The sequence below is a fragment of the Pristis pectinata genome, chromosome 8 (assembly GCF_009764475.1).
Source record: "Pristis pectinata isolate sPriPec2 chromosome 8, sPriPec2.1.pri, whole genome shotgun sequence".
NCBI classification, from domain to species: Eukaryota; Metazoa; Chordata; class Chondrichthyes; order Rhinopristiformes; family Pristidae; genus Pristis; species Pristis pectinata.
In genome coordinates, this window is record NC_067412.1 from 102,610,465 (window position 1) to 102,682,553 (window position 72,089).

The following is a 72,089-nucleotide window of genomic DNA, read 5'->3' on the forward strand; positions in this document are numbered from 1 at the left end:
AGTGGTGTTCAGCAGGGATCTGTTCTGGGACCCCTACTCTTTGTGATTTTCAGAAATGACTTGGATGAGGATGTGGAAGGGTGGGTTAGTAAGTTTGTTGGTGTTGTGGATAGTGTAGAAGGTTGCTGTAAGTTACAACAGGATATTGATAGAATGCTGACCTGGGCTGAGAAGTGGCAGATGGGAGTTCAGCCTGGAAAAGTGTGAAGTGATATACTTCAGGAGATCGAATTTGAAGGCAGAATACAAGGTTAATGGCTGGAGCAGTGTGGAGGAAGAGAGGGATGTTGGGGTCCACATCCATAGATTCCCCCAAGGTTGCCACGCAGGTCGACAGGGTTGTTAAGAAGGCGTATGGAGTGTTGGCCTTCATTAGTCGGGGTATTGAGTTTAAGAGCCACGAGGTAATATTGCAGCTTTATAGAACTCTAGTTAGACCACACTTGGGAGTATTGTGTTCAGTTCTGGTCGCCTTATTATAGAAAGGATATGTAAGCTTTAGAGAGGGTGCAGAGGAGATTTACCAGGATGCTGCCTGGATTGGAGAGCATGTCTTACACGGATAGGTTGAGTGAGCTAGGGCTTTTCTCTTTGGAGAGGAGGAGGATGAGAGGTGACTTGACAGAGGTGTACAAGATGATAAGAGACATACAGTAGATTGAGTGGACAGTCAGAGACTTTTCCCCAGGGCGACAATGGCTAACAAGAGGGGACATAATTTTAAGGTGATTGGAGGAAGATACAAGCGGGATGTCAGGGTTTTGTTTTTACACAGAGAGTAGTGGGTGCGTGGAACGCACTGCCAGCAGAGGTTGTGGGGCAGATGCATTATGGACATTTAAGAGATTGCCACATGAATGATAGAGAAATGGAGGGCTATGTGGGAAGGAAAGGTTAGATAGATCTTAGAGCAGGATAAAATGTCGGCACAACATCGTAGGCCAAAGGGCCTGTACTGTACTGTAATATGCGATGTTGAAAACAAACTTATCCAGTATCTCCTCATAATCGAAACAGACTATTCCAAGCAACATCCTGGTGAATCTCCTTTGTACCTTCTCCATGCAATCATTTCATTCTACAGTTTGGTGACCAGAATGATAAATAATACACCAGTCTGAACATTACCAATGTTTTATAAAGTTGTACCATGATTTCCCTGCTGATACTTTATGACTCAGCTAATGAAAGTACTCCTTATGCCTCCTTAACCCTATTCACCCTAACACTTAAATTGACATCAGCTAAAAGATACAAATTAGAAATAAGACCTTTAGTCCTATTCTACATTCATACAGATCAGCATGTTATCCACTTAAACGCAAATTTTCTATAATACTTACCACATGATACAGTGGCACGCAAAATTGGCGACCAATTGGAATGCACTATGATGCACAGCAGTAACAAATACACAATGACACTTTACTATGATCACTAGGAATGTATTGTGACAAACACATATCGTAATGGCAACAGAGAGCACAGAATAATAAAAATCACAAGATCCACTGGGAATAGAAATGTCCAGGCAACACGGTTCTTATAAACAAACTAATCAAGTATAGCCTTTAGCAAGATCAATATGTGAAATGAGAATAAATAATTTTCAACAATCTAGTTCAGTACCTGTAGATCCCTCTGTCAAGATTCTCTATGAATTTGGCTCGATCTTCAACTGCACAGTGGTAATGGTAAGTCTTGATGCAAGCTTTAATTTCACAGCCAATAGTTGCACCAATTTGACTGCATAACGTACATTTCTGAAATTTAGCAAACAAGTTATTTAGAGGAAAAAATGCTGATAAAAGGAAAATAAACTACAGGCTTATTGTTATAAAGGAGCCTCCTCTGGATTTCACCTCCATTTTTATCAGATTTGCAAACAATCCTAAAGCTGCAAAGGAGTCCACAGGCTAGAATAATACCCCAAGCATAACAAACTACAAGTGTTTGCTCAATTCCTGGCACAGAACATAGAACAATTACAGCACAATTCAGGCCCTTCGGCCCACAAAGCTGTGCCGAACATGTCCCTACCCTAGAAATTACTAGGCTTACCCATAGCCCTCTATTTTACTCAGCTCCATATATCTATCTAACAGTCTCTTGAAAGACCCTATCGTATCAGCCTCCACCACCGTTTCCGGCAGCCCATTCCACGCACTCACCACCCTCTGAGTAAAAAACTTACCCCTGACATCTCCTCTATATCTACTCCCCAGCACCTTAAACCTATGTCCTCTTGTGGCCACCAATTCAGCCCTGGAGAAAAGCCTCTGACTATCTACCCAATCAATACCTCTCATCATCTTATATACCTCTATCAGGTCTCCCCTCATCCTCCATCTCTCCAAGGAGAAAAGGCCGAGTTCCCTCAACCTGCTTTTGTGAGGCATGCTCCGCATTCCAGGCAGCATCCTTGTAAATCTCCTCTGCACCCTCTCTATGGCTTCCACATCTTTCCTGCAGTGAGGTGACCAGAACTGAGCACAATACTCCAAGTGGGGTCTGACCAGAGACCTATATAACTGCAACAGTATCTCACGGCTCCTAAGTTCAATTCCCCGATTGAAGGACAATACACCACATGCCTTCTTAACCACAGAGTTGACCTGCGCAGCCACTTTGAGCGTCCTATGGACTCGGACCCCAAGGTCCCTCTGATCCTCCACACTGCCAAGAGTCCTACCATTAATACTATATTCCGCCAACATATTTGACCTACCAAAATGAACCACTTCACACTTATCTGGGTTGAACTGCATATGCCACTTCTCAGCCCAACCGTACATCCTATCTATATCCCTCTGTAACCTCTGACAGCCCTCCAAACTATCCACAACACCCCCAACCTTCGTGTCATCCGCAAACTTACTAACCCACCCCTCCACTTCCTCATCCAGGTCGTTTATAAAAATCACAAATAGTAAAGGTCCCAGTACAGATCCCTGAGGTACACCACTGGTCACCAACCTCCACTCAGAATACGACCCTTCAACAACCAATCTTTGCCTTCTGTGGGCCAGCCAGTTCTGGATCCACACTGCAATGTCCCCTTGGATCCCATGTCTCCTCACCTTCTCCATAAGCCTCACATGGGGTACCTTATCAAACGCCTTGCTGAAATCCATATACACTACATCTACTGCTCTCCCTTCATCGATGTGCTTAGTCACATCCTCAAAAAATTCATTCAGGCTTGTAAGGCAGGACCTGCCCTTAACAAAGAGAGTTGTGGACACAGCCCAGTGCTTCACAGACACCAGCCTCCCCTCCTTGGACTCTGTCTTTACTTTTTGTTGTCTTGGTGAAGCAGCCAGCATAATCAAAGACCCCACCCACTCGGGACATTCTCTCTTCTCACCTCTTCCATCGGGTAGAAGATACAGGAGCCTGAGGGCACGTACCACCAGACTTAAGAACAGCTTCTACCCCACTGTGATAAGACTATTGAACGGTTCCCTTATATGATGAGATGGACTATGACCTCATGATCTACCTTGTTGTGACCTTGCACCTTACTGCACTGCACTTTCTCTGTAGCTGTGACACTTTACTCTGTACTGTTATTGTTTTTACCTGTACTACATCAATGGACTCTGTACTAACTCAATGTAACTGCACTGTGTAATGAATTGACCTGTATGATCGGTTTGCAAGACAAGTTTTTCACTGTACCTCGGTACAAGTGACAACAATAAACCAATACCAATACTGGCAGCACAAAGTCCTGTAACTGCCCAGAAAAAAATCTTTGGAATTGCCAGAGGAATGAAGAAATAGTAATTGAAAGTCCTATTTAATTTGTTGGTTCACACTCTAAAACAAAATACTGGTTTTGATAGTAATTACATATAAATATTGACTGAACAGAAACAAAGGCAATACAAAGATAGCTTCTGTAAGTTTTGTACGAACTGCATTAAAATACAAACCATTCTTTTGCCCCTTTTGATTTCTTGAATGACTGTTTTAATATCAAAGTCACCAAAATCTTTTCTAGATGAAGTTGTGAGTTGAACAGTGCCAGAAGAAAATAGCTGAAATTAAAAGTACAGTTTATTAAAATATTGCCAAGGATATAGTTATATTTAATTAAAGATCTTTGGTTGTAGATTACCAAATTAATTTTAATTCTAACAACAAAATCTTTTTAAAATGCTGACAGTGAAAGCTCTTCACCAAAACCAACAGAATTTAAAACATAGATAGTACAGAGCTGGACAGGCCATGTGGCAATCTTGATGCTGATTTATACTAAATGTCCTCCTCCTGTGTATTTATGTGTCTATCTAAAAGCCTCAAACTCCACCAATCTGCCTGCTTCCACTACTACCCCTGGTAACCCATTCCAGGCACCTACCATTCTCTGCATAAAAAACTTGTCCCCTCTAACCTTAAAAGCATGCCCTCTGGTGTTGGAAGGATATTTTCAGACAAAAGAAAGGTGTAAAGCAACACTACAGATGAACAATGTATGATAAATTTCACAACTACAATATGAAAACCGTTACATGCTTGGTGAGACTATTGTTCTACACCCACCTCACTGTATCCACTGCATGCACAGAAACACAAGAACCTCTCCAGAGAGGAGGTCAGTATCAAGTATGTGGAAGTGGAACTGGCTACATCACAAGAATCCTTTCCCCAATGGAGAATCATGCCCCAGCAGTCACTACAGCCTCCGGTTGACAATCTGCCTTTCACCCTCTCCTATCATTTTTAAGCATTAAAATGAGCATTAATCCTTCTCTTCTCCCCAAACTTTTCCCTTTGTTTATAAAAGACAGTTATGAAGTACATATTTAAATTGCTACCTCACATGCACAGTAAATCTTTTCATTTCCCCTTGGCAGCACAATTTTCTCTGCTGTCCAGCCCTAATCTAGACCTGCTCTTCCACTATAATCTGCTGTTGTGTAACATAGGGTTTTCTAACATCAAAGAGCATCACCTGCAAACTTGGCCACTAAGCCATCAATTCCATCATCCAGAACATTAACATATAATGTGAAAAGTAGCGGACCCAAGACCAACCCTTGCGGAACACCACTAGTCACCAGCAGCCAACCAGAAGAGGCCCCCTTTATTCCCACTCTTTGCCGTCTGCCAGTCAGCCAATCTTCTATCCATGCTAGTACCTTTCCTGAAATACCATCGGTTCCAAGCATGAGTAAATCAAAAACACAAACTTTCCCATGTAGTCAGATTTAATACACCACTCTCCCTACTTAACCTTTGGTATGCTTTGTACAAGTCTGGTCTAAAGAAAGTAACATGTCTACCATATGCAATCAGGTCCCAAAAACAATTATAAAAGAACAGAGTCTCATTAGTTAGGACATCCCCAAACACGTTGCACTTCATGCAGCATCTTCACAATCCCCATTCCCAATCACAATTCTTTCTCCTTACCATGCATTTGTAATGTGCTGCAACCTTTTTAGCATTTGAGGTGTGCAGCTTTCCTCTGGTCTCGTTTTCTTCATCTCCAGCATGGCAGAATCCACACTTTGGCCCTGTAATTGTGGGACTGCTGCAGTGAGGAGATCGTTCCCTCTGCCAAGGTAAATGTTTAATAAAAACAGAGTAAATTATCTGCAAAGCACAAAAGCAGCAAAATATAACATCAATTCCAAAATCCTCACAAAGCACAGGGATTTATTTCTAGGTGTAGAGAATTCAAATCTAATGACGGTATACTGAGCTTGTATAGTACCCTGATCAGAGCACATTTTGGGCACACAGATAGATGCAGTCTCCATATTAAGATCACAGCTCTCACCTGTGATATTTTATGTTGAAAGCTGAAAATCAAAAGACAACATGAGAAAAAGTCATGTTTCTTGGAAAATAAAAATCTAGAAGAACAAAGGATATTGGAAATTTACAATTTATTGTGATAAAGAACCATCTCATTTAATCCACTTTCCAGTTCTTGGCCTGTTGTTTATGTCAGTCACAGAACATTGCTTATCCAAATTGCATCACATTAAAGACTTCTGCTTCTGTTATACTTTCAAGCAGTGACACCCATTATCTGGATGAGGAACAAGGGGATAGGTGTGCGAGGCACATCTGGAAATGGGTGGGGGTGGTGATAATGAAAGGAGGGAGGCCATAGAACAGAGCTGGAGAGGAAGAAGTGGGAGGGAGAGAGAAAGAAGGGGCATTGGGTAAGTGACCAAGATGGAGGGGTAAAAGAATAGTGCAAGAGGGATTTCAGTGGACAGGTGGGACGGGAAGGCAGTACAAGTGGCAAGCCACGAGGGGGCACAGCATGCAAATGGCAGAGGTCAATACAAGGATCAAACTCATTTGACCTTCCTCACCATTCAAACTAACAGAGACACCTGTCCTTGACAGTACTGGCAGGAGCCCATGTTGCAACAATCTGGCCTTCACACTGAGGACACTTTCAACCATATTCTAAAAACAAGAAGGTGCCATACAACACAACACAGGATGCACGCTAAATAACAGAAGATGCAACAACAGATGGAAGATCCACGAAACTTCCCACCCTCAGTGATGAAAGGGTCCAGCATCAGTGTTTGAAGGGCTGAAGAGTTTTTAGCCCTCTTCACCCAGCAATGCAATGCGGGTGATTGTCCTGTAGTGCCCATCAGTCCAATCAAATTGATCCAGTCCAGTTCGTAAAAGAAAATTTTAAAAGCTACAGGTTCTGGAAATCTTTCTGCAGATGTCAGAGTGCTTCCAGTATTTTCTATTTTTTTTATATTCCAGATTAAAAACAGCTGGGAGAACAGAAAAGGCCAAGCTACGTGAAAACAACATTCCAATACAGATTTAAAAATTAAGATTAATTAATGATTAAGTTTTTTTTTAAATGAGAAAGTAGAGAGAATTGATTACAATATAGCTTATGTGATATATATGGACTTCCAAACGACATTGGATAAAACAGCACATAATTTTTTTTTAATCAGCAAGGCTGAAGCCCATGGTGCAGGAAGCAGTGACAGCATGGTTAACAAATCAGTTTAGGGACAGAAAATAGAGTCATGGTGACAGGTTGTTTTTCAGACTGGAAGGTAGACAGTGTTGTTCTCCAAGGATTATTTCTGGGACCACTGCTTTTCCTGATCCATGTTCTTCACTTGAATGCTGGTGTACACAGGAGATTACACAAAATTTGGAATAGTGAACAAGAGGTCATAGTCTGATAGAATGGACAGAAAGACGGCAATGAAATTTAACACAGGGAAGTGTGAAGTGGTACATTTAGGCAGGAAGAATGAGACACAATAAAACAATATACAACTCCAAAGGAACAGGGGCACCTGGAGGAAATATGGGAATACAAAGCAGAAAACTAAGAAAATCAAGATGAAACTTTATAACACAATGGAACGTAGGAGATTGAGGGATGACCTGATTGAGGTGTATAAAGTTATGAGGGGCATAGAGAGGGTGAATGTATAGTCTTTTTCCCCCAGGGAAGGGGAACTAAAAACTAGAGGGCACAGGTTTAAGGTGAGAGGTGAAAGATTTAGAAGGGACCTGAGGGGCAACTTCTTCATGTAGAGGGTGGTGCATATATGGAATGAGCTGCTAGAGAAAGTGGTTGAGGCAGGTAAAATAACATTTAAAAGACATTTGGATAAGTACAATTATAGGAGGGGTTTAGAGGGATCTGGGCTAAATGTGAACAAGTGGGACTAGCACCATGGTCGACATGGATGAGTTAGGCCAAAGGGCCAGTTTCCATGCCGTTTTACTCTCTAATAGTTCACCCGTAACTATAACTTGTTTACGATCACCATATTTTAAAAAGGATAAGCCTGCCTTGGAGTGCAGACATAATTTACTAGAATGGTTCCAGGGAAAGGTTGGAGTGGCTGGGACTATTTTCCTTAAAGCACAGTAGATTGAGAATGGATGCAATAATGGCATTTAAAATAATGAGTGATCTATATAGAGTATGTGAAGAGAAACTGTGGAAAAGTCAAGAACTGTAAGAGAGATTTAAGGTGGTTGGCAAAAGAATCAAAAGGCAGTATGGGGTTTTCTTAATGTTATGATTATAATGGCGTACAACAGGCTGATACGCTAGAGCACATTGATGTGAAGAAAGAGGATGTGCTGGAACTTTTGAAAAACATTAAGATGAACAAGTCATCAGGGCTGGAGGGAATTTATCTAAGGTTATTACAGAAAGCAAAGGGAAGAGATTGCTGTGCCTTTAGCGATGATCCTTGCGTCGTCAGTGGCTACAGGAGAAGTGCCAGATGGTCGGAGGGTGGTAAATGTTGTTCCTTTGTTCAAAAAAGGGAGTAGGGATAACTCTGTGAATTACAGACCAGTGAGTCTTACTTCAGTGGTGGGCCAATTACTGGAAAAGATTCTTAGAGACAGGATTTATGGGCATTTGACTAAGCATAGGCTGATTAGGGACAGTCAGCATGGCTTTGTGAGGGGCAGGTCGTGCCTCACGAGCTTGATTGAATTCTTTGAGGATGTGACAAAGCACATTGATGAAGGTAGAGCAGTGGATGTGGTGGACATGGATTTTTAATAAGGTGTTTGATAAGCTTCCTCATGGAAGGCTTATTCAGAAAGTCAGGAGGCATAGGATCCAGGGAAACCTGGCCGTGTGGATTCAGAATTGGCTCACTCATAGAAGACAGAGGGTGGTTGTAGATGGAGCTTATTCTGCCTGGAGGTCGGTGACCAGTGGTGTTCCGCAGGGATCTGTACTGGGACCCCCGTTCTTTGTGATTTTTATAAATGACTTGGATGAGTATGTGGAAGGGTGGGTTAGTAAGTTTGCAGATGACACAAAGGTTGGTGGTGCTGTGGATAGTGTAGAAGGTTGGTTTAGGTTGCAACAGGACATTGATAGGATGCAGAGCTGGGCTGAGAAGTGAAAGATGGAGTTCAATGCAGATAAGTGTGAAGTGATACACTTTGGAAGATCGAATTTGAAGGCAGAATACAAGGTTAATGGCAGGACTCTTAGCAATGCAGAGGAACAGATGGATCTTGGGGGTCCATGTCCATAGATCCCTAAAGGTTGACGCGCAGGCTGATAGGGTTGTTAAGAAGGCATATGGTGTGTTGGCCTTCATTAGTTGGGGTATTGAGTTCAAGAGCTGTGAGGTGATGTTGAAGCTCTATAGAACTAGTTGGTTAGACATGGAGTATTGTGTTCAGTTCTGGTTGCCTCATTATAGGAAGGACATGGAAGCTTTAGAGGAGGTGCAGAGAGATTTACCAGGATGCTACCTGGATTGGAGAGCATGTCTTCTGAGGATAGGTTGAGCAATCTAGAGCTTTTCTCTTTGGAGCAAAGGAGGATGAAATGAGACCTGATAGAGGTGTACAAGATGATAAGAGGCATAAATCGAGTGGACAGTTAGAGACTTTTTCCCAGGGTGAAAATGGCTAATGAGGGGGCATAATTTTAAGGTGGTGGGAGGAAGGTATAGGGGAGATGTCAGAGGTAAGTTTTTACTTACACAAAGAGTGGTGGGTGCATGGAAAACATTGCCAGCAGAGGTGGTGGAGGCAGATACAATAGGGACATTTAGAGACTCTTAGATAGGCACATGAAAAATGGAGGGTGACGTGGGAGAGAAGGGTTAAGATAGATCTTAGAGTAGGATAAAAAGCCGGCACAACATCGTGGGCCGAAGGGCCTGTACTGTGCTGCAATGTTCTATGATTGGTTAGAATCTGGAATGCATTTCCTGATAAGGTGGTGAAGCCACATTCAATTAGGGCTTTTTAAAGGGAATTGGACCAGTATTTAAGAAAATAACAGAAGACTGTGGGTAAAAAGCAGGGCAATTCTACAGGTGAAACAAAGGATTGCAGATACTGGACCCATCCTGACCCGAAATGTTGACCGCTTGCTTTTCTCCACGGATGCTGCCTGGCCTGCTGAGTTCCTCCAGCATCATATGGATTTTCATTCAGGGCAATTCTACAAGCTATATTGCTCTTGCTGGTGCTGGAAAATTCTCAAAAGGCTGCATGATCTCCAATTATTGCCTTTTTTTTGTACAGGAGCAAGAGCAGGAAGCAGTTTGGAGGGCAAGTCTCGTGCTTAGCTGATTGGGCAGCAGCAGCCAATAAAAAGGTAGCGGCCATTGTGGAGCAGCCATTCTGCAAGTGGGTCAGTGTGAGTCAGGCTTTGGCTCAAGAGGGTTCGGCATGAAGAGGCGGAATAAGTGAGTGGTGGCTAAGGTGAGGTTCAGAAAGGTCTCTTTTTTTCTTATTGCAGTTTACAGCACTGGGAATGTCAGGCAGGGTAGTAGTTTGCTTCTCTTGCAGGATGTGGGAAATCTGCCTGATGACTACACCTGCAAGAAGTGTATCCGGCTACAGCCCCTTACAGACATTAGGGAGCTGGAGCTGGATGAACTCCGCATCATTTGGGAAACTTAGGAGATGTTGTCTTCCAGGCGCCAGAGTCAGAGACATCTCGGATCAAGTCCATGGCATTCTGAAGGAGGAGGGTGAGCAGCCAGAAGTCGTGGTACACATTGATACCAACGACACAGATAGGAAAAGGGATGAGGTCCTGAAGAGGGAATCTAGGGAGTTAAGAAAGGAAGCTAAAAATCAGGACCTCAAGGGTAGGAATCTCTGGATTGCTGCCTGTGCCATGCACCAGTGAGGGTAAGAATAGGATGATATGGCAGATGAATGCGTGGCTGAGAAATTGGTGCAGGGGGCAGGGTTTCAGATTTGTGGATCACTGGGATCTCTTCTGGGGAAGGTATGACCTGTTCAAAAGGAATGGGTTACACCTGAACTCGAGAGGGACCAATGTCCTTACTGGCAGGTTTGCTAGAGTTGTTGGGGAGGATCTAAACTAGGTTGGCAGGGGGGTGGAAACCAGAGTGTTAGGGCAGATGATGGAGCAGTTGGTGTAAACATAGATGCATTATGTGGAGAGACTGCGAAAAAGGATAGACAGTAAATAGGTCATAAACGCAGTCAGTTGGATGGGTTGAAGTGTCTTTAATACAAGAAATATTAAGAATAAGGGTGATGAGCTCAGAGCATGGATCAGTATGTGGAATTACGATGTTGTAGCCATTACAGAGACTTGGCTGTCGCAAGGACAAGATTGGCTGCTTAATGTTCTGGGGTTTAGATGTTTTAAAAGGGATAGGGGAGGGGGGTGTGTGGAGTGGTATTGCTAAGCAGGGATAGCATCACAGCTGCAGAAAGAGAGGATGTCCTGGAGGGATCGTCTACTGAGTCAGTGTGGGTGGAAGTTAGAAACAGGAAGGGAGCAATCACTCTGTTGGGAGTATTGTATAGGCCCCCCAGTAGCCACCAGGACACTGAGGAGCAGATAATTAGGCAGATTTTGGAAAGGTGCAACAATAACAGGGTTGTTGTCATGGGAGACCTCAATTTCCCTAATATTGATTGGATCCTCCTTTGTGCAAAGGGTTTAGATGGGGCAGAATTTGTTAGGTGTGACCAGGAAGGATTTCTGACACAGTATGTGGACAGGCCGACTAAAGGAGAGGCCATACTGGATCTAGTACTTTGGCAATGAAATGGTCAGATGACAGACCTCTCGGTTTTGATGAGGATTCTTAGGGACAGGATTTATGAGCATTTAGAGAAGCATAGTCTTATTAGGGATAGTCAGCATGGCTTTGTGAGGGGCACGCCATGCCTCATGAGCCTGAGTTTTTCGGGGAGGTGACAAAACAAATAGATGAAGGTAGAGCAGTGGATGTGGTGTATATGGACTTTAGTAAGGCATTTGACAAGGTTCCCCATGGTCGGCTCATCCAGAAGAGGCATGGGATCCATGGATACTTGGCTGCGTGGATTCAGAATTGGCTTGCCCACAGAAGGCAGAGGGTGATAGTAGATGGAGAGTGTCCTGACCAGCTGCATCTCTGCCTGGTGCGGCAACTGTAACATCTCTGACCATAAATCTTTGCAGAGAATTGCGAGTACAGCGAGAACGATCATTGGAGTACCTCCTCCCTCTGTCTCGGATATTTACAACACACGATGCACATGTAAGGTTCACAGAATCATAGACAACCCTTCTCATCCCTCCCACGACCTATTTGTCCCACTGCCGTCTCTACTAGATTGCGCAACAGTTTCTCCCCCCCAAGCTGTCAGGCTCCTGAATACCGTGGTAGACAAATGCCGCATCAAAAGCCCTGGTTTGCACAATGGCGTATAAGAAGTTTGGCTGCTGCTGAACATGTTTATAAAATTAGTACAACACACTAAGCTTTGTATTTCTCTTCATCCAACTCAGTTTTGCACTAACTCTGTACTAAATTTGTCTTTTGTATATACTGTTTTTTGCATTATTTGTACTTGCACAATTTTTTTTTGTTTTTTTGTTTTTTGTTTGTGTTTATTGTATGTCTTCTATGTATGTCCTCTGTTGTGAGAGTCTGGGGGAAACAACGTTTCATTCCGCCATGTGTTTTTATAGCATGGATGAATGATGATAAAGTAACTTGAACTTGAATTGTCGGTCAGTGACCAGTGGTGTTCCACAGGGATCTGTTCTGGGATTCCTGCTCTTTGTGATTTTTAAGATGAGATTTCTTTATTTGTCACATGTACATCAAAACACACAGTGAAATGCATCTTTGTGCAAAGTGTTCTGGGGGCAGCCCGCAAGTATCGCCATGCTTCCGGCGCCAACATAGCATGCCCACAACTTGTTAACCCGTAAGTCTTTGGAATGTGGGAGGAAATCGGAGACCCGGAGGAAACCCACACAGTTACAAGGAAAATGTAGAAACTCCTTACAGACTGCGGCAGGAATTGAACCCAGGTTGCTGGCATTGTAATAGCGTTACACTAACCGCTACACTACCATGCCTGCCCTAGCTCACTCAACCTTTCCCCATAAGACATGTTCTCTAATCCAGGCAGCATCCTGGTAAATCTCCTCTGCACCTCTCTAAAGCTTCCACATCTTTCTTACAATGAGGTGACCGGAACTGAACACAATACTGTGTGTCATTTTCATAAATGACTTTGATGAGGAAGTGGGGGAATGGGTTTGAGAATGACACAATGGTTGGAAGGGTTGTGGATAGTGTAGAAGGTTGTCGTAGGTTACAACAGGATGCAGAGTTGGGTGGAGAAGTGGCAGATGTTCAATCTGGAAAAGCGTGAAGTGATACACTTTGGTAGAACGAACATGAAGGTAGAGTAGAAGCTGAATAGCAGGATTCTGAGCAGTGTGGAGGAACAGAAGAATCTTGGGGTCCAAGTCCACAGATCCCTCAAAGTTGCTATGCAAGTTGATAGGATGGTTAAGAAGGCGTATGACGTGCTGGCCTTCATTAGTCGAGGGACTGAGTTCAAGAGCCACGAGGTAATGTTGCAGCTCTATAAAACTCTGGTTAGACCACACAAGAGTACTGTGTTCTGTTCTTGTCACCTAATTATAGGAAGGGTATGGAAGTTTTAGAGAGGGTGCAGAAGAAATTTACCAGGATGCTACCTGGATTAGAGAACATGTCTCATGAGGAAAGGTTGAGCGAGCTATGACTTTTCTACTTGGAGTGATGCAGGGTGAGAGGCAACTTGATAGAGGTGTATAAGATTATGAGGGGCATAGATAGAGTGGACAGCCAGCACCTTTTCCTCAGGACGGCAATACCCAATACCAGAGGACATTCATTTGTCAGAAGAGGAATGTTCAGGGTAGGAGATATCAGAGGTAGGTTCTTCACACAGTGGTGGGTGTCTGAAACGCACTGCTGGGGTTGGTTGTAGAGGCTGATACAATAGGGATATTTAAAAGGCTCTCAGACAGGCACATGGAAGTAAGAAAAATGGAGGGTTATGGGCTGTGCAGGAGGGAAGGATTGGTCTGGGAGTAGGTGTTTATATAGGTCGGCACAACATCATGGGCTGAAGCGCCCGTACTGTGCTTTACTGTTCCATGATTATAAACAAAAATTAGGTCAGGAAGATGAAAAAATGAGGAAAATTTATCAAAGATCTCTCCCATAAAGTATTGTCCCATAATTTAGTTACTCACATAGGAACTGCAACTAGTTTCATCTTTTCCTTGGGAGGATGTAGACATGGCATCATCTGACTCATCTTTTGAGTTAGGAACTCTTCTTTTTCCTCTCTGTCCTCCCCGAACACCTCTTCGATGACCTGTAGGACACATTGTCAGGTTTCCTGGGAGACCATCTGCATGGACACATCAAAGTCACAATGAGACAATCGCTGCTTTGATTTTTTTATTGTTTCCACTTTAAATCTTTATCAGAGGCAGATTCATTGTGCCACTTGCTCTTGAGACATGCCATTCAGAGGAAAGGCAGCCTTTGCTACTGCTCAGTTTACAGATGTGTGAAGAATCTAAAGGGGCTGGCAATTTCCTTGATAATGGTATTCATCAAATCAAAATTGAGAGAATTATAAAGAAATGACAGGTCACAATACCTTTCCAATATTAGAACATAGAACAGTACAGCATAGGAACAGGTCCTTCAGCCCACGATATCTGCAGTGGACATGATGCCAAATTAAACTGAATCTCTTCTACCGGCACGATCTATATCCCTCCATTCCCTGCATATTCATGTACCTGTCTAACAGCCTCTTGAACACCACTTTCGTATCTGCTTTCACACCCCGGCAGCCTATTCCAGGCACCCACCACTCTGTGGAAAAAAATAACTTGCCCTGCACATCCCCTTTAAACTTTCCCCCTCTCACCTTAAAGCTATGCCCTTTAGTATTTAACATTTCTACCCTGGGAAAAAGATTCTGGCTGTTTATCCTATCTATGCCTTTTATAATCTGATAAACTACCATCAGGTCTCCCCTCAGCCTCCAGAGAAAACAATCCAAGTTTGTCCAACCTCTCCTTATAGCTCATACTCTCTAATCCAGCCAGCATCCTGGTGAACCACTTCTGCACTGTCTCCAAAGCCTCCACATCATTCATGTAATGGGGCAACCAGAACTGCACACAATACTCCAGATGTGGCCTAACCAAAGTTTTATACAACTGCATCATGACCTCCTGACTCTTGTACTCCGTGCCCCAAGTGATGAAGGCAAGCATGCCATACACCTTCTTTACCACTCTTATTTACTTGCATTTATACTTTCAGGCAGGTATGGACTTGGGTCCCAAGATCCCTCTGTACATTATTGCTGTTAAGGGTCCTGCCATTCACTGTATACTTTCCCCTTACATTTGACCTCCCAAAGTGAAACACCTCACATTTACTCAGATTAAACTCAATCTGCCATTTCTCTGCCCATATCTGTAATTTATCTATATCCTGCTGTATCATTTGACAGCCTTCTTCACTGTCCGCAATTCCACCAATTTTTGTGTCATCTACAAACTTACTCACCATCCAAATCATTTACATATATCACAAACAAGTCCCAGTGCTGATCCCTGCAGAACACCACTGGTCACAGACTTCCAGCCAGAACAACACCCTACAACCACCACCCTCTGTCTTCTATGGGCAAGCCAATTCTGAGTCCAAACCACCAATTCACCGTGGATCCCATGCATCTTAATCTTCCTGCCAAGAGGGACCTTGTCAATATTGACTATTAACTCACTATTTTTTTCTGAGCACTAACCAAATATAGTAGCTACATTTTAAATGGCCCATAATGCAGCAGACATTGCCGTTTGGAATATATAAATCCAGCCATTCCAGAGAAAAGAGCACAAATCTGAAAAACAATGCAACTGAGGAGTCCAACAAGAACAAAATGACACAAAGTGGGATTGTGTAAAAGACTGCCCTCATGAGGCTGGATAGCAGATATTTCCCAAAATGTTACAAAGGCCAACTGAGAATTGAGTACTGATTTGGTTTACAGGCAGTGATACTTGAGCACGTTAGGAGGCAATATAACTGGAAATATTTTCATGCTGACAGAAAAACGTGCAAGAATAATGGGGGTTATATAGGGGATTTCAACTTCCCCAGAATTAACTGGGATCACCTTTGTGTGGAATAACTTAAGAGGGAGTGGAAGTTTTAAAGTGTGCCCAGGAGAGCTACTTGAGCTAATACCCAGGGGCAATAATAGATCGAATCTTAGGGAATGTAGCTAGACAAGTGGTTGGAGTGTCTGTGAGAGTACTGCTTGGAAAAAGTGACCAGAGCTCAAAATTTCCCGGTAGTTAATAGATAAGCATGTAGCAGAAATTAAGGTCCTGAATTTGGGGAAGACCAATTCAAACAGCAGGTCCTGGCAAAAGTAGACAGGGAGCAGTGACTTGAATCTGATAAGCAGAATAGTGATAAATTTAGGACCAATGTGCTCCCATAAAGTGAAAGTTAAGGGACCCTGGATATTAAGATATAGAGAATTAGATTAAAACAAACATATATGGCAAATAGAGAACTGAAAATGGGGAAGCCCCAGGAGGACTATAAAAAATGCGGGTTGTTATTTAAAGAAATGAGGGGGCCAAACAGGGCAGACCAGATTAAGGGAAACCCAAAGTATATTACCTAAAGTATAACTCAGTTCTCTTCCAGGTAGGGTTAGGATCAAGGGCTATGTCATGGAGCAAGAAGTGGGACTCTGAGCAAGAAGTGGGAGCCATATAAAGAGGCGAGTTTTGGGACCCAGTTCTTTTCCAGGTAGCGAGGCCCGTGACTTGGAGCGAGAAGCGGCACTCTCGGTCTCTAGTGCCCAGCTAAAGTAGTGACAATGGATCCAGGGTCAATAGTGTGTTCTTCCTGCCAGATGTGGGAGCTCTCAAATATCCCTGATAAGTGCATCTGCAGAAGGTGCACCCAGCTTCAGCTCCTTACAGACTGTGTTACGGAACCGGAGCTGCAGCTGGATGACCTTCATCTCATACAGGAGAATGAGGAGGTGATAGATAAAAGTTACAGGGAGGTAGCCACACCTCAGTTGCAGCAGGCAGGTAGCTGGGTGGCTATCAGGACAGGGGAAGGGAATAGGCAGGTATCCCTGTGGCTGTCCCCCTCAATAATGGCTATACTGCTTTGGATATTGTTGGGGTGGGGGGGGGGGGGGGGGGGTGGGAAGAGCGGGGATGACCTACCAGGGGAAAGCCACAGCGGTCAGGTCGCTGGCACTGAATCTGACTCTGTGGCTCAAAAGGGAAGGGGGGGAGAAGAGGAGAGCAGTGATAGGGGACTCCACAGTTAGGGGAGCAGACAGGAGATTCTGTGGACATGAAAGAGACTCCCAGATGCCAGGGTCAGGGATGTCTCAGATCGGGTCCACAGCATTCTAAAGGGAGAAGTTCTGGTACACATTGGTACCAACGACATACGTAGGAAAAAGGATGAAGTCCTGAAAAGTGAATATAGGGAACTAGGTAGGAAGCTGAAAAGCAGAACCTCAAGGGTAGTAATCTCTGGATTGCTGCCTGTACCACACGCCAGTGAGGGTAAGAATAGGTTGATTTGGTGGATGAATGTGTGGCTGAGAAAGTGGTTCAGGGGGCTGAGTTTAAGATTTGTGGATCATTGGGATCTCTTCTGCGGAAGTTATGACCTGTACAAAAGGGATGGGTTACACCTGAACTGGGGGGAGGGAACCAATATGCTTGCAGGCAGGTTTGCTAGAGCTGTTGCAGAGGATTTAAACTAGTTTGGCAGGGGGATGGGAACCCGAGTGATAGGTCAGAGGTTGGGGCAGTTGGCGTACAGGTTGATGCAGCGTGTAGAGAGACTGTGAAGAAGGATAGGCAGTTGATAGGGCAAAATTGCAGTCAGTTGGATGGGCTGAAGTGTGTCTATTTTAATGCAAAAAGTATTAGGAACAAGGGTGATGAACTTAGAGCATGGATCAGTACATGGAACTACGATGGTGTGCCCATTACAGAGACTTGGCTGTCACAAGGGCAGGAATGGCCACTGGATGTTCCGGGGTTTAGGAGGTAAAAGAGGTGGGGCAGTGGCATTGCTAATCAGGGACAGTATCACAGCTGCAGAAAGGGAAGACGTCCTGGAGGGATCGTCCACTGAGTCAGTGTGGGTGGAAACAAGGGAGCAATCACTCTATTGGGAGTATTCTACAGACCCCCCAATAGCAACAGAGACACTGAGGAACAGATCGAGAGGCAGATTCCAGAAAGGTGCAAAAATAACAGGGACAAGATTTATGAGCATTTGGAGAAGCATAGTCTGATTAGTGACTGTCAACGTGGCTTAGTAAGGGGCAGGTATTGCCTCACATGCCTGATTGAATTCTTTGAGTATGTGACAAAACACATTGAGGATAAAGCAGTGGATGTAGTGTATAGGAACTTCAGTAAGATGTTTGATAAGGTTCCCCATGATAGGGTCAGAGGATCTGGAGGCATGGGATCCAGGGAAACATGGCTGTGTGGATTCAGAAATGGCTTCTCCATGGAAGGCAGAGGGTATTTGTAGATGGAGTGTATTCTGCGTGGAGGTTGGTGACCAGTGGTGTTCCACAGGGATCTGTTCTGGGACCCCTGCTCTTTGTGATTTTTATAAATGACTTGGATGCGGAAGTGGAAGGGTGGGTAATTAAGTTTTCAGGTGACACGATGGGTGGTGGTGTTGTGCATAATGTAGAAGGTTGTCGAGAGTTAGAACGGAACATTGATTGGATACAAAGCTGGGCTGAGAAAGTGTCAGATGGAGTTCAGCCAGGAAAAGTGTGAAGTGATTCACTTTAGAAGGTTGAATTTGAAGGCAGAATACAGGGTTAATGGCAGGTTTCTTAGCAGTGGGGTGGAACAGAGGGAATTTCGGGTCCAAGTACATAGATCCCTCAAAGTTGCTGCGCAAGTTGATGGGGTTGTTATGAAGACATATAGCGTGTTGGCCTTCATTAGTTGGGGGATGAATTCAAGAGCTGCGAAGTAATGTTACAGTTCTATAAAACTCTGGTTACACCACACTTAGAATATTGTGTTCAGTTCTGTTCGCCTCACTATAGGAAGGATGTGGAAGCTTTAGAAAGGATGCAGAGGAGATTTACCGGGATGCTGCCTGGATTGGAGAGCATGTCTCATGAGGAGAGGTTGAGCAAGCTAGGGTTTATCTCTTCAGAGTGAAGGAGGATGTGAGGTGACCTGATAGAGGTGTACAAGATGATAGATCGAGTGGACAGCGAGACTTTTTCCCAGGGCAGAAATGGCTAACACGAGGGGGCATAATTTTAAGGTGACTGGAGGAAAGTGCGGGGGCGGAAGGAATCAGAGGTAAGGTGTGTGTTTTTTTTTTACACAGAGAGTGGTGTGTGTGTGGAACGTGCTGCCAGAGGTGCTGGTAGAGGCAGATACATTATGGACATTTAAGAGATAGGTACATGGATGATGGAAAAAATGGAGGGGTATGTGGGAGGAAATGGTTAGATTGATCTTAGAGTAGGCTAAAAGGTCAGCACAACATCGTGTGCCGAAGGGCCTGTACCATACTGTAATATTCTATGTTCTATTAAAGAGCACGTCAGTAAACTGCAAAGAGTCGGGCTCATTTATGGATAAACTGGCAATCTGTGCATGGAAGATGCAGGCAAGATCTTAAATGAATACCTCATCTATATTCACTCAGGAGAAGGGCATTGTAGTTGAAGAGTTCAGGGAGGTCAATGGAGAAACTATGGAACATCATTAAAAAAGAGAGGTATTAGATGTCAGTGGGCTGAAGGGTGGATAAATTCCCAGAGACTGCAGGTCCTGGAATCTGTAGCAACACGAGATGCTGAGGAACTCAGGTCAGGCAGCGTGTGTTAGATGTTGCCTTCCTTCAGATATCAAAGGGAAGGTTCACTCGATGCGTTAAAAGCTTTCCTGGTCTTACTTCAAAATACATTTAGCTAAAAAAAAAGACTCCCTTGTCTGCTCATCCCTCCCCAAAATCTCTCCTCTGTAACTGCAAGGGGTGGAACACCTGTCCCTACACCTCCTCCCTCTCCACTATCCAGGGCCCTAAACAGCCCTTCCAGTTGAGGCAGTCTTTCACATGTATATTCCTCAGTGTTATTTATTGCAACGGTGCTCCCGTTTTGGCCTCCTCTACATCAGTGAGAGCGGACGCAAACTGGACGATGGCTTCGCCAAACACCTTCGCTCCATCTGTCGTGGCAGGGCAGATCTCCTGGATCTGGATCGTGCCATTCATTTTAACTCTCCTTCTCATTCCCACACTGACATGTCTGTCCTCTGTCTCCTCTACTGCCAAGTTGAGACTAAACGCAAACTACAGGAACAGCACCTCAAATTCTGCCTGGGCAGCCCACAGCCTGGCAGCATGAGCATTGAATTCTCCAGCTTCCGGTAACTGCTCCTCCTCTGTCCCTTTTCTCTCTCCTCCTGAACTACCCAACCCCCATCACCATGTCTCTTTCTCCAGTCTCTCCATCTGCCCATTACCCACACACTTCTACCACGAGTACCCCTCCACCCTCCCCACCTCCCTCTCCATTCCATGCTCCACCTTCATCTTTTAGATTCCATCATCTTCAGCCCTTTATCACTTCTATCACCTCCCAGCTTCTGGCACCATTCCCACTCTCCCGTCCCCTATCTGCCTATTAACCCTCGCTCCTCCGCCAAAACAAACCCCCCCCCCCCCCCCCCCCCCCCATACCCCTTATCTCCACCTTTCTATACTGGCTATCTCCCCTCTATCTTTCAATCCAGCTGAAGAATCTCGACCCTAAACATTGAACATTATTGATTTTTCTCTATAGATACTGCCTGACCCACTGAACTCCTCCAGCATCTCGTGTGTTGCTCCAGATAAAATCCCAGGATCTGAGGAAATGTATCCCAGGCTGCTAAAGCAGTCAAGGGAGGAGACTGCTAGATAAGCATATGGAGGAATTTAAAATAGAGGGGTATGCGGGGGGAAGCGGTTAGATAGTCTTAGGCGAGGTTTAAAGGTCAGCACAACATTGTGGACCGAAGGGCCTGTATTGTGCTGTACTATTCTATGATTCTATGATCTGTCTTAAGGTAAGTGTAGTAATTGTATCTGATCAGGGAGTAGGGAGGGAAAGGAGCGCAAATTCTATAAATTGTGCTCCCTCTATTCGAGCATATCCTACACATTTCTGTTGATAAGATTTCTTTATTAGTCACACATACATAGAAACACAGTGAAATGCATCTTTTGCGTAGAGTATTCTGGGGGCAGTCCCAAAGTGTCGCCACGCTTCCAGCACCAACATAGCATGTCCACAACTTCCCAACCCGTACATCTTTGGAAACCAGAGTACCTGGAGGTAACCCACGCAGACACGGGGAGAACGTACAAACTCCTTGCAGACAGCGGCGAGAATTGAACCCAGGTCGCTGGCACTGTAATAGCATTATGCTAACCACTACACTACCATGCCTGCCCATTGGCCTCACCACATGCCTTTACCCTTATACTCAAATCCTCTTGCATGCTGTTTGCCTTCCTAATTGTATACCACCACCTGGGAATCATGAACATAATATCTCAATAAAACCCAGATCCTGTATTACTGCAATTGTGTATGTGTGCTTAGTCTGTTGTTCTAAAAGGATAAAAAAAATGCAGTCCAGCACTAAACAGGTGTCAGCAATACAGCTGAGCCCAACGAGTTAACAATAGTGATGCTACACAGAAAACAATGTAGAAGGAAAAGAAAATTGGATTCAAGTTAGCAAATAACTTAATGAATTATACCAAATTTTACTGCATCACTTACCCTCGCTGGAATCCTCTGCACCTTCTTTATGCTTTTGGCAGAGAATCCTGTTGAGAAATGGATTTAACAAGTGCAGGTCAATGTTATGCAGCACATGAAACAGTTATACAAGCACAAATATAATAGCCACACAAAAGTGTAAGAGCACTGCTTTATACATACAAATATATCCCCTGAGATGGATCTTCCTTTATTTGAGCTTTGTCAAGCTTTGCACAATAGTAATGGTAAGTTCTACGACAAGTTTTTACGTCACATCCAATTGTTGCCCCTGGGCGGTGACAGCAAGAGCAGCTCTGTGGCAAGAAAGACAAACTGGTATAAACATACAGATATCACTGGTGTCTCAGTACAACAAAAAAATGGTGGATAACAATATCGGAAACACAAAAAATTCTGCAGATGCTGGAATCTGGAACAATACACAAAAGGTGCTGGAGCAACTCAGCAGGTCAGGCAGCACCCAGGGAGGGAAATAAACAGTCGATAGGTGAGCATCCTGCCTGCAGGTGCTCCTCCCCCTCCCCCACCACCTTATTCTAGCTTCAGCCTTCTTCCTTTCCAGTCCTGATGAAGGGTCTCAGCCCGAAACGTCGACTGTTTATTTCCCTCCATGGATGATGCCTGACCTGCTGAGTTCCTCCAGCACTTTTTATGGATAACAATATCAGGTCCTTGAGACAAAAGAAAAGAAAGAGGGGTACTCAGTTTCAGTCTTCTCTCTTGGTTCAATGAAGGTTCAGAGTATTGTCACAAACTACATCAGCAGGCCTTTCAGGAAGGGTCATGACAATTTTCTACAATAGTAGAATTTTGAAATCTTTCTGCAAAAACTGGTTGAAACAAGCCTTTGATTCTTGAAGTTTAGGGACAAGGTCTGGCAATGGAGGTGGAATCACTACTAATGCTTTGTTATTTTTGAACTTGTCAGAAATTTGCCTACATATTTCTTTTTACCTCCCCCTTGTTAGGAATGTGGATAATAATGGTAAATTGCACCCGGGGGGGCAATCAGATGTGATGTAAAAACTTGTCGTGGCAGTTTTTCTATGACAGAAAAAGTAGCAGAAAAGGCTAGACAGGTTGCATTTAAACAGGGCTGGGACAAACATTCTTGTGGGAAGAGTTTAAACTAGCTGGGCAGGAGGTGGTAGAGGGAGGGGTAAGGAATCTCACAGCAATCTCAGGAAGGAGACCAGTTAGAGTTTTAGTAAATAGGTCAGGAAGGTAGGAAAAACAGAGTCTGGAAAAAAAAGAAAAGTTATTTTGGCATTTCTTGATGGTTTATACTTCAATACTAGTAGTTCACGAATGATGAACTAAGAGCATAAATAGACATATAGGAGTATGACCTGCTCATTAATGAAATATGGCATAAAGATAGGCAGGATTGGAAGGTCAACATTCAGATGAGGGTGATACAGGAAGCATGCCATTATTGGTTAGCAAAACATTTAAAGTGGTAAGCAGAGATGATATACTGAAACAATCAACAATTATGGGTTGATGAGAAACTAAAAGGAGTAATTGCATTGATACATTATCCACATTCCCAACACTAGGGGAGACAGGAGAAATATATAGGCACATTTTTGACAAGTGCAAAAATAAGACAGCATTAGCAGTGATTCCAGCTACCTAATAGTAACAAACAGTGGGAGTGTACAGGGTGTAAGGGGAGACATTTCCTGTCCACTGGCCACTTGGATAATGAATTCCAAAGAATCCAAACCCTCTGGATAAACAGATTTCTCACATATGTCCTGAATGGCTATAACCTGATTTTGAGACTGTGATCACCCTCCCCAATTCCAAACACATGAAATTAGGGGAAACATCAATCCCCACCAATCCTGACAAGGCCAAAAAGAATGAAATCACCTCTCATTCTTCTAAACAAGACAATGTAGACCACCCCCACCTCCCCCCGGTGACAATCTGGTGAACCTGCACAGGACTCTGTCTACTGCAAATACAATCTCCCTTACGTAGGGAGCTGTACACAATATTTGAAATGCAGTCTCTGCAGGGCCCTGAGAAATAGCTACACTTTTCTTAAATAGTTACACTGTTTGTCCTTCTACTTGTTTGCTGAACCTTCCCATGCGAATCAATGCAGATACAATGGGGTCAGGAGCTTGTTTCCATGCTGCATTCCAAGACTATTTTCATCATTTCCCAAAGGAACACAGGTCCAAGAACACCAACATCCTCCAAATTCTCCGTAGTTTAAAAACAGTCCACCTTCCTATTTATCTGACCACAGTGGATCACCTCACAAATAACCAGCTTATATTCCATCTGCCTTCTCTTTGTCTATTCACTTAAGTTGCCTTTATTTCCTCAAACATCTCTGCATCCTAATAGCCAACAAGCTTTGCATCATCAGGAGACATGGAATATTAGACTGTATACCTAAATACTACATTAGTAGCCCCCCAACTTCTGTATATAAACGATTAGGGCTTCAATGTTGAGACTATTAAATTATTGTATCTTAAGAGCACAAGGGTAACTAGGGAGAGAATTGGGCTCCTTAAGAATTAATGTTGTCACCTGTGTGAAGCCACAGGAGATGAGCGAGGTCTTAAATGAATATTTCTCATCTGTATTTACTGTAGAGAAGGTCACAGAAGCTAGGGAATTCAGGGAAAAAAAGTGTCATCGTTAAACACATCCACATTATAGAAGAGGTGTTGGTGGTCTTAAAGCACATAAAGGTGGATCAGTACCCAGCACCTGACCAAGTGTATCCTATGACATTGTGGGAAGGGAAGGAAGAAATTGCTGGGGCCCTGGCAGACATATTTGTATCATTGTTAGCCATGGGTGAGGTACCAGAAAACTGGAAGGTGGCCAATGTTCTGCCTTCATTGTTCTGCAAGGCCAAACCAGGAAACTTCAGGCTGACATCAGTGGTGGGAATGTTACCAGAAAGGATTATGAGATAGGATCAACCAGCATTTGGAAAGGCAAGGACTGATTAGGGGTAATCAGCATGGCTTTGTGCATGGGAAATTGTGTCTCATGACTTTTGAGGTATTTTGAAGAGGTGACCAAGAGGATTGATGAAGGCAGGGCAGTAGACGTTGTCCACATGGAATTTAGCGAGGCTTTTGACAAAGTTCTGCATGATTGGCTGCTCCAGAATGTTAGGTCACATGGGATCCAGGATGAGCTAGCCAATTGGATACAAAATTGGCATGAAGGCAGGAGACGGTGGGGTGTAGTGGAGGGTTGTTTTTCAAGTTGGAAGCCAATGACCAGCAGTGTGCCACAGGGATAGGTGCTGGGTCCACTGTTATCCTCATCCAAATTGTTGATATAGATGATGAATGTAGGTGGCATGGTTAGTATAATTGCAAATGACACCAAATTGGTGGCATAGTGGACAGTGAAGGCGGCTATCCATGATTTCAACAGCATCTAGATCAACTGGCAATGGCAGATAGAATTTAACTTGGACAAGTGCAAATCTTGCATTTTGGTTGGTTAAACCAGGGCAGGATTTACACAGTAAATAGCAGGGCCCTGATGAGTATTGTAGAACAGAGAGACCAAGGGGTACAAATACATCGTTCCCTGAAAGTGGCTACACAGGCTGAAGGGTGACCTCATGGAGATATATGAAATCATGACAGGCATAGGAAAGGTGAATGGTCACATTCTTTTTGCCAGGGCAGAGGATTCTAAAACTAGAGGGCATAGGTTTAAGGTGCAAGGGGAACAATTTAAAGAGGACCTGAAGGACAACATTTTGCACACAGAGGTTGGTGAGTATGTGTAACATGCTGCGAGAGAAGTGGTAGAGGCACGTACAAGGACAATGTACAGATAGATAAATATTTGAAAGGTTGAAGAATTTAGGGTTATGGGAAGCTGGGACAGAATAGTTGTTAAGGCCAGCATAGATCAGCCATGAGCATATTTAATGGCAGGGGAGTCTCGAGGCGATCTACTTCCAAGTTCTTATGTTCCTGGGATTAACCTCATCCATTTTTGTCTGGTACGATGTGTAGTAAAGTTCCACAATTCAATGAATTGTTAGCTTTCAATCTGAAACTGACATTTTCTTTTCACTGCAGGTATTAAAGTGCAAGAAGCAATGGTTATGTGGTTAGATCACAGATCAACCACAATGTCACTGGATGAGAAGGGGTTCAATTAAATAACCTCCCCCTCCTGAAATGTTGCACGATTAGGGACTACATAAAATGTTTAACTGGAAAAAGGCTATTAAGCCCGATTCGACCATTTTACTATTTATCCTCCACACATCCTGATACCAGTCTTGATCTTTCAACAATCCATCTTTTACAAGCTGAAGTGGCCCCTGTTGGAAAATGGTGTGGACAGCAGAATCACAATTCTGTGCATCAAAGAATAATGGAACATTTTAGAAATACTCAGCAGATTGGGCAGCATCTGTGGGGAGAAGCAGAGATAAACTGTCAAAAATCTTGCTAATCTACAAGAGCTGAAGCTAGTCAAACCAGCACGAATGCATCTGGGTAAATCAGCAATCTCATCAAGGACTAGAAATGAAACTCCAGTTCTTCTGGATGGTGGAAAAATCAAAAGCAGATACTGGAAATCTGAAGTTTAAATAACAGAAAATGCTGTAAACAATTAGCAGGTCAGGCAGTATTTGTAGAAAGAGAAAAAGAGTTAACATTTCAGGTCTGAGACCCTCTATCAGAAGAGTTCTGATGAAGGGTCTTGAACCTGAAACGCAAACTCTTTCTCTTTCCTCAGATGCTGCCTTGGACTCTGTCTTTATCTCTCGTTGTCTTGGTGAAGAAGCCAGCATAATGAAAGACCCCACTCAGCCGGGACATTCTCTCTTCTCTCCTGAGGGCACCTACCACCAGACTTAAGGACAGCTTCTACCCCACTGTGATAAGACTATTGAACGGTTCCCTTATACAATGAGATGGACTTTGACCTCACAATCTACCTTGTGTGACCTTGCACCTTATTGCACTGCACTTTCTCTGTAGCTGTGACACTTTACTCTGTATTGTTATTGTTTGTTATCTGTACTACCTCAATGCACTCTGTATTAACTCAATGTAACTGCACTGTGTAATGAATTGACCTGTATGATCGGTTTGCAAGACAAGTTTTTCACTGTACCTCGGTACAAGTGACAAAAATAAACCAATACCAATCTGGCTACTGTTGAAAGTAATTTGTTTTTGGTCAGAATGGTACAATTTAATGCTGCACCACAAGGTGGCTTTCTCCATGGGACAGGGAATGGAGAACTCCAGGGACGAGAAACTGGAACAGTGGAATTACATATGTTCAACATAAAATTGTAACCATTCTTCCTCTTGTCCATATAATTCACAATAATCACAGTAAGTTTCTGGAAAGTTTGCATACATATCAAAATTTACTGCACATACCAGTTTATTTCCTCTTTTTATTTCCTTCTTAATATCCTCAAGCAAGAATCCTCCAAGAGTCTCATTCTCAGAATGTGTAGTCACTAGTGCAGATGAAAATAACTAGAAATAGCAAGAAAATGCACTATCAGCTTGCTATTCACATAAATATGCTATCATTTTGCAGAATCAGTTAGATGACAAAATTGAACCTCTTAGTTTAACACACGGCACATAAATTTATTTGGCATCCAGATCATAGTCTCCTGAGAAATCATGGCAAATGGGAGCAGGGAATGGACCAGATAGAATCAGAGTAATAAAGGCCCAATTTGTCCATGCAAACCAAGATGCCCATCTAAGCTAGTCATACATTTAGCCCATATCCTTCTAAACCTTTCCTATTCACATACCTGTCCAGGTATCTTTTAAATGTTGTTATTGTACGTGTCTCAACCACTTACTCACCACCCTCTGCGTGAAAAAGTTGCCCCTCAGGTCGTTTTTACATCTTTCCCTTCTCACTTTAAATCTATGCCCTCTAGTCTTTGATTCCCTTTCCCTGGGAAAAAGACTGTGTGCATCAACCCTATCTATGCCCCTCATGACTTTATACATCCCTACAAGATCACCCCTTAGCTTCCTATGCTCCAAGGAATGAAGTCTGAGCTGGCCCAACCTCTCCCTGGAACACAGGCCCTTAAGTCTTGGCAACATTCTTACATATCTTCTCTGCACTCTTTCTAGCTTAATGAGGTCTTTCTCAGGGTGACCAAAACTGTACATAATGCTCCAGGTATGGGCTCACCAACTGCAACATCACATCCCAACTCCTATACTTAACACCCTGACTGATAAAGGCCAGCATGCCCAATGCCTTATTCACCACTCTGTCCACACCACTTACAGGGAACTACATATTTGGACTCCTAGGTATCTCTGTTCTATAGCACTCCCCAGGGCTCTACTGTTCACTGTGAAAGTCCTACCGTGGTTTGACTTCCCAAAAAGCAACACCTCGCACTTAACTGGATTGAACACCATTTGCCATTCCTCAGCTCATTTACCCAGATGATCAAGTTTTTGATAACCATCTTCACTGTCTATGATACTACCCCATGTAGTGTTATTTTCCATTGAATGGTCTGCCCCAAAATCATGATGTTTGTCCTAGCACATAAAGGAGGATAAATCCCCGGGAACTAACTAGGATATAGTAGGAAGCAAGGGAAGACATTGCAGGGATGCTGATGGAGATTTATGTATATCTGTTAGCCATGGGGTGAGGTACTGGATGGCTAATGTTGTCCCTTTATTTGAGGAGGGCTGGAAGGACAAGCCAGGAAACTACAGGCCGCTGAGCCTAACATTAGTAGTAGGAAAATTATTGCAGGGGATTCTAAAAGGCAGGATCTATCTGCATTTGGAAATGAAAGGACTGATTAGGGATAGTCAGCATGGCTTTCTGTGTGAGAAACAGTGTCTCACAAATTTGATTGCTTTTTGTTTTGAGGAGGTGATCAAAAGGATTGAGGAGGCCAGAGCGGTTGACCTTGTCTACTTGGACTTTAGCAAGGCCTTTGACAAGCTCTTCGATGGTGGGCTGGTCCAGAAGGTTACATTACATGGGATTCAGGGTGAGAAAGCAAATTGGATACAGAATTGGCTTGGTGGTACGAGATACAGTATGGTAGTAGAGGATTGCTTTTCAAATTGCAGACCTGTGACCAATGGTGTGCTGCAGGGATTGGGTCCTTTACTGTTTGCCATAAATAATGATTTGGAAGAGACCATAGGTAGCATGATTAGCAAGTTTGCGGATGATACCAAAATTGGTAGTATAGTGGACAGTGAAGAAGGTTGTCTAAGGTTACAACAGGATCGAGATCAACTGGGAAAGTGGGCAAGGGAATGGCTGATGGAATTTAACTCAGACAAATGCACAGTGATGCATTTTGCAAAGTTAAAACAGGCCAGGACATGCACAGTGACCGACAGGGCCCTGACAAGTATTGCAGAACAGAGGGATCTTGAGGTACAAGTACGTAGTTCCCTGGAAGCGAAGACACAGGCAGACAGGGTAGTGAAGCACATGGCATGCTTGCCTTCATCAGATGAGGCATCAAGTACAAGAGTTGGGACATCATGTTACAATTCTGCAAATCGTTGGTTAGACCTCATCTGGAGGACTGTGTGCAGTTTTGGTTGCCGTGCTATAGGAAGGATGTGATTAAGCTAGAAGTGGTGCAGAAAAGTTTCACAGGAACGTTGCTGAGACGAGGGCTTGAATTACAAGGACAGGTTGGATAGAACTGGACTGCTTGGGTGGGGGGAAAAGAAATTGAAAGGGGATCTAAGGGGCAAGTTTTTCCACACAGAGGGTGGGGGTTTTATGTGCAACAAGCTGCAGAGGCAGGTACAATTACAATTTGGACAGATATCTCGAGAAAAAGAGGTTGGTGACCTGTGCAACATGTTTCACACACGCAACACCTTGTATTGCAGGGCCTATCAACATAGGGTGAGCAACATCATTGAGAGCATACAATATCTTTGAAGAGGTCCTGCATTCCTCTAAACCTGAGTTGAGAGGGGCACGGGAAATCCTGAACAACATGTACAAATGGATCAGGCAGACACAGCCTGCGGCAAAGACAATAATTGAAGAGGTAAATATCACACAGGTTGGTAGTGCAACTGCAGAGGAATGGGCAGGCATGGTAGTGTAGCGGTTAGCGTAACACTTTACAGCGCCAGCGACCTGGGTTCAAATCGGGCCGCTGTAAGGAGTTTGTACGTTCTCCCCGTGTCTGTGTGGGTTTCCTCCGGGTGCTCCAGTTTCCTCCCACATTCCAAAGACGTACGGGTTAGGAAGTTGTGGGCATGCTATGTTGGCGCCGGAAGCGTGGCAACGCTTGCGGGCTGCCCCCAGAACACTCTACACAAAAGATGTATTTCACTATGTGTTTCGACGTACATGTGACTAATAAAGAAATCTTGTCTTATCTTACATGGACAGGAAAGGTTTAGAGGGATATGGGCCAAATACAGGCAAATAAGATTAGCGCAGGCAGTCATCATGGACAAATTGAGCCAAAGGGTCTGTTCCCATGGTGTACAATATGGTTCCAGGTACAGTCTTCCAAAGGGAGGGTGGCTCCTAACACATCAGCATGGCCCAGTCATCAGAACTCCGCTAATAACATTAATGGCCAACTACACACCCAGAAGGATCTTTATCACTGGTGTGCTCCTGCCACTAAGCTCTTCAAACTGTTAGCATTTTTTTTTAAATTAAATTGAAATTAAATTTAAAAACACACACATGAAAGTATTTAAATGGATTTGATATAACCAAATTAAAAATGATCTACTTACCATTCTTCACAACCTTTCTTTAGGGAGCTCATTCTGTTTGCACTACATTAGATTAACAGGCACAGTTCCCACCCAAAAACTTCCTTCATGAACTTCAACATAGGAATGTAGATAAGACCGACAGATACATGAGAGCAAGGAAGCTCTTCTCCATAGGCAACAGAAGGAACTAGATCAAATGAGAATCACTTGGAGAGCCTGCAGCTTTAAATTCCTGGGCGTTAACATACCCAATGACTTGTCCTGGGCCCAGCACATAGATGTAATCACAAGGAAAGCATGCCAGTGTCATTACTTTCTTATAAGATTTAGTATGTTTGGCTTGTCACTGAACATTCTAGCAAGCTTTACAGATGTACTATTGAAAGTATCCTGACGGGTCGCATCACGGTCTGGTATAGCAATTCAAATGCGCAGGAATGCAAGAAGGTGCAGAGAGCAGTGGACTCTGCCCGATACATCACAGGTGCATCCTTCCCACCATCGGTAGTATTTACAGTGGGGGCTGCCTCAATAAAGCAACATCAGGCCATGCCATCTTTTCGCTGCTACCATCGGTCAGGAGGTACAAAAGCCTGAAGTCCCACACCACCAACCTCCCTTCAACCATTCAGTTCTTGAACCAACAGGCACGACCCTAATCACTACAGTTTAGCATCACTGTGACCACTTTGAACTACAATGCACTTTGGGTTTTTTCGTTCTAATTGTGTTCTTTCTTGTAAAAATTGTGTATAATTTATGTTTTTCTTGTGAATGCTGCTTATGTGATGCTATGTGCCTGTGATGCTGCTGCAAGTACGTTTTTCATTGCACCTGTGCAGACATGTACTTGTGCACATGACAATAAACCCAACTTTGACTTTGATCCATGGACATGTGCTCTCTTTTCATGTTTGTGATACATATGAATGAAAATGTAGGAGGGCCGATTAGTAAGTTTGCAGACAACACAAAAACTGGCTGATAAAGGATACAGCAGGATATAGATCAGTTAGAAATACAGGCTATGAACCTAGAACAGGCCCTTCAGCGCACTATGCTGTGCCAAACTAATTAAGCTAACGATGCCCAAGAAATGGCAGATGGATCTTAATCAGAACAAGTGTGAGGTGTTGCACTTTGGAAGTTTGAATGCAAGAGGAAAGTATACAGTAAATGGCAGGGCCATTAGGTGCACAGATGTACAGAAGGATGTCGGGGTGCATCCATACCTCCCTGAAAGTAGCAAAACAAGTAGATAGGGTGGGAAAGAAGTACAAAGCATGCTTGCCTTCATCGATCAGGATGCTGAGCATAAAAGTTGGGAAGCTCTGGTCGCTGCATTCCAGGAAGGATGTGGAGGCTTTGGAGAGGGTGCAGATTAGGTTCACTAAAATGTCGCTCTGATTGGAGAGTATTGGCGATAAGGTTGGATGAACTTGGATTCTTTCCTCTGAAGCAGAGGCTGAGGGACAACCTGATAGAAGTTTATAAAATTATGAGAGGTATAGATAGTGTAGATGGTCTCTTTCCCAGGGTGGAAATATCAAATACTAGAGGCCATAGTTTTAATGTGGGAGGAGGAAAGTTTAATGGAGATTTACGAAGCAAGATTCTCCCCACCCCCAACATATAGTGAGTTGTAGTTGCCTGAAACACATTTCCAAGGGAGGTGATAAAGCAGATATAACAACATCCCATCACTTAAGAGGCATTTAGACAAGCAGGGTATCGAGGGATATGAACCATGTGCAGGCAGATGGGATGTTTAAATTGGCATCATAGTCGGCACAGACATTGTGGGCCAAAGGGCCTGTTCCTGTGGATGTACTGTTTTATGTCTCAGTAGAGACAGTAAATGCTACACACATCCAATGGGGCAGAGTCAATTTGGTGTTCATAACCCCAAATTCTCTCATGACTTCTGGAAGAAGTGAAGCAAAAACAAGACTTAGCTCTTGGCAAATTCTTCAATACTCGTAAAGGCAAGGCTCACACATCACCAGTAAATCAGCAGCAAAGAATAACCTGTTTCGCTAAAGCAGCCAACATAACCAAAGACCCCACCCACCCCAGATATTCTGTCTTCTACCCTCTCCCATTGGACAGAAGATACAAAAGCCTGAAAGCACATACCACCAGGCTCAAAGACATCATCTATCCCGTTGTTATAAGACTATTGAACAGTCCCCGAGTAGGAATAAGATGGACTCTTGACCTCACAATCTACCTAGTTACGGTCTTGCATCCTATTGTCTGCCTGCACTGCACTTTCTCTGTAATTGCAACACTGCATTCTGTTATTGGTTTTCCTTGTACTATCTCAATGCACCGTTGTAATGAAATGATCCGTATGCATGGCACACAAAACAAAGTTTTTCCACTGTACCTCAGTACATGTGACAATGATAAACCAATTTAATCAGCACCATGCTTAGGATTTGGCAATTTTTGAGAAGTTTGAATATGGAAACGCAATGAACAATATTATCAATTAGATTTAGAAACTATTGTTGCTTGTCTTCACTTACCATACACCTGTGATGTGCTGCCATCTTCTGGCTTTGGGCAACTAATAACTGGCCACAATGTTCCTCCTTATTCAGTTTACAGAAAGCACATTTTGGCTGTCTTGAACCCCTTCTCTTTCCCTTTGAATCAGCCGCCATCATTCAAATTGCTTCCAACTGAAATTTCTTAAAATGGAAAGACTTAGTGAATAATTGGAATGGATTAGGAAGAAGACTTGACATAATTTCAATATCTTTTTAACCATCTATAATATCAGGCTGATGAGCAGCATGTCTTGAAAAGTTCAATTCAAAGGATGGGGGAGACGGGAAGAGATGGGGAGAACTCTTTCAAAATGAAAACTAAGATAACATCATGCAAGATTCTCTTGACTATATGCAGGGAGTCACAATGACGTTGCAGGTAGTACAGCTGTCTCACAGTTCTGATCAACGATGCAGTCTAGGTGGAGTTTGCACATTCTTCCTGCGACTGTATGGGTTCCCCCAAGTGCTCTCGTTTCCTCCCAAATTCAAGAGATGAGTTAGTTGGTAGGTTAATTGGCTGATGTAAATTACCCATAATCGGGGAGGGTGGGGGAGGGAAGAAGAGTTGATAGGCATGCGAATGAGAATAGGTTACAAGGAAAATAAGTGAGGGCACGGGATGGATGAGACTGCTCTAAGAGCTGGCATAGACTCAATGGCCTGAATAGCCTATGTTGCAAACAAATATGAATAAGTAGAAAAACAAATACAAAAACAACTATTTTTATCACTTCGAAAGGCAGAGACTAATCAGAGATAGCAAGCATGGCTTTGTCAAGGGCAGATCGCAACTGACCAAAGTACATTGATGATGGCAGTGCAGCATATATGGACAACATGGACTTCAGTAAGGCCTTTGACAATGTCCCACATGGGAGACTGGTCCAAAAAGGTTGGGGCTTATGGAAGCCAGAACAAGTTAGTAAACTGGATCCAAAATTGACTCGGCTATAGGACACAGAGCATCGTGGCAGAGGGGGTCATAGGAAGGATAGTGCTGGTGAGGTTGCAGAGAATATTCACCAGGATGTTGCCTGGGATAGAGCATTTCAGTTATGAGGCAAGTCTGGAGTTGTGCCTGTTATCCCTGAAGTAGAGGAAGCAAAGAGAGAAAATGATTAAGGTATATAAAATTTTGAGGGATATAGATTGGGTAGACTGCACAAAATTATTCCCGTTTCAGAGGTAGGTAAAACTGAAGCACACAGATTTAGGGTTAAGGGCAAAAGATTTAGAGGGGATGAGAGGAACATTTTTCCCCACCCAGAGAGTGGCAAGTACCTGGAATATACTGCCCAAGAGAACGGTGGAAGCAGAGTCGCTGACAGCATTTGAGAAATGTTTAGACAAGCACTTGAATCGCCTCAGCATAGAGGCTGCAGGCAAAGTGCTGGAAGATGGGATTAATACAGATAGGGTCCATTGGTTGGTGTGGACGTGGTGAGCTCAATCACCCGTTTCCATGCCAGATGACATGATGACCATTATACACTTAACCAAACAGATATGATTGTATTTCAAGTTCTGTGCAGATGCTCAGTTATCTTCATGAGATATTCAGGAGATGGGGCAAGGTCTTAAATGAATACTTCTCATCCGTGGAGAAAGACACAAAAGTTGATGAGTTCAGGGAAGAGAATCGTGATATCCAAAAGCATATCGACATTACAAAGGAGGTGGTATTGACTATCTTAAAGTGTATAAAGGTGGATAAAACCCCAGCCCCTGACCAGGTGCATCCTAGGACGTTGTGGAAAACGAGAGAGGAGATTGCTGGAACCCTGGCAGAGGTTTTTGTGTCTTCATTTGCCACAGGTAAGGTCTGGAAGACTGAAGATGGTTAATGTTGTGCCTTTAGGAAGGGCTACAGGACAAGCCAGGGAACTAAAAGCCGTGAGTCTTAGATCAATGGTGGGAAGTTACTGGATAGGATTCCGAGAGATACAGGATTCACCTGCAATTGGAAAGGCAAGGACTGATTAGGGATAATCAGCATAGTTTCATTTGTCAGAGATCGTGTCTCACAAATTTGATGGAGTTTTCTGAGGAGGTGACTGAGAAAAATGACGACAGCAGGGTGGTACGTGTTGTCTGCATGGACTTTAGCATGGTTTTTAACAAGGCCCTGCACGGTAGGCTGGTCAAGGAGGTCAGAATACATGAGATCCAGGGCGAGATACAAAATTGGCTTGGTGGTACAAGACACAGGGTGGTCATAGAAGGTTACTTTTCCAGATTGCAGACCTGTGACCATTGGTGTGCTGCAGGGATGGATGCTGGAACTTTATGGTACATCATAAATATATTATTTGTAAGAGAATGTAGGTGACATGATTATCAAGTTTGCAGATAATACCAACAATGGTGGTATAGTAGACAGTGAAAAAGGTTGCTTAAGGTTACAACAGAATCTAGATCAAGTGGGAAAGTGGGTAAGGGAATGGCAGATGCACCCATTTCCACTAATTCCATTTTATTCTCCTCACATTCTCATCAATTCCACCCAGGTTCTACCACTCATCCACACACTCGGAGCAATTTACAGTGTCCAATTAACCTACCACCTTTGGGATGTGGGAGGAAACAGGAGCACCTGGAGGAAACCCATGCAGTCACAGGGTGAAAGTGCAAACTCCACATAGACAGCAATGGAGCTCAGGACTGAACCTGGGATGCTGCAGCTGTGAGACAGCAGCTCCACTGTGCCGCCCCGTGTCGTCAATTCACAATAAAAGATGAAAATGAAAAATGTTTTATTAAACCTAAAATACAATTTCAATCTGATCAACCAAAAGCTAAAAGCGTCTAAGACTTCCAAATATGGCAGTATTAACATTAACCTGAACACAAGGACATTTAAATAGAAATAAGGAAATTACAAAATTGACCACATAAGTTCACATGTTCTGAGATTAGTGTTTTAACAGCAGGATCAGTGGAGCAATTGAAGATTTCAATTTAAAAAAGATTTTAAAACTTCTTTCAGACAGCAAACGAGAAGCCAAGTGCAACAGTGGGAAATCTGCCCACTGAGCCAGGTTAGATCTGATGCTGGTTTGGCAACTCCATTCATATCATTGCAAAGGAAAAAGGAAAATTTTAGGCAATTTACATTCTTTGATCCAAATGAAATAATTGAAATTTATTTAAATTGTTCTTGGTAATTCCTGGTGCTTAGACACTAAGTTAGAAAGAAACCAAAAAAATTAACAGATCCTTGCTGAATAATGTCACCATGACCCACTGCTGGTCTCTGCAAAGCAAGATCAGAACACCAATTCAATTGAATGAGATTTTATGGCTGCCAGAAGACAGACAAGAATAAGATACACTTCCAAAACATTACAGCAAATACAAATAAATTTCAAATTTAGTTTTTAAAATACAATGTTCAAAAATTAACCATCAGTTATTTTTAATAGTTTTTAAATGCTGCTCCAAAACATACATTAAAGCTTTGAACAGTACAAAGAGGACAAATCCACCCAATAACTGCATAGATTCACAGATGAGAGAGCTGCTGCTTCTCAGCACCAGCGACCCAGGTTCAATTCTGACTTCTGGGGCTGTGCGGAGTTTGCACACTTTTTCCTGTGACTTCATGGGTTTCCTCCCAAATTTCAAAGACACATGGGTCAGTAGGTAAAATTAGTCACTGTTAAAATGCCCTAGTGTCTAGGTGAGAGACAGAACTGGGGGTGGGGGGGGGGGGGGGGGGGGGGGAGGGGGGTAGAGAAGAGAAGAGAGGAATTGATGGGAACCTGGAGAGAGTGAAAGGGGATTGGTGTGAATGGGAACTTGATGGGCTGAAAGGCCAGTTTCCACACTGTATGATTGTGAATATTTGACACACTTGCCAAAGCTGGAGACATGATATAGTTGTCTGCTTTCATTGTTGGATTTCTCTGCAATTCTGAGAGTGGGATTTGTTCAGGCTAAGATACATGACACAATTACCTTGCGTGATATCGGGCACTGCAAAGGGGCTTGCAATGCAGATCAGACCCAGTTTCATTAATACATAAACAGGTGGTTTGCTGCTCCCGGGAAACATCAGCTTGGGAACAAAGCGAAACAACAGTGCCCACTTTTTGGCTGGTACACAGACAGCCACATGGGGACAGAATGAAACATTAATACCTCATTTACACAAAATAAATCACCTACATTCAGCATTAACTTAACAGGTCATACTTTCACTACATCCTAGTTTCATTCTCTCCGCCATAATCATTTTTTCATAGTGCCACCATTACACATCTTTACTTCATATTCTACTGATCTCTTAACTGATTAAAATATGCAGGAAAGCTGAAGGAACAGAAAAGGCTAGTGTATTTGCAGAGGCACTCACTGAACAGAAAACACAAAGTGATATGGAGACACAAGAGACTACAGATGCTAGAATCTGAAGCCAAAAACAAACCGCTGGAGGGAGACAGCGGGTCAGGCAGCATTTGTAAAGGGAAGTGGACAGTCAATGTTTTGAGTTGAGACCCTTCATTCTGGACCAAAAGAGTAGAGGAGAGAGAGCCAGTATAGATTCCAGTATCTGTTGTCTCTTGTGTCACTATATCACTGGAAAGAGTGCAAAGAAGATTTACGATAATGTTGCCAGGACTCAAGGGCCTGGGTCATTGGGAGAGGTTGAGCAGGCTAGGTTATTCCTTGGAGCACAGGGGACTGAGGGGTGACCTATAGAGTCACAGATACAGGCCCTTCAGCCCAACAAGTCCATGCCAACCACAGTGCCCACCCAGCTAGTCCCAATTTCCTGCATTCATCCCACATCCCTCTAAGCCCCGCCCCTCCATGTACCAATCCAAGCGCTTCTCAAATGTTACTATTGTACCTGCCTCACCCACTTCCTCCGGCAGCTCGTACCACATACTCACCACCCTGCATGAAAAAGTTGCCCCTAAGGTCCCTTTTAAACCATTCTCCTCTCACCCTAAACCTATGCCCTTGTTCTGGAATCCCCTACCCTGGGATAAAGACTTACCATCCACCTTATCTATGCCTCTCATAATTTTAAACACTTCTGTAAGGTCGCCCCTCATTCTCCTACATTCCAAGGAATAAAGACCTAGCCTGGCCAACCTCTCCCTATAACTCAGGCCCTCTAGTCCTGGCAACATCCTCATAAATCTTTTCTACACTCTTTCCAGTTTAACCACATCTTTCCTATAACAGGGTGACCAAAACTGTACAAAGTACATGAAGTGCTGTGTCACCAATGGCTTATACAACTGCAATGTAATATCCTAACTCCTATACTCAGTGCCCTGACTGATGAAGTCCAGTGTGCTCAACACCTTCTTCACCACCCTGTCTACCTGTGATGCCGCTTTCAACAAACCATGCACCTGTACTCCTAGGTCCCACTGTTCCACTACACTCCCTAGTTCCCTACCATTCAGAGTACAAGCCCTACGCTGGTTTGACTTTCCAAAATGCATCAGCTCACATTTATCTGTATTGAAATCCATTTACCACTCCTTGGCCCACTTCCCTAACTGATCAAGATCCCCCTGTAATCCCCTGGTAGAGGCTGATACAATAGGGATATTTTAAAAGACTCTTAGATAGGCACATGGATGTAAGCAAAATGGAGGGTATGGGCTGTATAGGAGAGAAGGGTTAGATTGGTCACGTAGTGGGTATTTATATAGGTCAGCACAATATCGTGGGCCAAAGGGCCCGTACTGTTCTATGTATTTTGTAATCTACGATAACTTTCTTCACCATCAACACCACCTCCCAATTTCATGACATCTGCAAACTTAATGATCAAGCCTTGTGCATTCACATCTAACATTTACATACATAAATAATGAATAACAAGGGTCCCAACACCAACCCCTGTGGCACACCACTAGTCACCGGCCTCCATTCCAAGGAACAACCTTCAACCACCACCCTCTGCTTCCTAGCTCCGAGCCAATTTTGGATCCACCCAACTAACTCTCCCTGAATTCCATGGGACCTAACCTTCCAGACCAGCCTGCCATGCAGGACCTTGTTGAAGACCTTGCTACGGTCCAAATAGACAACATCCACTGCCCTACCCTCATCTACCCTTTTGGTTATTTCTTCAAATGAACTCTAAAAGATTCATCAACACGACCTCCGACACACAATGCCATGCCGACTCCTCCTAATCAGTCTGTTTATCCAAATGCTGGCATTTCACTGTGTGTTTCGATGTACGTGTGACTTATAAATAAATATCTTATCTAATGTTAACTTCTTCACATAGAGTAACATAGTAATTTTTGTGTCTTGCATTGTACTGCTACCGCAAAAAAAATTTCACAACACGACAGTGAAAATAAATCTGATTCAGAGGATGGTGTGTATGTGGAACGAACTGCCAGAGAAAGTGGTTGAGGCAGGTCAAATACAACATTCTGAAGAGATTAGGAGGGGTTTAAGAGGGATATGGGCCAAATGGCTAACTTGGTGGGCACATTGTCAGCAGGGATGAGTTGGGCCAAAGGGTCTGTTTATATTACTCTATAACACAGGTGCATCGGATAGTGAAGATGGCATTTGGCATACTTGCCTTCTTAAGCTGAGGCATCAAGTATGGGTTGGGGCATCATGTTGCAGTTGTACCAAACATTGGTTAGGCCACAATTAGAGTACAGTGTACAGTTCTGGTTGCCACACTACAGGAAGGATGTGGTAGCAATAGAGAGGGTGCAGAAGTGATTCACCAGGACATTGCCTGGACATAAGGGCCTTAAGTACAAGGACAGATAGACTAGGCTGGGTTTGTTCTCAGTGGAGCGAGCAGAGGGGGACTTTGTAAGATTATGAGGGGCATAGATAGATAGTCAAACTCTTTTTCCCAGGGCAGGGGAGTCTAAAACTAGGGAGCATACACTTAGGTGAGAGAGAGGAAAAAATTTTGAAATATAGGGGCTGGAGCTGCCGGAGGAGGTGGTGGGGCAAACACGAGAAATCCATTTTTGATTCGGCCCTATGTTTCCTCTCTACAATTGGTTCAGTTGCAGTAACAGACATAGCTGATGATATTGATGATAATTGATGACTAAGACCTGCCCTGCCCATCTGTAATACAGCACATTGGAATGGGTAGCTGCAGTTCTACATTTCATTTTAAGCCTTGAATGCTGTTTTTATTTGCCGAGTTGTGACAAGTTCATATTATTAGTGTCCTAGCAACTACAGGAGAAGAAATATCTGCTCTTTTTACCTCATCACTTCCCACCATCCAGGAACCTTCCAGCAGTAATTAACTTGCATTTCTTCCAATTTTCATATATTGCATTGTGATCTGTAAACTGGCTGCCAGCTTGGCAGAACACTTCTGTTCAGTTCACAAAGGTATCCTTGATTCTTTAATTCTCTATCCCTTGCTGATCTTCCCACATTGTCCCAACAAAACCCAATGCAAGCTCAAAGAACAACTTATCTTCCATTTAGGTATAGAACCATAGAACCGTAGAATCATACAGCACAAAACAGGCCCTTCGGCCCACCGTGTCATGCCGTCCATCAGACCACCCTCACACTACCTAACCCCTTCCTCCCGCATATCCCTCTATCTCACGTTCCTCCATATGCCTATCCAACAAGCTCTTGAACCTGTTCAATGTATCTGCCTCCACCACCACCCCAGGCAGTGCATTCCATGCACCAACCACTCTTTGGGTGAAAAACCTCCCTCTGACATCTCCCCTGAACCTCCCACCCATAACCTTAAAGCCATGACCTCTCATCTTGAGCATTGGTGCTCTGGGAAGGAGGCGCTGACTGTCTATCTATTCCTCTCAATATTTTATATACCTCTATCATGTCTCCTCTCATCCTCCTCCTTTCCAGTGAATAAAGCCCGAGCACCTTAAGCCTCTCCTCATATTCAATACTCTCCAATCCAGGCAGCATCCTGGTAAATCTCCTCTTATGCAGCCCTTATCTGCATCTCCCCTTTGCCGGTCACTTCAACTCCCTCTCCCACTCCATCACTGATATGTCAGTCCTCCACATCCTCCACTGCCAGGAGACGTCCAAATGCAAACTGGAGGAACAACACCTCATTTTTCATCTTGGGACCTTACAGCCTAAAAACTAAAAAATCAATTCCTACTATTACTGCTAGCCAAGCCTCTCCCCCACCTTTGCCAGCAAAGGCCACTGGGGATGTGACCTCCTAACTAAGCCACCCAAAGCCCTGTGGAAACTGGACTCCAGGACATGGAGGGCAGTGAGATAAATTTGCCACATTCAGACCAAACAAGGATGGACATTTGGAGAGCAGGGAAAGCACAGGCAGCATTTCTGGATAGGGGGACTAGCCAACAAGACAAAATGAGAAGATAAAGTCAAGGGAAAATTGTTAAACAAATTGCATTTTTTTAGGCAACTAACAGGGTAAGATCATGGCAAACCGGGGAATGTAGTATATATCTGGATCTTCATTAGGCATATGGATATGCACCACACAGTAGTCCATTACTTATTAGAAAGGAGTAAGGGTAATGTTTTATAATAGTCAAAGGATGGTTTAAAAATAGCAGAAATTAACAGGTTGACAGACCTTTGGCAAGAGACTGCCAAAAGCATGGACACCAAGCCCTCAGATGTTCATAGCTACATAAATAACTTTGTTAATTTTGTCTTATATGTTAGTTTTGTCATCCAATTTTGCTGATAAACTGAGCTGAGGTGGATACAAAGATTCTGTACATGACTGGATAAGAAGAATTGAGTATAAAGTGGTAAAATATGAAGTAGTGAACTTGGAAGAAAAAACAGAAAAGCAAATTTAAAAGAAATGGCAAGAAAATAAGAGTACAAAGGAGTCCAAGCATGGAACATTCTACTTTACCAATGACTATAGGGAAAGAAATCTGCCATTGTCCTGAAGGAGTCTGGGTATGGATGGATGGCAAATGAGGTTGCCCCTTTGGGGGCAATTCAGGATGGACAACAAATGCTAATATTGCTAATAGAATCTACATTTCATGACTGAATTGCAAAGGTTGCACAGAGCTTTCATAGGAAAAGAAAAACAACAGGTCAGTCATCCACCTAAGTCTGCTCTGCCATTCAATAAAATTATGGCTAATCCAATCTATTGGTCAACACTACTTTTCCGTGCTCTCCCCATGCCCTTAACTCCCTTAAAGTTTAAATGTCTCTCAATCTCTGGCTTGAACATATTCAATGCTCTGCCTCAAGAGATCTCTGGGATTTTCAAAGAGTCATGATCTTCAAAAGGAGTAGCTCCCAACTCATCTGCATCTCAGAATGCATCCAATCAATCCCTCAGAATGGTTCAATAAGATCGCTTCTCCCTGGGGTTTAGAAGAATAAGAGCTAGCCCAACCTGCCTAACTTCCTTTTCTAGGTCAACCCATCATCCCAGAAATCAACCTAGTGAACCAACACTGCACTTGCTCCAAAGCAAGCACCTCCTTTCTTAATTATAGAGACCAAAACTATATGCAGTACTCTACATCCAGCATCCAGTAAAGCTGCACAAAAACTTCCCTTTTATACTCCATACCTCTTGAAATAAAGACCAAGATTCCATTAGCTTTACTACTTGCTGTAACTGCAAGCTAAATTTGTGTATCATATATTAGGACCCTCCAGATGTCTTGTTACGCAACATTTTGTAAACTCACTCTTCCACTTTTCCTTCCAAATTGAATAACTGCAAATTTTTGCACAATTTACTCTATCTACCAACTTCTTGCCCACTACATCTATTACATGCCATCCCTGGATAACGAACAGGTTCCACTTTTACAGAAGTCCACAAGTAAATTTTGTCCTTAGGTCAAAAAATACACAAAGGTAACTCGATATGGAAACCATACCTCGACATTATTGTATGAATGCCATCAAAACCAGATAAGATTGATCAGAAAGAACAATTACTAAAAGCAGAAAGAGAGGTAACTAGTTCTGCCATTCATACGAATGAACGCATGTACATATGCCAGACTTTTGAAGTTAATATCATGGGAGCTCGTTCAAATATATGGTGCCCATAAGTCAGGTTTTCGTTACCTGGGGACGGCCTGTATTCTTTTACAGGATCTTTGTCCTCTCAACTTGCTAATGCATCTGTTTCTATTATCATTAAGACTGGTTACAGATCACTTGGCCCCTTCATCAAACTCATTAATTTAGATAGTAAATAGTTCAGGCCCCAGCACTGATACCATAGGACCCTACAAGATTCTGATTGCTGATCTAAAGATGACCCATTTATCACAACTTTGTTTCCTGATAGTCAGCCAATCCCCTATCGATGCCAATAATCAGCCCCAAACCCAATGCACTCTTATCTTGTGCACTAATCTTCTCTGCAAAAACAGATTGAATGCTTTCTGCAAAACCATATACAGAAGGGTTGTGGTGGAGGGAATGCATTCAGATTGGAGGGCTGTGGCTAGTGGTGTCCCATAAGGATCAGTTCTGGGACCTCTGCTTTTTGTAATTTTTATTAATGACTTGGATAGGGGGTAGAAGGGTGGGTTGGTGAATTTGCAGACGACACAAAGGTTGGTGGTGTTGTGGATAGTGTAGAGGATTGTCGAAGATTGCAAAGGGACATTGATAGGATGCAGAGCTGGGCTGAGAAGTGACAGATGGAGTTCAAGCGTGAGGTGGTACACTTTGGAAGGACAAACTCCAAGGCGGAGTACAAAGTTAATGGCAGGATTCTGGGTAGTGTGAAGGAGCAGAGGGATCTGGGGGTCCATATCCACAGATCCTTGAAAGTTGCCTCACAGGTAGATAGGGTAGTTAAGGAAGCTTATGGGATGTTAGCTTTCATAAATCGTGGGATTGAGTTTAAGAGCCGCGAGGTAATGATGCAGCTCTACAAAACTCTGGTTAGACCACACTTAGAGTATGTGTCCAGTTCTGGTCACCTCATTATAGGAAGGATGTGGAAACATTGGAAGGGGTGCAGAGGAGATTTACCAGGATGCTGCCTGGTTTAGAGAGTCTGCATTATGAGGAGAAACTAAGGGAGCTAGGGCTTTACTCTTTGGAGAAAAGGAGCATGAGAGGAGACATGATAGAGATGTACAAAATATTAAGAGAAATAGATGGACAGCCAGCACCTCTTTCCCAGGGCACCAATGCTCAATACAAGAGGGCATGGCTTTGAAGTAACGGGTGGGAAGTTCAAGGGAGATATCAGAGGAAGGTTTTTTACCCAGAGAGTTGGGCATGAAATGTGCTGCCTGGGGTGGTAGTGGAGGCAGATACATTGGTCAAATTCAAGAGATTGCTAGATAAGCATATGGGGGAATGTAAAATAGAGGGACACAGTATGTGGGAGGAAGGGGTTAGATAGTCTTAGGCGAGGTTTAAAGGTCGGCACAACATGGTGGGCCAGTATTGTGCTGCACTGTTCTGTGATTCTATGAGAACATCCACTGGCTCTCTTATCAACACAGTTTATTCCATCCTCATATCTCTAGCAAATTTGACAAACAATTCCCATTTCATAAAACAAGCACTGAGTTTAATTAAGTAAAAGCCAAAATCTAAAATAAAAACAGAAAGTACTGGAAACACTCAGCAGTGGAGAGAGAAATAGAGCTAATGTTTCAGGTCTGACACAGCTGCCTGACATGTTCAGTGTTTCTGCTTTTATTGCAGATTTCCAAGATTGAATCTTGGGATCAGGTGGCTGCAACAAGAAGAAACGTTGACCGTCTGCTTTTCTCCATGGATGCTACCTGGACTGCAGAGTTCTTCCAGCATCTTGTTGCTTTTTTCATCTTGATTCCAGCATCTACAGTCCTTTGTTTCTCTTGTAAATCTTTAAAATTCTCTACTTCAAAAGAGTGTAGATGCTCAGTCAACAACATACATCCCGATGTGTACAGTGGACACTAAGTCAGGAAATATGGTGGCCTGGCAGGAATGGGGATGAGTCACAGGAGCAATTAGGATAATGAATGGTCAATCAGACTGAAGAATCCAAAAAGTCTAACCCTGCTTCTATTTCAAACAGTGAAATCCATGATCTATGAGCTGTTGAAAGTACTTTGTATTAATAATGGTCAGTGGATCCTCAGTCATTTAAGAAACTCGAGGAGAAAAGTCTGGACTGGTACTCCTCTGCATTACTGAGGAAGCACCACACTTATTTCTCAACTAGCATTACCAAAGCAGATTATCTGGTCATTATGGCTCTATCAGTGGGAAATTCAGTGCACAAAATGCCTTCTAGTGAAACCACTCTTGAAAAAAAATTACATTTTGGCATGTTTTATGTCAAGTATTTCCAGCCTACCAAATGATGCTGTAAAGTCTATCATCTTCCTCACCACATGCTACACTCAAACAGTTTGTGTCATTATGCAAATATTTAAATTGTCCCCCACACCAAAGCATTGTTGGATATTAAAAGCAGCACTGTAAGTACTAAAACCAAGGGAAATGCTGCTGGTTATTTATAAGAAGTACAATAAATTGCTACTCATCATAACAGTCTCCTATTCTGAAGCCAATGTTGTATTCATGTACTCATTGACCTCTTCCATCTAAAGCAGCTCAATTTGGGTAATGTGATTAAGTTGTACTTTATCAAATGCTTATGACGTTTCAGACACACATCAACTGCAGTGCTCTTACCTATTCTAAAAAGCCTAAACAGGTTAGTCAAAAAAATTAACCCATAATAAATCCATGCTGGCATTCTTTTACAAATGAAACACACTAAACTTTCATTCCCTCCACCACTGGCACATCATGGCTACAGTATGTGCAATCTGCAAAATGAAATGCAATTATATGCCTTGACTACTCCAGTGGCATTTCACAAATCAGCCACCCCAAGTCACAAAATTGGCTTGGATATATATTGCCATTTCTCATCATAGCTGGGTCTAAATTTTGGAACCAATGACTCATAAGCATTGTCGACCCAGGACTATAGCAATTCAAGATAACTCACCAGCACCTTCAAGTGTAATTTGAGATGGGCAATAAATGTTGGCAAAAATAAAGTCCATTCTCCCAGTGGCCATTAAGTTTCATCTCTAAAGCTTCCCCACTAATTATTGTAAATGGCACATGATTGCCAGCTTTTTCCTCCACCCTTTTGGACAAGAAATAATATATGCAATGCTCTAGTCCTCACACAAAACTAGCAGAACTTATCAATGCATAACATGTAACAGCATTACTTACCCGCCAGTTAATTACAAGCAGTATGGTCAGCTCTTTTTAGCTGAAAAACAAAGACAGAAGTTACCTTAACAAATATCCAACAGCATAATACAGTGAACTACAGCACAGAAACAAGTCCTTCATCCACCACATCCATGCTGACCTTTTTGCCCATCTACACTAATCCCATTTGCCTGCATTAGGTCTGTATCCTTCTATACCTTGCCACTCAAAATGCCTGTCTTAATATTTCTTAAATGTAGTGATTGTATCTGATTCCACAACCTTCTGTGACACTGAGTTTCAGATATCAGCCACTCTGTGTAAAAAGCTCTCAAATCCCTTTAAAACTCCTGCCTCTCACCTTACACATGCCCTCTTTTTGATAACCCTACCACAGGAATTAAGATTCTATCTAACCCATCTATGCTTGTTATGTTATATCTCTCTAACAGGTCATTGCCCAGTCTCCTCCACTCCAAGAAAAACAAACACACCCTATCCAATCTCTCCTAATAACTAAAGTCCTCCAATCGAAGCAACATCCTGGTAAATCTCCTTAGCAGTCTCTCCAATGCAACCACATCCTTCCAACAGTGTGACGACCAGAACAGTATACGGTACTCCAGGTACTGTCTAACCAGTGTAAAGATGCAACATGATGTCCCAACTTTTATATTCTATGACCCAATCAATGAAGACAAGCATGTCAGATGCCTTCTTCACCACCCTGTGTTGCCACTGTCAGGTGACTACAAGTCCCTCTTATTCATCAACGTTCCTTAGTGCCCTCCCATCTTCTGTACATTCTCTCCTCTTCCATCAGGTAGAAGATACAGGAGCCTGAGGGCATGTAACACCAGACTTAAGGACAGCTTCTACCCCACTGTGATAAGATTATTGAACGGTTCCCTTATACAATGAGATGGACTATGACTTCGCGATCTACCTTGTTGTGACCTTGCACCTTATTGCACTGCACTTTCTCTGTAGCTGTGACACTATACTCTGTACTGTTATTGTTTTTACCTATACTACATCAATGCAATCTGTGCTAACTCAATGTAACTGCACTGTGTAATGAACTGACCTGTACAATCGGTATGCAAGACAAGTTTTTCACTGTACCTCGGTACAAGTGACAATAATAAACCAATACCAGTAAACATCTCAATTTGACTTCACAAAATGCATGATTTGTTGGGATTAGATTCCATATGCCATCATCTTGCCCCACTTTGCATTTGATCTGTATCCTTCTGTAGCCTTAGAAAATCTTCCTCCCTATCCACAACACCACCAAACTGAACCATTCCTTCCGCATTCACATCCAATTTGTGAATATATATCAGAAACAAGGGTCCCAGCACATATCCCTACAGTACACCACTGGTCACAGACTTCCAATCAGAAAAGCAACCTTTCACTAACACCCACTGCCTATCACAAGCCAATTTTTGATCCAATCAGCAAACTCGCCTTGGATCCCATGTGTCAGAGTCAAAGAGCATAGAAACAGGCCATTCAGCCCACATCAGTCAAAGGGCACCAATCCCTATTAATCTCATCTTCCAGCACATGACCTGTAGTCTTCTGTGCCTAGGTGATTCGAGAGTTTGCCAAGATACTTATTTAACATCGTCACCAATTCTGCTTCCACCATGCTCTTAGGCAGTGTATTCCAAATACTTGCCACTCTCTGAGTAAAAAGTGTTCCCATCAAAACTTCTCTATCTCTTACCCTAAATCTGCGCAGGCAGGTTTGCTAATGCTACTCAGGAAGATTTAAACTAGTGTGGAAGGAGAACCAGAGCAGCAGGTGCCGTGATTGATAAAGTAGAGGTTAAATAAATTTAACAGCAAAAACAAACAGGGCCAGGATAATGAACATGGCAAGAATGATGGTCTGAAGTGTATTTACTTTAATGCAAAGTGTATAATGGGTCATGGAACTACAATACTGAAGCCATTACAAAATCTTGATTGAGACAAGGGCAGTAATGGCAGCTCAATGTTCCAGGGTACAGATCTTTCAGAGATGACAAAGGAACGTAAAAGGCAAGGGAGCTGAATTACTAATTAGGAAGAATGCCACAGCTGCACAAAGAGAGGACATTTGGGACAGCTCATCCAGCAAGGCTAAATGGATAGACTCAGGAATCAGAAATAGCCTCTCAATAGCCAAAAAGATACTAGAGGAACAGACATGCAGGTAGATCTCAGAAAGATGCAAAAACAATAAGGTTATTGTAGTGAGTGGTTTTAACATCCCCAATATTGACTGGGACTTCCTTCGTGACAGGGGCAGAATTGTTAGGTGCATCTAAGAGGATTACTTGAAACATAGAAAGTCCAATTTGGGATGGGTACGAGACCTTATATTGCAGAATGAGTCTGACCAGGTGATCAAAGTTTCAATGGGGGAGCATTTTCAGAACAATGACTATAATCCCATTAATTTTACAATGGTTATGGATAAGGATAAAACTGGTCCTCAGATGAAAGTGCTAAAGTGGAGGAAGGCTACAAAAGTATTTGGCGGGAAATGGAGAAAGTAGAATTGGGGTAGCAGTTTTAGGGTAGATCCACATCTGACAAGTAGGAGTCTTTTAAAGGAGAGTTGATTAGAGTTTGGGGCCAGCATTTTTCTGTGAGGTTGAAAGATAAGGATAGCAAGGCTGGGGTTAATGTTTCAGGTCTGAGACAGCTGCCTGACATGCTCAAGTGTTCCAGCAATTTCTGCTTTTAATGCAGATTTCCAAGATTGATTTATGGGATCAGGTGGTTGCCACAAGAAGAAAACTGCAGTAAAATTGCCTACACGTCCTGGAGTTTAGAAGAATGAGAGCTATCATTGAGGTTTATATGCCGAGAAGTTCCCTCTAGGTAAGATGTCTAAAACCAGGAAGTATTAATCCCAGACTAAATCAGCCATTTAGGTCAGAGATGAAGTCCTTTGCAAAGGTTATAAATCTTTAAAACTCTCCACTTCAAAAGGTTGTAGATGCTCAGTCAATAACATATGCCTGATGTCTATAGTGGACACCATAGATCAGGTAATACGATGGTCAGGCAGGAAAGGGGATGAGCTACATGGATTAGGAGAGCCAAAAAAGGTCATAAATTGGCCTTGGCAAGTATGATTAAGGAGAATCCCAAAGCATTTTATTTGTATATTAAAACATAGAACATTACAGCACAGTACTGGCCCTTTGGCCCACAATGTTTGTGTCGACCTTTTATCCTGCTCCAAAGATCTAGCTATCCCTTCCCTCCCATGTAACCCTCCATTTTTCTATCATTCATGTGCCTATCTAAGAGTCTCTTAAATGTCCCTAATGTATCTGCCTCCACCACCTCTGCTGGCATATTAGGAGCAAGGGGCTAGTTAGGGAAAGCATAGGCCCACTCAAGGACAAAGGAGGGAAATTAGGCGTGGAGTCAGAATAAGTGGGTGAGGTTCTTAAAGAATACTTTGCATTAGTATTCACCAAGGAGGACATGGATGATGGAAAGATTAGGGAGATGTTGAGAATATGGTGGTGATGATGTTGCGTGCCTTGAAAAACATTAAGATGGATCAATGCTAGAATACTGAGGAAAGCAAAGGAGATTGCTGGGGCCTTGACAGAGATCCTTGGGCGAAGTGCCAGAAGACTGGAGAATAGCCAACGTTGTTCCTTTGATTGAGGGCAACAGGGACAAACCAGGAAATTATTGGCCAATGGTAGGAAAATTATTGAAAATTTTTGGGACGACGTTTACTCATATTTGGAAAAGCATGGACGTATTAGGGATAGTCAGTGTGGCTTTGTGCGGGGGGAGGCTCCATGTCATTTTGAGGAAATGACAACAATGATTGATGAGGATAGGGCAGTGGCCGTTGTCTACATGGATTTTTAGTAAAACATTTGACAAGGTTCCTCACAGTAGAGTAATCCAGAAGCTTAAGTCACATGGGATTCACAGAAAGTTAGTAAATTGGGTCTAAAATTGGCTTGGTCATAGACAACAGTCTGAGTTCAGTGGAGTTCCATAAGGATCAGTGCTGGGACCTTCATTGTCTGTGATATATATTAATGATTTGGATGAAAATGTAGGTAGTCTGTTTAGCAAGTTTGTGGATACACAAAAATTGGTGGAGTTGTGGATAGTGAGGAAGGTTGTCAAAGGATACAACAGGATATAGATTAATTTGGACAAAGAAATGGCAGATAGAGTTTAATTCAGACAAATATGAGGTGTGGGCATTTTGGGGATATCAAATGCAAGAGGAAAGCATACAGTAAATGGCAGGATCCTCAAGTACACTGATGTACAGAGGGATCTTAGGGTGCAAGTCCATAGCTCCCCAAAAGTGTAACACTTGGATAGGGTAGCAAAGAAGGCATATGGCATGCTTGCCTTCATCAGTCAGGTCATTGCTTATAAAAGTTGGGAAGTCATGTTGCAGCTGTATAATGCTTTGGTTTAGGCCACACTTAGATTATTGTGTGCAGTCCTGGGCAGCACGCTATCGGATGGATGTGGAGGCTTTGAAGAGGTTCAGAAGAGGTTCACCAGGATGATGCCTTAAATATAGTCTAAAAGTGAGAAGGAGAAATTGGACAAACTTAGATTGTTTTCTCTGGAGTGTCAGGGGCTGAAGGGAAACCGATATAAAATATGGGAGGCATAGATAGGTTGATACAGTTTTTTTACCCCCCCAGAGTAGAAATGTCAGTCACTGGAGAGCATAGCTTTAAGGCGTGATTGGGGAAAATTTAAAGGATATTTGCAAGGCCATTTTTTAAAAAAAAACACACATGAACTGACAGGGAATAGAGTGATACCAACCATGTGCAGACAGATAGAATTAATTTAAATTGGCGTCATGGTCAATGCAAACATGGTGGACCCATTCCAGTACCGTACTATGTCCTCTCATTTTAACTACTGATAATTGGGAAAAGGTTCTGCAGTCTACCCCTATCTATTACTCCTCAATTTTATATAACTTGATCATGTCCCTTCTTAACTCCATGCTCCAGGGAAACAGACCTCACCTCTCCGATCTCCGTCATAACTGAAACTCCCAGGCAACATCCTGATGAATCTCCTCTGCATGCTCTCCAGCACAATTACATATTTTTTATAGTATGGTGTCCCAAACTGCATGCAGTACTCCAACTAAGGTCTGACCAATGTTTTATAAAGCTGGAGCATAACCTTCCTGCTCTTGCATTCATTGCCTCCAACTAATTAAGCCAATATCCCATATGCCTACTTAACCACATTATCTACCTGAGCTGCCATCTTCAAGGATCTTTGGATTTATACTCCTTTTGTTCATCTGTGCTTCCCAAGACCTGAGCATTTGAGGTATATATTCTCATCTCATTAGTACTCCCAAAATGCATCATCTTACATTTATCCAGATTAAATTCCATCTGCCATTTCATCAACACATCAATATCACTCTGTAGCCTAAAACCACCTTCCACACCATCAACAACGCCACCAATCTTTGTGTCATCTGCAAACTTACTGATCACACCTACATCCACATCCAAACCATTCACATATATTACAAACAGCAAGGTCCCAGCAGTACTAGTCATAGGCACCCATCACAGAAACAAACTCTCTACCATCACTCTCTGTCCCCCACGGCCAAGCCAATTTTGGATCCAATTTGCAAACTTGCCTTGGATCCCAAGGGGGCCTAACCTTTCAGATCAATTTCCCATGTGGACATGGAACAGTACAGGGCAGAAACACGCCATTCAGCCCAGGATGACTGAACCAAATATGATATCAAATTAAACTCTCTCTCTTCTGCCTGCACATGATCCATACTCCACATATTCACGTATCTATCTAAAAGCCTCTTAAACACCACTATCATATCTGCTTCCACCACCATCCCTGGCAGCCCATTCCAGGCACCCACCACTATCTGCATAAAAAAACTTGCCCCACACATCTCCTTTAAATTTTACGTCCTCTAGTATTTGACATTTCTACCCTGGGCAAAAAATTCTGAGTCTCTACTCTATCTATACCTCTCATAATTTTATAAACTTTCGCAGGGCTCCCCTCAGCCTCCAATGCTCCAAAAGAAAATAACCTAAGTTTGTCCAACCTCTCCTTACAGTTCAGACACTCTAATCCAGGCAGCATCCTGTTGTACGATCCATGTGCTGTTTCAAAAAACCCTCTTGGAAGCACTGAAGAAATTCTTGCCCGTTTAATCCCCTTGCTCAGTGGATGTCCTAGTCAATATTGGGAAGGTTAGTCATTCACTATGACAACCCTGTTGCTTTTACATATTTCCATAATCTTTCTACTATCTGTTCCTCTGTTGGGAAGTCTATAGTATAACCCCATCAAAGTGACTGCACCTTTCTTGTGTTTGAGCTGTACCCATATCACCTCAGTGGATGAACCGTCCAGTATGTCCTCTCCGAGTGCAGCTGTGGCATTCTCCCTCATTAGCAATGCAACTCCTCCACCTCTTTTACCTCCCTCTCTATCACATCTAAAAGCTCAAACCCCAGTAACACTGAACTGTCAGTCCTGTCCCTCTCATAATCAAGTCTCCGTAGTGGCCACAACATCATAGTTCCATGTACTGATCCTGGCTTTAAGTTCATCTCCCGTAGTACTCCTTGCATTGAAATAAACGCTTTTGTTCAGCTTTATCAAAGGCCACACTGAGGTCCATGTAAAGGCATATCCTCTCAGTGCCTCATAAATACACCTTAATACCCCTTCAAAAAATTCAGTCACTTGGTCAGACAAGATCTGCCCTTGACAAAGCTATGCTGACCATCACCAATTATGTTCCTGCTTTTCCAAGTAATCATTAATACAGTCCAACAGAATTTCTTCAACTTTTACTGATGTTAGGCCTCACGGGTTTGTAATTACCACGGCATTCTCCCTACTGCCCTTCTTGGTGGAGGACCACATTTGCAGTCCTCCAGTTCACCTGGTACCTCAATTGTGGCCAGCTAAGATTTAAAAAATCTCAGCCAGAACCCCAACAATCTCTTTTGTCTCACCTCCCTTAGCAGCCTGGTATAAATCTCATCCAGCCTTGGGGATTTATTCACCTTTACGCCACTAAGGCATTGAGTACCTTCCTCTATTTATGGAGACTCGCACTAGAATGTCTCGTTCCCCTTTAATGAATCCTCCAACTACAAAGTCTGTTTCCTTTCTGAATACCTATAAGAACTGGGAATTTGTTAACCATTGAGAAAATGATTAAAATAATCCAAATGATTAAGGAAATTAGGGGAAAGACAGGGGCTGATTAGAAGCAGTCAGCACAGCTATGTGCGTGGGAGATCATCACTTATGATCGTGATTGAGATTCGACGGAGAAGGTCAACAAGGGTGGTAAGGCCTTCAATGAGGTTCTATCTGCTCTGCGAGGTTAGATCGCATGGAATCCAGGGAGAACTGGCTAATTGGATACACGATTGGCTTGAAAGTAGGAAGTAGAGGGCAATGGTGGAAGGTCGTTTCTCAGACTGGAGGCCTGTCACTAGTGGTCTGGCTCAGGGGTTGGTGCTGGGCCTATAGTTGTCCTCTATATCAACGATTAGGATGAGAATAAACAAGCCATGATTATTAAATTCGCAGATGACATCAAAATAGGTGATATCGCAGACAGTGAAGGTTATCAAGAATTACAACTGGAACTTGATCAGTAATGTAAGTGGGCCAAGGAATGCTAATGGAGTTTAATTCGGATAAGTGAGAAGTGTTGCATTTTGGAACGTCAAATCAAGGTAGGACATACACAGTACATGGTAGGGCCCTGCGGAGTGTTGTAGAACAGAGAGGCCTTGGAGTTCAGGTACATGATTCCCTGAAAGTGCAATTACAGGTAGACAGGGTGGTGAAGGTGGCTTTTGGCACACTGGCCTTCATTAGTCACGCCATTAAGTATAAAAGTTAGAAGATCATGTTGCAGTTTTACAAGACAGTGGTGAGGCCACACTTGGAGTACTGTGTTCAGTTTTGATCATTCTGCTTTTGGAAAAATGTTACTAAACTGGAAAGAGTGCTGAAAAGATATACAAGGATGTTGCCAGGACTTGAGGAACAGAGTTATAGGGAGAGGCTGGACAGGCCAGGACTTTTTTTTCCTTGGAGCATAGGAGACCGAGGGATGATCTTATAGAGGTGTATAAAATCATGAGGGACAGAGATAGGGTGAATGCACTCAGTCTTTTTCCCAGGGTTGGGAAAATCAAGAATTAGAGAAATCAAGAATAGGAACCTGAGGGCAATTTTTTTTCAAGAAAAGAGAGGCTGGTAAGTATATAGAATGAGCTGCCAGAAGAAGTGATTTAGACAAGTGCAATAACAACCTTTTACAAGAGAATTCAATAGGTGCATGGATAGAAAAGGCTTAGAGGACAAGAGCCAAACATGGGCAAATGGGACTAGCTTGGATGAGCATCTTGGTCGGCATGGACCAGTTGGGCTAAAGGGCCTGTTTCTACGTTATATTACCTTGACTCTATGATTGTTGTCAGTGAATCACAGTGGAATGATTTAATACAAACAGAATAGTTTGGTTGTGATGAAGCCTCACAATAAGTCAATTACTGCTCAGGCTCCAGCAAGTGCAGCATAGCATGATACTCCCAAATCTGACAGAGGCAAGTGTTTGAAGAAAACCAAAGTATATAGTTGGCTGTAGAGTGCTTTGAGGTTGTGAATAGCAATCTCCCTTTCTCAATTAAAGGAATGCAATAGATATTGCAAGCACTATTTTGACGGTGTTAATAAAATTTGGGCCCACAGCACAAAGGAGTAGGTCATTACAATTTTGCTGGTTAAACAACAATACAGTGACTGGATTTCGCACCAGATTGATGGAAGAGGATCAAAAATTATTCAGATAAATTCAGGAGACATATTCATTAAAAATGTTGAAAATAAGGAATGATGAAATATGCAAGCAATACTGGAGATAGATAATACAAGTTGTTTAAAGTCAAATGTGATCCTAGACTTTATAATAAAAAAGATTAATGCAGCACAAAGTGGTCAACTGAATCATCTGGTCTGTTCCAATTCTTTGTGGCACAATTTGCTCAATCACATCCCCCAGCTTTTCTACCCTCAACATGAGCCTTGCAAACTTTCCAAGTCTCACTAAAATTTCCTTTATAAAGGTCGGATGGACTCTGTTTCCATCATCCTTACACGCAACAAGTTCCAGATTCTAACCAGGCTCCCAGTAAAACAGTTTTTAACAATTTATTAAAATTCTTTGCTCATCACTTTGAATAGGTCACCCGCCTCGTCCTTGAATGATCGAAGAGTAAAAGCTTTTCCTTATTCTGATTAAACCTGTTACAATCTTAAACACTTCATTCAAATCTCCTCTCTGCCTTCTCGACAAGCGAAATATTCACAACAGAAGCAACGAGATGACAATAAACTTGCACAAATCATTAGTTTCAAGGTTTATAAATATTTAACTTTTCCATTCTGAAAGGTCACCGACAGACGTTAGATCGTTGCTCCAGATGCGCTGCCCGGCTTACGGGGTATTTTCAGCATTTCTACGTTTATTTCAGTTTGCAAGTATTTGTATATTTTGCTTGGTGAAGCGAGGCCAAGACGAATGAAAAACTTGGTCGAAGGGTGGACTTTCCGGAGCGCCTCAGCGAGACAGAAAGGTTTAGCGAGGGAAACCAGAATTCGGCCCCCAGCCGGCACAAGACACAGTCCCCAATGGTGGGGGATGGGGATGGGGAAGCCCAGGAAACTGGCGTGGGAGGGAGGCAGAGACGGCGGGGAACCGCCGCAGACCTGAAATAACTGAGGTGCGGGGCCAGGCCGGGCGGCTCGGTGCGACTGAAGGCTTGGCCGAGCTCCAGTCTGCAAGGGCCGAACCGAAGGCTCCAACCACCCGGGGACAACATAAGGCCCAAGGTCGGAAAGCACCGGCTCGAGGGGCCGAGCGGCCTCCTCGTCAATGAAAGGAAACGAAACAAAACAGCGCAGCGACCCCGGGGCGAACGGGCGCCCGTGGAGGCGGGAACAGAGCAGCCGGGCCGGGGTAACGCAGGAACCCACCCTGTGACCGCAGGCTGGGACAGATCGGATGGGAGGAAGGCCCGCACGGCAGTCCCTAGCGCCACTCGCCTTGGCCCGGCCGAGCCCAGCCCGGCCCGGCCCGGCCACCGCCTCTTCCCCACTTACCGCCCGCGGTCCGCTCGTATCTCGGGCCCAGGTGCGCGCGCAACCCACCACTCAACCGCTGCGCGGGACCACGCTGCCTGACGTCACGGCGTTCCGCGTGAAATAACCTCGGCTGACGTCACGGCGCTTTGGGCGGGAGTTGGAGTTTACGGCGGCGGGCGGACGCTCGGAGGATGGACCGCCGCCATTCCCCACACCGACCGCTGCAGTCCGCCTCACCGCCAGCTCCGCCGGAGGGGGCCGATGGGTCTGTGAAACCCGGCCCGGCCCGGCTGGTCAACCCACCATACCTCCTCCACACTGGCTCCCCTTCCTCCCTCCCTACTCTCCCTCACCCCCCCCACCCCCTCCCTCCCCCCCACTCTCCCAACCCCTCCCTCCCTCCCCCACCCCCTCCCTCCCACCCCCTCCCTCCCCCCGACTCTCCCACCCCCTCCCTCCCCCACCCCTTCACCCCCCCCTCCCAACCCCCTCCCTCCCTCCCCCACCCCCTCCCTCCCACCCCCTCCCTCCCCCCGACTCTCCAACCCCCTCCCTCCCCCACTCCCTTCACACCCCACTCTCCCACCCCCACCCCCTCCCTCCCAACCCCTCCCTCCCCCCGACTCTCCCAACCCCCTCCCTCCCCACCCCTTCACCCCCACTCTCCAACCCCCTCCCCCCCTCTCCCAACCCCCTCCCTCCCTACTCCCCCTCCACCCCCCCTCACCCCCCACTCTCCCAACCCCCTCCTCCCTACCTCTCCCTCCCCCACCCCTTCACCCCCACTCTCCCAACCCACTCCCTCCCCACTCCCTCCCTCAACCACCACTCCTCCTACTCTCCCTCCCCCACCTTCACCCCCACTCTCCCAACCCACCCCCTCCCCCCCACTCTCCCAACCCCCTCACCCACCCACTCCCCCCCCCCCCTTCACCCCCACTCTCCCAACCCCCTCCCACTCTCCCCCCCCACCCCTCCCTCCCTACTCTCCCTCCCCCCCCCCACCCCTTCACCCCCACTCTCCCAACCCCCTCCCTCCCCCCTACTCTCCCAACCACCCCCTCCCTCCCTCACTCCCTCCCCCCCCACTCTCCCAACCCCCTCCCTCCCTCCCCACTCCCCCCTCCCCACCCCTCCCTCCCTACTCTCCCTCCCCCACCCCCTTCACCACCCACACTCCCTCCCCTCCCCCTCCCCCACTCCCTCCCCCCACTCTCCCACCCACCCCCTCCCCACTCCCTCCCCCCACTTCCCAACCCCCTCCTCCCCACTCCCTCCCCCCCTCTCCCAACCCCCTCCCTCCCCACTCCCTCCCCCCACTCTCCCAACCCCCTCCCTCCCCCCACTCTCCCATCCCCCTCCCTCCCCACCACTCTCCCAACCCACTCCCTCCCCACCACTCTCCCAACCCCCTCCCTCCCTCCCCACTCCTCCCCCCCACTCCCTCCCCCCCACTCTCCCAACCCCCTCCCTCCCTCCCCACTCCCTCCCCCCCACTCTCCCAACCCCCTCCCCCTCCCTCCCCCCTCACCTCCCAACCCCCTCCCTCCCTCCCCACTCCTCCCCCCCACTCTCCCAACCCCCTCCCTCCCTCCCCTCCCTCCCCCCCACTCCCCAACCCCCTCCCTCCCCCCCCCCACTCTCCCAACCCCCTCCCCACTCCCTCCCTCACCCCCCTCCCTACTCTCCCTCCCCCACCCCTTCCCCCCCACTCTCCCAACCCACCCCCCCCCCTCCCCCACTCTCCCAACCCCCTCCCTCCCCACTCCCCCTCCCCCCACTCTCCCAACCCCCTCCCTCCCCACTCCCTCCCCCCACTCTCCCAACCCCGTCCCTCCCCCCACTCTCCCAACCCGTCCCTCCCCACTCCCTCCCCCCACCTCCCAACCTCCTCCCTCCCCCCCCCACTCTCCAACTCACTCCCTCCCCCCCACTCTCCCAACCCCCTCCCTCCTCCTCACTCCCCCCCACTCTCCCAACCCCCTCCCTCCCCACTCCCTCCCCACCCACCCACTCCTCCCTACTCTCCTCCCTCCCCCACCCCTTCCCCCCACTCTCCTCCCCACTCCCTCCCCCCCACTCTCCCACCCCCTCCCTCCCCTCCCTCCCCCCACTCTCCCAACCCCCTCCCTCCCCACTCCCTCCCCCCCACTCCCTCCTCCCTCCCCCCCCACCTCTCCAACCCCCTCCCCTCCCCACTCCCTCCCAACCCCCTCCCTCCCCACTCTCCAACCCCCTCCCCCCCACTCTCCCAACCTCCTCCCTCCCCCCCACTCTCCTCCCACCCCCCTCCCCTCCTCACTCCCTCCTCCCCCCCACTCTCCCAACCCCCTCCCTCCCTCCTCACTACTCCCTCCCCCCCACTCTCCCAACCCCCTCCCTCCCCACTCCCTCCCCCCCACTCTCCCTCCCTCCACCCCCTCCCCCCCCACTCTCCCAACCCCCTCCCTCCTCACTCCCTCCCCCCCACTCTCCCAACCCCCTCCCTCCCTCCCCACTCCCTCCCTCACCCACCCACTCCCTCCCTACTCTCCCTCCCCCACCCCTTCACCCCCACTCTCCCAACCCCCCCTCCCTCCCTCCCCACTCCCTCCCCCCACTCTCCCAACCCCCTCCCTCCCCACTCCCTCCCCCCACTCTCCCAACCCCCTCCCTCCCCACTCCCTCCCCCCACTCTCCCCCCCCTCCCTCCCCACTCCCTCCCCCACTCTCCCACCCCCTCCCTCCCACTCCCTCCCCCCTCTCCCAACCCCTCCCTCCCCACTCGCTCCCCCACCCCTTCACCCCCCTCCCAACCCCCTCCCTCCCCCTCACCCACCCACCCCTCCCCCAACTCCCTCCCTCCCCACTCTCCCTCCCCCTCACCCGCCCACTACCTCCCCACTCGCCCACTCCTTCCCCACTCTCCCAACCCCCCTCCCTCCCTTCCCACTTTCCCTCCCCCCTCACCCACCCTCTCCCTCCCCCCTCACCCGCCCACTCCCTCCCCACTCTCACCCACTCCTTCCCCACCTCCCTCGCTCTCCCACCCACTCCCGCTCGCCTCCCCTGCCTGCCTCCCTCACCCACCTCCTCCCCCACACCACACCCTCCCTCCCCTCCCCACTCTCCCTCCCCTTCCTCCTTCCCCCAATCTCCCACCCCCTCTTCCCTCCCCTCCCCACTCTCCCACCCCCCCTCTCTCCCACCCCCTCACCACACTCCCACCCCTCCCTTTCTCCCACTCCCTCCCCCACTCTCACACCCCCTCACTCACTCTCCTACCCGCCCTTCCTCTCCAACCCCCCATTCCCTCCCCACACTCTCATTCTTTGCCCCCTCCCCCCCCCACACAATCCTACCCTCTGTTCTCCTTCCCCCCCCCCCCCCACTGCTTCAAAGAGTTTTTACTCTTTGTTCTTTTGTTGTCATTTCCATTCTCTGTTTTCTGGTTCTCGTCCTATTGTCAACACAAGACCTTGGGAAATAGGAGCAGGATTGGTCTGTTTGGATGCTGAAGCTACTCCGCTATTCAACTACATCGCAGCTGGTCTACCCTTTTCCCACCATATCCCCATATTGGTAAATTGCTTTATTATTGTCACAGGTAGAAAGTTACAGTAAAAAAAACATTGCTTTGCATACCATCCATGCAGATTATTTCATTACAACAGTGCATTGAGGTAGTACAAGGTAAAAACAATAACAGAATGCAGAATAAAGTGTTACAGGAAGTGCAGTGCAGGATGACAATAAGGTGCAAGGCCATAACAAGTTAGATTGTGAGGTCAATCCTTTGGTATCATTCACATCCATTAGATTAGGCAAGCCAGAAAAAGATTAATTTGGCAGGGGGATGGGAACCAGAACACCAGGTAAGAAAGTGGCGAGATTGAGAGGAAGGTAGATGTCATGACCAGTAAGTCTGTAAGAAAGAACAGGCAGGTGCAAGATAATGGACACGATGGGATGGATGGGTTGAAGTGTGTTTATTTTCATGCTATATGTATTAAGGTTAGGGATGATGAATTTAGAGCATGGATCAATACATGGAACTATGGTCTTGTGGCCATTATAGACACTCAGTTGAGAGAGGGACAAGACTGGATGGTTAATGTTCCAGGGTTTCAATGCTTTAGAAAAGAGGGAGGTAAAAAAAAAGGGGGCGAGGGTTGCACTATTAATCAGTGACAATATCACAGTTGCACTCATCCACTGAATCTATATGGGTAGAACTCAAAAATAAGAAAGGAACAATCAGACAAGGCCCTCGGGGAGTATAAAGGAAGCAGGAAAGAATTTAAACAAGAGGTTAGGAGAAGTAAAACAGGCCATGAAATGTTCTTGGCAAGTAGGATTAAAAAGAATCTCTCAGCATTTGTACGTACATTAGGAGCAAGTGAGTAGTGAGGGAAAGGGTTGGTCCATAGGGAATTTATGTGCAGAGGAAGTGGGTGAGGTCCTTAATGAATACTTTGCATTGGTACTTACCAAGGTGATAGACATGGATGATGGTGAGATTAGGGAGAGATATGTTGATATTTAGGGCATGTCAATATTGAGGAGGAGTTGTTGGGTGTCTTTAAAACATTAAACTGCATGTCCCCAGGGCCCATTGGGATCTATCAGAGGATACTGAAGGAAGCAAGGGAGGAGATTGCTGAGGCCTTGACAGAGATCTTGGTATCCTTTTTCGCCATGGGAGAGATGCCAGAAGACTAGAGAATAGCCAATGTTATTCCTTTGTTTAAGAAGGGCAACAGGGACAAACCAGGAAAGTATATGCAAGTGAGCCTGACATTTGTGGTAAGAAAATTATTGGAGAATATCCTTAGATTCAGGATTTACTCACATTGGGAAAAAATGTGGACTTAACATAAAGAATGTTGGATTACCAACCCTGACTTTTTTCAACTATGTCTCAGAGAATAGTAATGGCATCATATTCTCACATGCTGATCGACACCCGACTTGTCAGACTCCTTGCATTGAAATAGATGCATTTTAGCCATGCATTCCTCCCATGCCTGCTCTGCCTACTGGATTCATTTAATTTGTCTTTTATATTTGACTGCACCTTCCCCACCAATTGTACATCTAATCTATGTCACAAATTAGTTTAAGCCCTTTTCAATACCACTGGCAATCTCCCTGCAGTGATGTCGAACCTGTTCTGTTTCAGGTACAACCCATCCTGTGTTCCTCAGTAGATTCCACCAACATCATCCCTTTAGCTACACATTCATCTGACCTTTTCTCTTTTTCCTATAGTCACTCGCACATGGCTCTGGAAGTAATCCAGAGATTACAACCATGGAGGATCTGCTCTTTAATCTGCAACCTAGCTCCCTAAATTTACATCGCAGGACCTCATCCCTCTGTTTGGGTACCAGTGTGGACCATGACCTCTGGTTATTCATCCCCTCCCATTGGAATACCTTGCAACTATTCTGATGACATCCTTGACCTTGACATTCAGGAGGCAAACACACCATTCTGGATTCACATGTGCTGCCACAGAATCACCTGTCCATTCCCTTCACTATTAAGTCTTCTCCCACTACTGCCCTTGGACACTTGTTCCACCTCCCTTGTGAAGCTGAGCCACCCACAGTGCCGTGATCTTGGCTCTGGCTACACTACCCAGAGATACATTGATTCCACCATGTTCCAGCACAGAGGCATGGTTTTGGAGTGAGATGCACTCTGGAGTTTCCCTGACCATTTGCCTGCCTCCCTTCCTCTACCTGGTGGTTATCCATTTCTTCACTGACTGCCTTTCCTGAGTGACGACCTCTAAAATGTGCTATCCATATAGCATTGTGATCAGCCTTGTGAATGCACCATAGTACTTCCTGTCTGTGCTCAAGTTCTGAAACTCATCACTTAAATTAGCCAAATTGGAAGCACCTCCCACAGATGTAGTCATCAAGATTGCAAAGAGCATCTTGGATTTCCCACACGCTGCAAGCCATACAAAACACAGGATTGAGCTCACCTGCTGTATTTTTAATTTAGGAAGGGTCCCTTAAAATGTAATCCCATCTGTTCCCACATTTTACATTAACTCTAAAAGGTGGAAGTACTCAACAACCTCCTCCCTGATTGGCAACAATGTCAAAATATCCTACAAAAAGCCAGTATGAGAAAACTCAATGGTCCCTGATCACTGAAGCCCCCTCACTTGCCAAAAGCCCACACTCTGAGACTGCTGCATCCCAAGGTCTGTATGCAAAACCAGGAGGATGAAGAATGCAAAGGATGTACATATGTTGCTCATCCAGATTAATATGTTGAGGAACCAACTAGGGAAAAGGCTATTTTAGATCTTGTTTTGAAAACTGTTGACCTTGTTGCGCAGGGTCCTAAGGAGTGGATACAACGTGATAGGATTCTGAACTAAGATGGAAAGTGAAAATAGTTCAATCTGAAAATAGGGTCCATATTCTGAACAAAGTAAACAGTGAAAGTATGAAGAGCAAACTGGCTATGATATATTGCATGGTGGGCTGATCTGAGGGGCCAGATGAGTCTTATGTTCCTCAGTTCCTTCATTCTTTTTTGCTTAATTCTAGACTGGTCCCAATCCTCAGGTTTGCTACTTTTTCTGGTAACTACACTACTCTACTGTTGGATTTCCTGCATTCAATACTTAAATGTTAGCCACTGCTTGTCCAGAGCCTTACTTCATTTAAAAGCATGACTCTGGATGAGCAGTGGCTAACATTTAAGCATTGAATGCAGGAAATCCAACATAGAACACAGAACAGTATAGCACAGGAACAGGCCCTTTGGCCCGTCATGTCTGTGCCAAGTATGATGCCAAAGTAAACTAATCCCTTATGCCTGCATCTGATCCATATCCCTCCATTCCCTGCATACTCGTGTGCATCTTAAAGCCTCTTGAACGCCACTGCCGTATCTGCTTCCACTACAACCCCTGGCAGCACATACCAGGCACCCACCACTCTGTGTAGAAAACTACATCTCCTTTAAATTTTCCCCTCTCACCTGATAGCTATGCCCTCTAGTATTTGACATTTCTACCCTGGGAAAAAGATCCTAGCTGTCTACCCTATCTATGCCTCTCATAATCTCATGAACTTCTATCGGATCTCCTCTCAACCTCTGACACTCCAGAGGAAAAAATCCAAGTTTATCCAATTTATAGCTAGTACCTTCTAATCCAGACAACATCCTGGTAAACCTCTTCTGAACCCTCTCCAAAGCCTCCACATCCTTCCTGTAAGGGGGCAACCAGAACTGCACACTGTACTCCAAGTGCGGCTTAACTAATTAAGTTTTATGTAATGGCATTATGACTTCCTGATTCTGAGACTTAATACCCCCAGCGATGAAGACAAGCATTTTTACCATTGTATCTACTTGTGTTGCCACTTCAGGGAGGTATGGACTTGGACCCCAATATTCCTCTGTACATCAATGCTGTTAAGGATCCTGCCATTCACTGTATACTTTCCCCTTACATTTGACCTCCCAAAGTGAAACACCTCGCACTTATTAGGATTAAACTCCATCTGCCATTTCTCCACCCATATCTGTAACTGATCTATATCCTGCTGTATCCTTTGACAGCCTTCTTCACTGTTCGCAACCCCACCAATTTTTGTGTCGCCTGCAAACTTACTAACCAACCCATCTCCATTTTTGTCCAAGTATATATACACATACATACATATATGTACATCTCTCTCTCTCACTCTCTCTCTCTCTCTCATGAGAGGGAAAGAGATATCACGAACAGAGGTCTCAGCACTGATCCCTGCGGAACCCCACTACTCTCGGACCTCCAGCCAGAATAGCACCTTTCCACCACTATCTTCTGTCATCTACGGGCAAGAAAATTCTGAATCCAAGCTACCAACTCACTGTGTATCATATGCATTTTAATCTTCCTGGTCAGCCGACCTTGTCAAGTGCCTTATTAAAGTTCACGTAGACAACATCCACTGCCATTCCATCAGCAATCACCTTGGTCATCTCCTCAAAACACTCAATAAAGTTTGTAAAACATGACCTGCCCTGCACAAAGCCATGCTGATTGTCCCTTATTAGCCCATATTCTTCCAAATGTAAATAAATTCTATCCCAAAGAATCTTCTCCAATAGCTTCCCTACCACTGATGTGTGACTCACCAGCCTATAATTTGCTGGATTATCCCCATTTACCTTCTTGAACAAAAGAACAACATTGGCTGCTCTCCAGTCCTCTGGGACCTCACCAAAGGCTAGAGAGGATACAAAGATTTTCATCAAAGCCCCAATAATCTCCTCTCTTGCCTCTCTCAATAACCTGGGATAGATCTCATCAGGCCCTGGGGATTTATCCACTTTAATGCTCTTCAAACAACCCAACACCATCTCCTTGATCTCAAAATGCCCTACCATATTAAATACCCCATCATATTAGAATACCCCACATTGATTTCACTATTTCCATGTCCTTCATCTTAGTGAATACGAATGCAAAGTACTTGTTTATTACTTCACTGAGTCAAGCATAAATTCCCTCCTTTGTCCTTGAGTGTCCTACTTCTCCCAAGCCACCTCATTTTTAATGTGTGTAAAAAATGCCTTCGGATTTCCTTCATTCCTACCTGTTAAGGATAATTTACGTCCCCTTTTGTCCCTCCTAATTCCTTGCTTGAATTCTTACTTTCTTTATATTCCTCAAAAGCCCTGTCCAATTTCAGCTTCCTAAACCTCACATATGCTTCCTTTTTCTTTTTGACTAAATTTACAGCCCTTGTCATCTAAGGTTCCCTTACCTTACCATCTTTGTCCTTCCTACTTACTGGAACATGCCTGCCTGGAACTCTAGCCAGCTAGTCATGAAAGGACTCCCATGTTCTCACATCAGTGAAGATGGTTATCAGGATTAACAGAGGGATCTTGATCAGCTGGGTAAGTGGGCCACGGATGGCAAATGGAGTTTAATTTGGATGTGTAAGGAGTTGGATTTTGGGAAGACATATCAGGGTAGGACATTCACAGGCAATGGTAGGGCCTTGAGAGTGTTGTAGAACAGAGGGACCTACAAGTACAGGTACATGGTTCCTTGAAGGTGGTGTCATGGGTAGGCAAGGTGGTGAAGAAGGCTTTGGCATGCTGGCCTTTATCAGTTAGGGCATTGCGTATAGAGGTTGGGATGTTATTTTGCAGTTGAACAAGACATTGGTGAGGCTGCATTTGGAATACTGTGTTCAGTTTTTGGTCAATCTGTTGGAAAGAGTGCAGAGGAGATTTACGAGCATGTCGCCAAGGCTCAAGGGCCTGAGTTATAGGGAAAGGTTGAGCAGGTTGGGACTTTTTCCAATTGTAGGAGAATGAGGGTGATCTTATAGAAACATAGAAAACCTACAGCACAATTCAGGCCCTTCGCCCCACAAAGTTGTGACGAACATGTCCCTACCTTAGAAATGACTAGGCTTATGGAAACATAGAAAACCTACAGCACAATTCAGGCCCTTCGCCCCACAAAGTTGTGACGAACATGTCCCTACCCTAGAAATGACTAGGCTTACCCATAGCACTCTATTTTTCTAAGCTCCATGTACCTATCCAACATTCTCTTAAAAGACCCTATTGTATCTGCCTCCACCACAGTTGGCGGCAGCCCATTCCACGCACTCACCACTCTGAGTAAAAAACTTACCCCTGACATCTCTTCTGTACCTACACCCCAGCACCTTAAGCCTGTGTCCTCTTGTGGCAACCTGGGAAAAAGCCTCTGACTATCCACATGATCAATGCCTCTCATCATCTTATACATCTCTGTCAGGTTACTTCTCATCGTCGCTCCAAGGAGAAAAGGCCGAGTTCACTCAACCTGTTTTCATAAGGCACGCACCCCAATCCAGGCAACATCCTTGTAAATCTCCTCTGCACCATTTCTATGGCTTCCACATCCTTCCTGTAGTGAGGTGACCAGAACCAAGCACAGTACTCCAAGTGGGGTCTGACCAGGGTCGTATATAGCTGCAACATTACCTCTCGGGTCTGAAATCCAATTCCCCGATTGATGAAGGACAATACACCGTACGCCTTCTTAACCACAGAGTCAACCTGTGCAGCTGCTTTGAGCGTCCTATGGACTCGGACCCCAAGATCCCTCTGATCCTCCCCACTGCCAAAGTCTTACCATTAATACTATATTCTGCCATTATATTTTACCTACCAAAATGAACCACTTCACTCTTATCTGGGTTGAACTCCATCTGCCACTTCTCAGCCCAGTTTTACATCCTATCTATGTGCTGCTGTAACCTCTGACAGCCGTCCACACTATCCACAACACCTCCAACCTTTGTGTCATCAGCAAACTTACCCATCCCTCCACTTCCTCATCCAGGTCATTTATAAACATCACAAAGAGTAAGGGTCCCAGAACAGATCCCTGAGGCACACCACTGGTCACTGACCTCCATGCAGAACATGAGCCGTCAACAACCGCTCTTTGCCTTCTGTGGGCAAGCCAGTTCTGGATCCACAAAGCAATGTCCCCTTGGATCCCATGCCTCCTTACTTTCTCAATAAGCCTTGCATTGGGTACCTTATCAAATGCCTTGCTGAAATCTATGTACACTACATCTACTACTCTTCCTTCATCAATGTGTTTAGTCACATCCTCAAAAAATTCAATCAGGCTCGTAAGGCAGGACCCGCCCTTGACAAAGCCATGCTGACTATTCCTAATCATATTATACTCCTCCAAATATTCATAAATCCTGCCTCTCAGGATCTTCTCCAACAACTTACCAACCAGTGAAGTAAGACTAAGTGGTCTATAATTTCCTGGGCTATCTCTACTCCCTTTCTTGAATAAAGGAACAACATCCGCAACTCTCCAATCCTCCAGAACCTCTCACGTCCTCATTGATGATGCAAAGATCATCGCCAGAGGCTCAGCAATCTCCTCCCTTGCCTCCCCCAGTAGCCTGGGTACATCTCATCCGGTCCCGGCAACTTATGCAACTTGATGCACACCCTCTTTCTTAATATCTACTTGCTCAATCTTTTCAGTCTGCTGAAAGTCATCACGACAATCACCAAGATCCTTTTCCATAGTGAATACTGATGCAAAGTATTCATTAAGTACCTCCACTATTTCTTCCAGATGCATACACGCTTTCTCACTGTTGCACTTAATAGGTCCTATTCTTTAACATCCTATCCTCTTGCTCTTCACACACTTGTAGAATGCCTTGGGGTTTTCCTTAATCCTGCCCGCTGAGGCCTTCTCATGGCCCCTTCTGGCTCTCCTAATTTCCTTCTTAAGCTCCTTCCTGTTAGCCTTATAATCTTCCAGATCTCTAACATTACGAAGCTTTCTGAACCTTTTGTAAGTTTATAGAGGTATATAAAATCGTGAGAGGCAATAGATAGGGTCAATGCATGGTCTTTTTCCCTGGGTTGGGGCATCAAGAACTAGAGGACACAGGTTTAGGGTGAGAGATTTAACAGGAACCTGATGAGCCACTTTTTCATCCAGAGTGTGGTCAGTGCATGGAATGAGCTGCCAGAGGAAGTAGTTGAGGCAGGCACATTAACAACATTTGAAATGCACTTGGACAGGTACATGGACAGGAAAAGTTGAGGGATATGAGCCCCACAGACAAATGGGATAACTTAGATGGGAATCTTGGTCAGCATGAACCAGTTGGGCCAAAGAGCTGTATGACTCTCTGTCAGATGTGGACTTACCCAATAACAGCTGTTCCCAATTTACACTCCCAAGCTCCTGCCTAATAATGCTGTAATTTGCCCTGCCCCAATTTAATACTTTCCCCTTGGTCAGACGTCCTTATTCATAACTATCCTAGAACTTAAGGAGTTATGATCATTTTTCCAATATGGTCTCCCTCCTGAAACATCAGTCACTGGCCAGGCTCATTTCCCAATACAAGGTCCAATAATGGGCTATCCATGTACTGTTTCTAGAAACCCTCCTGGATGCACCCAACAATTTGTGTTCCTCTATCTCCCAGCAGTTATACATTCTTTGCTAGCACAAAAGGAAAAGCAATGTAACCTTGAATAACTAAAGTTAAGGATGGTATTAGAGGCAAAGTTGTGTTGTGTATTTGTCAGAAAAAGTAGCAATCCGGAGGATTAGGATCAGTTTGGAGTTAAGCATTAAAGAACCAAAGAATTGATTATCAGAACATAAAAAAATAAGAGTAGGATAAGTTCATCTGTCCCCTCAAGTTAGTTGATCATTTATCAAAATCATAGCTGGTATTTTCTGTCTGTGTGCCAATTTCCAACACTATTATCATATCCCTTGATTCCTTTAATAGCTAGAAAACTATTAGTTACTTGGCCTCCACAGACTTCTGTGACAGAAAACCCTACACATTCTAAGTGAAGAAATGTCTTCATATCCTGAGAATTAACAAATATTTCATAGAACACTACAGCACAGTACAGGCCCTTCAATGTTGTGCCGACATGTTATCCTGCTCTGAGATCGATCAAACCCTTCCCTCCCACATAGCTCCCTATTTTTCTATCATTCATGTGTCTATCCAAGAGTCTCTTAAATGTCCCCAATGTATCCGCCACCACAATCTCTGCTGGCAGTGCATTCCATGCACCCACCACTCCCTGTGTAAAAAAACTTACCCCTGACATCCCCCTTATACCTTTTTCCAATCACCTTAAAATTCTGTACCCTCATGTTAGCCATTGTCGCCCTGGGAAAAAGTCTCTGACTGTCCACTTGATCTATGCCTCTTATCATCTTGTACACCTCTATCAAGTCACCTCTCATCCTCCTCTCCAAAGAGAAAAGCCCTAGCTTGCTCAACCTATCCTCATAAGACATGCTCTCCAATCCAGGCAGCATCCTGGTAAATCTCTGCACCCTCTCTAAAGCTTCCGCATCCTTTCTATAATGAGGTGACCAGAAATGAACACAATACTCCAAGTGTGGTCTGACCAAAGTTCTATAGAGCTGCAACAGCACCTCATGGCTCTTGAACTCAGTACCCCGACTAATGAAGGCCAACACTCCATACGCCTTCTTAACAACCCTATCGACCTGTGTGGCAACCTTGAGGGATCTATGGACGTGGACCCCAAGATCCCTCTGTTCCTCCACACTGCTAAGAGTCCTGCATTAACCTTGTATTCTGCCTTCAAATTCGATCTACCAAAGTGTATCACTTCACACTTATCCAGGTTGAACTCCATCTGCCACTTCTCAGCCCAGGTCTGCATTCTATCAATATCCTGTTGTAATCTACAGCAACCTTCTACACTATCCACAACACCACCAATCTTTGTATCATCAGCAAACTTACTAACCCACCCTTGCACATCCTCATCCAAGTCATTTATAAAAATCACAAAGAACAGGGGTCCCAGAACAGATCCCTGCGGAACATCACTGGTCACCGACCTCCAGGCAGAATACCACCACCCTCTGTTTTCTGTGGGCGAGCCAATTCTGATTCCACACAGCCAAGTTTCCCTGGATTCCATGCCTCCTGATTTTCTGAATAAGCCTTCTATGAGGAACCTTATCAAACCCCTTATTAAAATCCATGTACACCACATCTACTGCTCTACCTTCATCAATGTGCTTTGTCACATCCTCAAAGAATTCAATCAGGCTCGTCAGGCACAACCTGCCCCTCAAAAAGCCATGCTGACTGTCTCTAGTCAGCCTATTCTTCTCTAAATGCCCATTAATCCTGTCTCTAAGAATCTTTTCCAGTAATTTGCCCACCACTGACGTAAGACTCACTGGTCCGTAATTCCCAGGGTTGTCCCTACTCCCTTTCTTAAACAAAGGAACAACATTTGCCACCCTCCAATCATCTGGCACTACTCCTGTGGCCAGTGAGGACACAAAGATTGTCACCAAAGGCGCAGCAATCTCTTCCCAGCTTCCTGTAATAACCTTGGATATATCCCATCCGGCCCCAGTGACTTATCTATCCTAATGTTTTTCAATAGTTCCAGCACATCTCTTTCCTTACATCGACATACCCTAGCATATCAGTCTGTTGTACACCATCCTCACAAACATCAAGTTCTCTCTCTCTGGTGAATACTGAAGCAAAGTATTCATTAAGGACCTCCCCTACCTCTTCCGACTCCAGGCACGTTTCCTCTTTTATCCCTGATCGGTCCTACCCTCACTCTAGTCATCCTCTTAATTCTTCACATACATGAAGAACGCCTTAGTGTTTTCCTTGATCCTACTCACCAAGGACTTCTCATGCCCTTCTCACTATCCTAAGTTCATCCTTAAGCTCCCTCCTGGCTACCTTGCAACTCTCCAGAGCCCTGTCTGATCCATGCGTTATAAACCTTAGGTAAGCTTCTTTCTTCCTCTTGACAAGATATTCTACATCTCAGGTCAACAACGGTTCCTTCACTCTACCATCTTTACCCTGCCTCAATGGGACAAACTTTTCCAGAGCCCCATGCAAGAATTCCTTAAACAACCTCCACATTTCCACTGTGCACTTCCCCAAGAACATCTGTTCCCAATTAACGCTCCCAAGTTCCTGCCAAATAGCATCATAATTCCCCCTCCCCCACTTAAATACTTTCCCATATCATCTGCTCCTATCCCTAGCCAAGGCTATGGTAAAGGTCAAGGAGTTATGGTCACTATCTCCAAAATGCTCTCCCACTGAGAGATCTGAAACCTGATCTGGCTCATTGCCCCGTACCAGGTCCAGTATGGCCCATCCTCTGGTCGGCCTGTCCACACACTGTGTCAGGAATCCTTCTCCTCGGTGTTTACTGAGGAGAAAATCATGGTTGCTCAAGAGATAAGGAAAAAAAGTGATGATGTTTTGGAGGAGATTCATATTACGAGAGAGTAGGTACTAGCCTCCCGAGGCTAGACAGGACATGAAGATATTGGTCAAGGCCCCAACAATATCATCTCTTGCCTCCCTCACTAACCTGGGGTATATCCAATCAGGCCCTGGAGACTTATCCACCTTAATGCTCTTTAGGAGACCCAACACTTTGAGTGGTCCAACCCTCTGCCTAGTTATCTTCTTGCTTGATGTACATATAGAATGCCTTGGGATTCTCTTTAATCCTACTTGCCAACGAAGATGTTGCTAGGACTAGAGGGCCTGAATTATAAGGAGAGGTTGGCCAGGCTAGGTCTTTATTCCTTGGAATGTAGGAGAATGAAGGTCGACCTTATAGAAATGTTTAAAATTATGAGAGGCATAGAATAAGGTAGACGATAATAATATTTTCCCCAGGGTAGGCAAGTCCAAAACTAGGGGGCATAGGTGTCGGGTGAGAGGGGAAAGCTTTAAAGGGGACCTGTGGGGCAACTATTTTCACGCAGAGGGTGGTGAGCATATGGAATGAGCTGCCCAAGGAAGTGGTTGAGGCAGGTACAACAGTATCATTTAAGAAGCACATGCAGGGGTGGGGCTTACAGGGATATGGGCCGAACACAGGAAATTGGGACTAGCTGGGTGGGCACCGTGATCAGCATGAACTCGTTGGGCCGAAGGGCCTGTATCAGTGCTGTACAGCGCTATGACTCTCAATGAAAGCCTTGGTCTTAGATCCCACGTTGAGGTGAAACTCAACGTCCATATCCTCCAAAACCTTTTTGCATCCTCCTCATACTCACAATCCCACATCATTTAGTATCATCAGCAAACTTGGAAATATGACATTGGTCCCGAGCCAAATTCACTTGACTTCAGAAGAATAAGACTTCATTAAAATATACAAAATT

At 44.6% G+C, this 72,089-nt stretch overlaps 1 protein-coding gene across 1 annotated transcript; it reads right to left on the reverse strand.

The window, feature by feature from the left end:
- Positions 1 to 1,622: 1,622 nt before the first annotated feature.
- phf6 (PHD finger protein 6) lies at positions 1,623 to 56,360 on the reverse strand. Its single transcript, XM_052022343.1, has 10 exons — positions 56,252 to 56,360; positions 46,184 to 46,223; positions 32,963 to 33,127; positions 27,093 to 27,194; positions 21,844 to 21,977; positions 21,682 to 21,728; positions 14,030 to 14,190; positions 5,422 to 5,565; positions 3,939 to 4,043; positions 1,623 to 1,763 (listed from the first exon to the last, which is right to left on the reverse strand). Exons 3-10 carry the CDS (start codon positions 33,101 to 33,103, stop codon positions 1,623 to 1,625), a joined length of 975 nt encoding a protein of 324 aa, XP_051878303.1. The 5' UTR covers positions 33,104 to 33,127; positions 46,184 to 46,223; positions 56,252 to 56,360.
- Positions 56,361 to 72,089: the final 15,729 nt, after the last annotated feature.

Excerpts from the sequence above, each read along its gene's own strand:
- phf6 (XM_052022343.1), bottom strand. The coding sequence starts at position 33,103 with ATGATGGCGGCTGATTCAAAGGGAAAGAGAAGGGGTTCAAGACAGCCA. Across the intron at positions 27,195-32,962 it reads CAGCACATCACAGGTGTATG|TTATTTTCATCTGCACTAGT; the intron begins GTAAGTGAAGAC and ends TGCTATTTCTAG. Across the intron at positions 21,978-27,092 it reads TAAAAAGAGGAAATAAACTG|AGCTGCTCTTGCTGTCACCG; the intron begins GTATGTGCAGTA and ends TTCTTGCCACAG.